Source organism: Arvicola amphibius, chromosome 2, assembly GCF_903992535.2.
Source record: "Arvicola amphibius chromosome 2, mArvAmp1.2, whole genome shotgun sequence".
Classification (NCBI taxonomy): Eukaryota; Metazoa; Chordata; class Mammalia; order Rodentia; family Cricetidae; genus Arvicola; species Arvicola amphibius.
In genome coordinates, this window is record NC_052048.2 from 28,779,872 (window position 1) to 28,851,960 (window position 72,089).

A 72,089-nucleotide genomic window follows, 5' to 3' on the forward strand; every position below is an offset into this window, starting at 1 on the left:
CCCTTAGTAGATAACTTGTGGGGTAATATTGCCCCCTGGTGGTTATCGAGCACCATGGCACACAGAGCCCAACACTAGGAAATTGCTCTCTTTAGCTTGAGCTATTAATAAACAGCTCTGAGAACATCCCCTCCTATGAAGAGCCCAATTCTTTTTAAAATGGCCTCATAAATAAGGAAAAATTTAATCTTATATGACCTGAGCTTGAATCATCTACCCACTCAATTTGTATACAGGAAGATGGAATTCTTCAAATACAAGGAACAAAAACCCCCAAGATCTTCAACAGTACAAAACATTTTACTTTGTATTACCAGACTCTGTTAAAAAGGCAGAAACATGTTTGGTCCCACCAGTCCAGGAAGGACCTAGAGAGTCCATCCTCACGGTCTTTGCTCTCATGTAGTTGGTTACGTGGCTTTCCTCATGGCGGCTTGTGTCACACTGAAGAGATAGGCATCATAGATTATGCTTAAGAAGCTGTCATCATTCTGAAAAACAAAGCCAACAGGCCCAGGGGACTGTCACGTGAGCAGCAGAAGCCAAGGCTTCCTGCCTGGAGCTGAACTGGCCTCGGGTTCAGTGCCTTCCTTACCCCTGCTGTCCGCGCTGACAGCCAGCAGGGTTGGAGGCAAGGCTGGGACAGAGCTGCTGAATTTTACAGTCCGCATGCGAAGCCCATGTGCTCATAGCACCCGACACAGACAGCAAACCTGCCATGCGGAAGCCAGCTGTGCTGTGTGCAAGATGGGCCAGGAGGGATGAGTCACAATGCCTTGGCAACAGCTTAGGAGGTGGCTGGTCCTTCCCAAAATTCCTCCGGGCTGCCCCCATGTCTGGGCAGTTCTGAGCATTCATAAGGCTCACTGGTACCTTCCCAAAGGCAGCATGGCTGTTCCCGTGACCTGTGGCAAGTCTCTGGCTTTGGTAAACGGACAGCAGCAGATAGTCTCTGAGCTCGCTGTCTCACTGAGGTGGGGAGAGAACTCTGGGTCTAAGCAATGGCTCGCTTGGTTAACGCCCACTCAAGTCTGTGGAAGCTTCTGCAGCCCTACACTCCCCTTCCCGGTCTCCTCCCTCCCCAGACACACTCAGGGTCATCCTCACACCAGGAAGAAGGAGATGATATTTCTGCTTTTCCTGCAAAGACGCCCGAGTGACTTTTAGCAATATCAGGAAGACAACATCCACAACAAGGAGAAGTGTGACATGTCTAAGTCACAACACATGGCTTTGGGGTAATGTGACCAGGCAGGGGATGAGCCAGAAAAAGCAAGAATCTTTAAAATCTAAACACACATTTAGGTTTTCCCTTACTGTTCCAGTAAATAAATGTGCAGATATTTGCTCTATAATTCTCATGAACTTATTGTGAACAGGTGGACCATATTGCTATGGTGGCGTGTATTTAAGATGAGTAACACAATTAGGTTAGGAGGGTTCATACTAGGCTGCCATTTTGCTCCCAAACTCAGATGCTACCTTCCAACACCGTCCTTTGGGTTCCCTCTAAAACACCATTTTAAAAATGTTTTCACTAATGGGGATTAGACATCAACAGAAGCAGACACCACAGAGGCCGGCCTGCTCTCAGGCAGCCATCCGGCCACGAACAGAGTACTACACTTTCAAGACTGCCCATGTGAAGAAGATTCCGAAACACATTAGCTGAGGTGTCTGCTTCTGTGAGGCTTCAGACACAACCCTTTCCAAGGCCTATCATTCACTCGGGAGCGTGCTCCGTTACATGCTGGTCTACTCTCAGAACATTAATTCTCATGGTCCACACAACAGGGGACATCAACACTGCCACCAGGCTCAGGGTAACACCAGACCAACATAAGCCTCGGTTTCCTTGCCTGTAGAATCAAATATGAGGGTCTAATTTTTTTATACTTACTTATTCTGTGTGTGTATGTGTACATATGTGGGGGGGGGCTGTGTGTGTGTAGGCATGTGGTCACGTGATCAAAAGACAACATTCTCTCTTCTTCCATTAGGTGAGTCATCAGGCTTGGTGGCCCATATTAATAGGGTTTCCTATAGGCATTGAGTGAATTATTAAGCTTAAAATAGTGCATGGCCCACAGTTCGGTATGAGTTCCTATATATACTATATATACTATATATACTATATATAGTCACTGTGTAGCAGAGACACCCAAGGCAGGGCTCATAAGGTGTTCTATCATTCCATCCTCTTGTGAGCAGTGGGTTTCAAAACCATAGCTGAACTATGTTCACAGCAGTCATAGATGGTATGGCTTACACCTGCAGCTTGCCCAAGATGGCTCTGAGATTGCTGCCAACAGTGAGCTCCCAGGGTGTCCTGGCTGGCCAAGCATTCATCACTTGCTCCCTTCTCTTCTGCAGCTGGTAGCTAGGAGGCCTGACTTGTTCCTCCAAGTCACAAACCTCTTGAAGTCTTGACACATCTCATGCCCCAAGTAGTATTCTAAATACCATCAGTTAACTGTTTAGAAGGTGCTGGTGGGGAGAGTGGGGGGTTACTCTTATGACGTCCAAAGAAGGCATCAGCCAACTTAGTCTGCCATGGTGCCCACTGTTAGGTCAATAGCCTTACCTGGATGAGGTTCAGCAGTGCCTCCTGGAGCTGCAGCCTGGTGAGGGGCCTGCTGGCCACGGTGGAGGATTCCCAGTTCTGCAGGGGCAGAAGGAGGCTGGAGGAGGCATCAGGAAGTTCTTGGCCTCCTAGGGGCATGAGCCCGGATTCAGTCTCCCTCAGTGGGGCACAGGTGGACTGTGTGAGAACCACAGGGGGCATCAGCAGAGAAGCCACTGGAGCAGGGACACACTGAGCTGAGGTGATCTGCTTATAGCAAAGACATGCACACAAGGCAGGGTTAGGAAACAACCCACAAAGCGGAGCTCCAATGATAAAAGACCCTGTTCACAATGGCGGCAGAGGAGTGCTCAGTTGGAACCATCCCGGATCCCGTGGGTGGGAACGGCTGACAGATCTGTTCCTCTTCCACCCTCAGTGGCTACTAGACAACCCTGGACCCCTGTGATGCCATGACTTCTGTGTATGAAGCTAGACACCTGGTGAGAGCTTCATTTTCAGGCAACATGCATTTAGGAGTGCTGGTTTTGTTCAGCACCAGCTGTCCGCTGCCCTGCCCTCCAAGGTCCCATCACCAGTGGGAGTGGCAGCATGTGCTCGTCAGAAAAGCACACACATCTCCCAACCCTGGCTCTTCAAGGAGACACCTCCCCTGGGACTAGGAGGAACTGTGACTTGTGGGTTTTCCCCCTCTGGTCCTTCTCTGTTTATCTACAGAGAGCATGCCTTCTGCTTCTCCTGGCTGGCATGGGGATGGAGAAGGGTGAAGATGAGGGGCTAGATCATGGGATGAAGAGCAAGGCCCGGGCACATGGAGTCTGGAGCACCATGACCCATCTGTCTGCTGAATCTATCTAATTCCCTTGGCTGGCAGGTCTAAAACTAAGTTTTCTAATGGCTTTCCCAATTATGCAAGTGACATTCTGAACTGGGTCTGACTGACTCCTACAGCTACCATGTGTCTCTAACTCGGGTGACAGAAAGTACCTTATTTCTCAACCTCCAAGCACTCCAACACTCATGAGAAGGAAGCAGAGAGGCAGCAATTTAGACGTGGCTGTAATTTTACCATCACTCCCTTGGCATCTTTGGGGGCAGAAAACGGCCTAGAGGAAGACAGGCTCTTGTTTCTTTTAGCGTTCTCTATTTGCTATCCCAAGGAGAGGTGTTGAGAGCTGATGCTCCCAGAGGGAGGAGGAGCACAGCGTGGGCTGGCGAATGCACATACTCCTTATTTGGTTCCTGACATTTGTGAGAACTAAAAACAAAAAGAATTGTATATGCAGAAATTGAAGTCTGATTATTAGCCCTGGTTTTCTTATTTTAAATCACCGAAGAGAAATGGAAGCAGCCATTTAAAAGGGGCCAACACTCTGCGGTGCACCAAGAGTGAGGACAAAGCCTCAGTGTGCAACAGAAAGCCCCTGCAGCTGGGATTTCATAAAGATGAATGCCTTGACCTGGTTCACACACCCAAACATACATGGTTTGTGCCCTGGGCTTTTGTTTTTAAAAATGTGAACAATTTCTGAGGAGCTACTATGTGATAAAACATATCAAAAAGACCAACAGTGTGACATACATACATATTATATATGTATATATACATATTATATATATTATATATATCACACTGTTGGTCATATATACATACACACACACACACACATATATATATATATATATATACATACTTACGTAAACACACACATACATATATATAAGAAGTAGGGATAACTTTCCGATCTTTAAAATCAGCACGTTTTCAGGGACTCTGTGCCAACCCAAGGGAAACAGAGCTAGTCAGACCTTCAGATGCTACTACAGGCAGATGATCAATAGACGCTGGCTTCTGGTTCCTGACTGTCCCAGTTGCTGATGGGTACAGACCACTATCCTCCCAGAAAGACACGCTATTTCTAGAAATGACACTGTGTTCCCTTCTCTGGCAGTTTGTGGGTGGTACACTTGTTTCTGCCTGGTCTTCACAATACTGATCACCTAGAAGGTGATTAAAAACAGCAAGACCTTTACTGCTATGTTGTTTACTTCAGGAACCTGCAAGGTTGTGGCTGCTGGATGCGGAGTCTGCTTTCTCTACTACTGCGTAGTAAAAGTGGCGACTAACATGTATGTAGGAAGCACTCAAAATCATGCATTGAGTCAAAGAGGGAGCAATAATCCACTATAGGATGAAAACAAAATCAGTCAGGTGTTTCCATCCCAAAATGTTAGAGCCAACTGCCATGTGGGACGTCATGTCACATCTGGGCTGGTCTTCAGGGCTCATGACATGGTAAAGATTGAACTTTACAACCACCTCTAAATGGCAGAGGACACCAGACTGTAAGAAGAGAGAAGCTTCTCTTTCCAGGCAAGGTGAAAGACAAAGAGACACACGGAGGGGGCTGTGGGTAGCTGTTCTCGATGGAAATCCTTGTGGCTCAGCTGCCCATAGCAGAGCAAAGCCCACTGTACTACTACGGCAGCGATCTCCCAGTACATACCTGCAGAAGAGGAGCCTGGTTCTCCACGCTGGCTGTCTTGCTGGCCCAGGCTTCCAAGGGCTTTTCTGTCCCTGAGCCCTGGGCTGACACGGGGAACCTGGCAGCTAAGGCTGGCCGGGGGATCGCCTGGAGCTGCTGCTCCTGATGTACGGCCTGGAGCTTTCTCAGCAGCTCCTGAGTGGGGAGCACACTGGGGCTGCTCTCCTGGTTGCCAGAGAAGGGCAGTGCTTGTGCTGGGAGTACACACTGCTCCTTCCTGAGAGCTTCATGTCCTGGTGCGGGAGGAGGAAGGGGACCACTGAAGTACACCAGCTGTGACTGGGCCGCAATTTGGCCTGGAGTCACCTGAGTGGCTGCAGACGGCCTGGCAGGTGCACAGGGCTTACACTTGTGCGCTGCCCCAGAGGCACCGTGAAGCTGCTCTAGTAGCTTGTGGTTTCTGCAAGTGCTCTGTGCACAGCGGGCAGTGCTCTGTGCACAGCAGGCAGTGCTCTGTGCACAGCAGGCAGTGCTCTGTGCACAGCGGGCAGTGCTCTGTGCACAGTGGGCAGTGCTCTGTGCACAGCGGGCAGTCCTACAGTTCCAGGGGGACCCCAGCTGGACAGGACCGGGAGGAACTCCCCCCACACGACTGGGGCTGCCACTTTCACAGGGCCACTGTTCAGGGTGCTGTGGCAGCAGGTGCAGCCCTGTGTTCCCGACCATGAGTTTCTGAATGGCTGGGCATAGCTGCTTCTCCACGGGGAGTGAGAGCTTTCTGCGCTCTTCATAGGGCAGGGAGCATGCAACTCTTTGATGAACTAGAAGCTGTTCTTGCTGCTGATGCTGGTGGTGGTGGAGGTGGTGGTGATGGTGGTGGGCGAAGGTCTGGGAAGGTTTCAGAGTTTCGTGACAGGGAGCTTTGTCTTGTTTCCCAAACAGAGCTGTCAAAGATAAGTGTTGGGGCTCAGGGTCCGAGGTCTGGGGGGAAGAAAAAGATATCCAAAAATAGGCTCACATAGTTAGGTTATGGGAGTGGGAGACTGTGAAGCATAACTCAGCTAACTGATGGTTTCTTCTGTTTACAAAGGATCAATGACAGAGGTGCAATTTATTAACTCGAAAAGCCTGAGACCTCTGAAATGTTTAATATCTCCACAGCACTCTCCCCTCCCGGCCCCCAAGGCTGCCGTTACACCCCAGTTTGTGGTCACTTGATAAGACATGCATATGATCCATGAGGGGTCTGCAGCCCACAGATTAGGGACAAAATGACACTGTATAGCACAGACTGCACACGCTACACGTGCAATCTCTACAGTCATCTCTACAGCCGGGTCCATCCAGCTCGCTGAGAACAAAAGGTGCTAGAAACAAGCAGACAGTAAGAGCTCTGGGATCCTGGTCGCTTTCCACAGAACTATAGAGAGCTAAAGCTAGAAAGAAATGATGATTTTAATCTAACGCGCAGGACCAGATGTGTATGCCGCCAGGCCACTCCTCCACTCCTGCCCTCCTGCCCTCCTGCCCCGGGAGCTGGTCCTCCTTCCACACCTTCTGCCTAAAAACATAAGCTCCGCTCTAAAGTCAAAGTACCTTGGTTTAACTACTAAAATGAAATAAATTCTCATGGAAAGTAACAGAAAGCTAAAATAAGTTAGGAAATACTTCTTTTTTGAAAAATTCAAAACAAGATTTAGTCAAGTCATTTAATGTCTTTGGCTCATGCTCATTTTCAGAAAGGATTTAAACCAATTCCTTGCAAACCACCTCTTTACTCAGGAGTAACTATGGAAGAACAGACACGTTTCCTACACAGGCAACAATGGGCCCTGCTCATCAGCAGATTTTGCCTCTGCTATCCTGTTCTGAACAGCACAGAACTCACATACTGCCTCAGGCCTGGGGGGCTTTGACTACTCCCTGGCCCAAGCTAATCCAGAGCAGACATGCCATGCTGCACACCCATGCTGGCACCGCTCCTGGTACAGTGTAGTGCTCAGACATGCTGCATTTGATAGCGCTGCCACGGTGGCTGCTCCTCCAGTGCCTGAGAAGCCACCTAGCCCAGAAGAATAAGGACCCAGAGGTTTATGCATCTGTCTCTCCGGACACGTGTTTTAATAACCTATGATCTTCTAAAGAGTCTCAGCTCACAAACCACGAGCCCAGCATGTGGTAAATTCAACAATCCCTGAGGAAGAGCACCCGTGCCCTACAGTTCAGAAGCGCAGTGCAACAAGACCCTGCCCTTGGGTGTCCTTCAGCAGTGCCAGGACCCTCCCTGCAGTATGTGGGTAAAGCTCTCTGAGACTCCCAGAGGGGCCCCAGATAAGCACAGGTTTCCCTGGTTTCTGTAGTTATTCCAGGATGTATACCCAGATTGGAAGATCTGGGGCTAGGAGCCTCAGATGAGAACATGTAGCGTCTGTCATTCTGGGTCTGGGTTACCTAGCTCAATAGTAGCTTTTCTAGTTTTACACATTTTACCAAAATTTTTCATGATTTCAGTTTTTTTTTTTTGAGCTGAACAGTATTCTATCGTGTGCATGCACCACATCCTCATTATCCACGCGTCAGCTGAGGGACATTGAGCTGTCTCCATTCCTAACTCTTGTGAATAGTGGCATGATAGCAGCAGAGGCATGCTGACGTGGAAGGGGCGACCTCAGGGGCCTCCCTCTTAGACAAACAGCTGACGTGGAAGGAGCGACCTCACGGGTTTCCCTTTTAGACAAAAAACTACAGGCACCTAAGAAATGCTGGGAGCAGGAGAAATTGTCTCCCCGCCAGGAAAGAGCACACCAATTGGTTATCCAATACCAAGTAGTCAGCCCTGAAAACACGTATATATGAGTAACATTATATGCATATATATAATAAATAACCTGGACTGAACAGGTTGTACTTATATATTTAGGAGTATATAATATTTAGGAATCAAACAAACAGAGGTCATGAATTTGAGAGAAGGCAAAGAGAGTTCACAAGGGAAGGGCTGGAGGGAGGAAAGGGGGAAAATGATACGATTATATTTTAATTCCCCAAATGAAAAATATGTTTTAAAAAAACAAAAACAAACAAACAAGGAAACAAAAAGCAGAAGCCTCATACCTTGTTGGGAGAGGGCTCTTGCAGCCTCTGGCTGCTACTGGGTCTCACGGGCACAGGCTTGATAAGCTTGGGGTTGTCACAGATGGCGGAAGAGCTGGTCATCTGTTTTGGCTCAGAACAACTCCTACACTGGAATAGAAAAGACACAAACACTTCATTTTTGATGGAAATAAAAGAAGCTTTAGTGTTTTTACCCCCTTTCTTGCTTATCTAATTGGTATATGCATAAAGGATAATCTCTTCTACTTTTCTGATAGGAACTATATTTGACTATATTTGAGTAGAAGTCAACTATAAATTTGTGTGTGTGTGTGTGTGTGTGTGTGTGTAACTCATTGCCCTAAAATACTAGCACTAACGTCAGTTAGCACTGAGGACTCACATGCTCTTGGACAGTTGGGAGGCTATTTGTTTGCTTAAGAAGAAGTAGTTTTTAAGGCATCCATCCTGATAGGTTTCCATGGTGAGAAATCACAGAAATAATAAAGAGTAGTGTACAGGGAGCTGCTACAAATGTTTAACCCAAGCATTTAAACCTGTTTGGGCCACAAGAAACGCTGTCCCAAACCACTGATTTAAAAACTGCTAACACCATCTTTATTTCCTAGATGACTTCTTGCATAAACAGGATAATTTAGATGAAGTGTTCTGAGCCACGAACTACAAATTAGAATTGCACAAACAAATGAGAGAAGCTTCATAATTTCAAATACTGACTCATTATCACCTGTGAATCTGACCAACTGTGCAATCGCTAACAGTAGGACTCATAACAAAAGAGCCTGGCAATAATGTTGCAGTTTATTTTGTTAAAACATCAAATAAAACAATACAACAGGGCCTTCTATGCTACAGACTCTGTAGCCTTTGCTTCAGCTGCCCAGTCAACGCCTCGTGCCTGAAAACAGCAGCCGCATCTGCCAAAGCAGGAGTGACAGGCACCGTCTCACCTTGGGAGCCCACAGTTCTCAAGGGGTTTTCCAGCTATTGAAGCACAGCCTCTTGTTCGAGGACACAGGTCTGGGGTTGGTCGCCACTGTGTGCACCTGTTTTTTAGGTCAGCCACACAAAAGATAACTACATTTTTCAAGAGTTTGTCAATTCTTTGGCCATTAGGCATTAGGACCGCATAGAGTGTGGAACTGCTTTCAAGTCATACAATGGTATTTTTACGTTCTTCTCACCTGAGTGACGGTGATGGGGGTGTCGCTGCACGGGGCAACTGCTGTCTTCCTAGGAGCAGGGCAGGCAAAGCAAGGCAAGAGCACATAAGACCCTGACTCACAAAGTGCTGGCCAGAGGAGTCGCTAGCCTCTCTTGCCATTTACAAGACGATGGTGTTAATTCTACAGACTATTTTAGACGAAGAAAACTGACTTTCCCGTACCTTTCCTACGCGCTGAGGTAGCTTTGCCTCCCATTATACATCATTCCTCAGATCTTTTCTCCTCCCCTTTTTTTGAGACAGGGTTTCACTACACAAGCCAGTCTGAACTCAAAATGACGACCCTAATCACAGGGAAATGCTAATCAAAGTTACAATGAGACCTCACGTCATCCCAGGTAGAATGTATAAGCTCACAGAGTGGCTGGAGACATGGCTCACAGTTAAAAGCGCTCGTTGCTGTCCCAGAGGACACAGGTTTGGACCCCAGCACTCACAAACCATCCATAACCCTAGTTCCAAGAGATCTGACTTCTAAGGGCACCAGGCACACACATGGTGCACACACATAAAATAAAACTAATTTTAAAAAGTCAAAAGATAATAAAGTGTTGGAGTGGCTGTGAAGCAAATGGAATCCTATTAAAGTACTGCTGGTACTCTGCAGAAAATGGTACCAAAGTTTGTGTCTACACGCACACACACACACACACACACACACACACACACACACACTTCAGAAGGCCTAACAAACCCAGTTCTGGGCACAGAACTAGAGGGTCTGAAACTGCAATGTCCAAGAGACATCTGTACTTCCCTGTTCATTGCAGCATCCAGCCAAGACATGGATCAATTAAATGTGTGTCAGCAGATCAATGGGTAAATGAAATCTCTCTCTCTCTCTCTCTCTCTCTCTCTCTCTCTCTCTCTCTCTCACACACACACACACACAGACAAACAGCACACACCATCACTTACATGTGGAATCTAGAAGAGCACAACTCTTCAGGGCTGAGAGGAGATTTTAAGTTTTCTCACTGCAAAAATGCTATGTATGTAAGCTTGATTTAGCCATCCCACAATGCATATATGCATCAAAACATCATGTTGCATGCCTTAATTTATACAAATTTTACTTTTCAATTAAATTAAAAAGCTTAATTTAAAAATAAGACTGAATTCCCCAGCAAGCTCCAGAGACAGAAGGGATCTCAGAAGTTTTCACTTAATCCTTACCAAGAGACATGAAATTCTTTCATAACATCTCCACTATGTCTTCCTTAACATGTCCAAAAATGGAGACACCTTCCACAAGAAGAATCCTGAGGGAAAAATCCTGCGTTCTTCCTAGTGTTTCCATTTTCCACTTCTTCGGACCAGACCCATTTACTGACGGCCTGCACACTGTTGGTGTGTGTCCCGCACGCCCACATGCATGGATGAGAGGAGACGGCACAGACGGGAGGAGGCTTCTAATGATGCTAATCAGAGAATCAACTATGTCTAGCTGGTTAGATCGGGCACTACTCACGTGACAGACAGAATTTGAAATGACCCTTGAAAGTCTGATCTTGTTTGGGTGGGAGGGGAAGGGGAGGAGAGGCAGGGAGGCACCTTCAGGAAGCAGATGTCCGTTCTAAGTCCTTATAGAACACCACAAAGACCATGAGGGAGTTCACAGAACAAGAATGTGAACAGAAGATTCCCGGCGTGAGGCCTATGAGATGTTAGTGAGAAAGGGGCCAGAACCTGAGTTTAGTTCCTGAACCTTCAGTGACCTGAGTTCCTTCCTAAAACTCAACCTACAAGACAGAATGCGAGACCTGATTTCCAAAAGCTGTCCTCTGACCTCCACATGTGAACTGTGGCTTGTTTGTGACTGTACACACACATACACACACACACACACACACACCCATGTGACGCATATGCGCTCAAATATCAGCATCAGAAGCAGGTACCAGTGTCTGAGTACTCTCAAGGAAAGGCTGTAATAGTTTGTTATGGTTGAATTTCATCTACGCTGTCCCTCCCACTCATCCCCACGATCCGCAGACATTATACACAGTGACACGATTACACGCCGTCACCCAGTCCACACTGCTGCCGTGTTCCAGTCGGTGCTCCTGTAAGCTGGCTGCAGTGCCCACTGGGTGGGATCCCATTCCCTGCAATCAGGATTTCTTCAAAGAGCTCCAACGCTTTTTAGGAGGAAATAACCCTAGACCGCGAGGGTGCTTGCTGTTACTGTCAATCATTTGAGTCTTTTTAGGAGCCAGGAGCTTTCAGGCTTTGTTTCCATAGCTAAGAAACAAAACATGAACTAATTTTGATATCTCCGCTTAATACTCAAAATACAACTCTAACTTAGTTTGATCTTCTTTTATATCAAGGTTTGGTTCCAGACACACTAATGTAATTTCTCATTTATTGTATCTGTAACAGCTGAAAAATTATAAAGCCAATATTCCTACCAATGATAAGACCACTGAATTAAGTTTCTAATTTTTTATTCTTTTCACCCTTAAAGTTTTGTTCAGCTCAAACTGTTCAGTACAAACATTGTGGCTTGAAGTCATGATTTTCCTAATAATGTCATAATGTAATATCAGGTACATTTTCTTATTTTTTTTAACCATTTTCTGTTTGGTCTAAAGTGAGACCCCCCAACCCTCTAACAACCCTATATCCAAAGTGTCTAGAATGTAATATTAAGTTGGGAGCATCACCCCAGCCCCTGGCCTGGAAGTTGCAGACTCAAGCTCCCAGTCTGCCGAATGCTGACTCCTCGCTGGAGGAGGGTCTGGACCACTCCACAGGGTATTTAGGCAGCCGCTCAGAGAAGGAACATGTGGTTTCAGGTTTTGCATGTGCTCTCCCTCTGTCTTCCTGCCTGTCCTATCATCTCCCCCCATGTTCCTGGCCACCCAAGAGTGTGGCATTCATTAAACACAGGCATTTTTGATTTGGTCTTATCTGGTTTGATTGGAGTTATTTGTGCCAGTGGAGAGGCTCAGTTAGGAAATATTCCTAACATCTTCCAAATTCTAAGATTTTTTTCCTCAATTTTATTTCTCTAGAAAGTGTTAATCTTTTATGTTTCAATTTTAAGGGGATTTAACCCACTTCTTAGTTTTTAGGTGTCTCATTTGTTACATTTCATTTTATTTGGTTTTTTTTGTTTTTTTTTTTGTTCTGTTTTTGGCTTTGGAGACAGAGTTTTTCTGTGTAACAGCTCTGGCTGTCCTGGAACTCGCTTTGTAGATCAGGCTGACCTCAAACTCACAGAGATCCGCCTGCCTCTGCCTCCCAAGTGCTGGGATTAAAGGCGTGTGCCACCACCGCCCAGCCATAAATTTTCTTAACCAATTTTTAGCATCAAGTACAGCTGCTTCATGACCCCCTACTCTATCTCCGGTCAATACTGCTGGTTTTTATAACACCCCTCTCCCAATTCCCTGCTACTCTTTCTTGCCTATTTCCCCCCTTCTACCAGTTCACCTGTTCCAGGAAAAGGAGAAGAAAACAGTGGCATTTATTTTGAAATCACCTCGGACTTAAGAGAACTGACAGATTTATATTTAATCTTTTATATTTTTATTTATTTAATTTTATTTTATGTGCATTGGCGTGAAGTTGTCAGATCCCCTAGAACTGGAGTTACAGACAGCAGTGAGCTGCCATGTGGGTGCAGGGGATTGAACCCGGGTCCTCTGGGAAAGCAGCCAGTGCTCTTAACCACTGAGCCATCCCTCCAGCCCCCATACTCAATCTTCTTAATCCTTGGCCAACAACAGGGCATATCCTTCCATCTGCTCAAGTCTACTTTTACGCCTTTTGTTTTGATTTGCAGTTTCTATTACCTTTCATTTATTCATGGGGGAGGGTACCACAGCGCATGTGTGGAGGTCAGAGGACAACTTGTGGAAGTCGGTTTTCTCCTTCCATCATGTGGATCCCAAGGATCAAACTCAGGTCATAGGGCTTGGTAGCAGGTTCATTGCCCACCAAGCCATGTTGCTGAGGCCCATGCTTTGAGGTTTTGAGATAAATCTCACTTTGTAGTCCAGGCTGGTCGGAAACTCACCATCCCGCTGCTTCCGCTTCCAGATTCTGGGATTCTGGGCCTGCCCACCAATGACTTATTTACATATTGCCACTGTAAATGTATCAAGTCCTCTAACTGAATACGATTCGCTTGTGTGGAGGCTGTTGACTTCTTGGGCTATCTTTTATTTTACTGTAGAAAACAGTCTAGAGTCCTACTCAAAGTGAACCTCTCGATCTCCCCGAGCTGCCTTTCGAAGAGCCTTGAGTCTTTCTCAGTGGCGATCTTGTGGCTGTGGTTATGATCGTAAGGAAGAGCAGAGAGACCCACCTTTGTGTACTCATCCTTGGCCTTCGTGAGCATCTGTAAGATATCTACTTCTCTACCCTCTCCTGAACTCAGGGTCACTGGGGAGGATCCTGCTCCAGCGCCATGACAGGCCTTCAGCTGTTCACACTGACTGAGGCTGGAACAGCAAGGGAAATGAAGATCAGGAAACTAAAGTCAAAACCAACGCTCTCACTCCAGTTCTCTCCCAAGTGCTCTCATCCCATCAAAGCCATCTCAGAAAGGCTGCTCAGACATTTGAAACAGAAAATGAGAGACGAGGTCTTGAGTCAGCTGGCCACATAGGCAAATCCAGGGTAGGAGTGAGCAAGCTATGACTGGGGGTGACAGCCTGCCCCATCTGTTTCTGTGAAGAGAATGGCAAATACAGTCTGCTCACTGTGGGACACAGCAGTCACAGCTGCTTCCACACCGCGGTAGCGGAGGTGCTGCTGACCGTGGGAGAAGCCTTACAAGGAACATTCTGCAGGGATGACCAGCATGGCACAGATTCTCTACCTCCCCAAATACCTGGAGGTCAAGCAAGGTGGACTGGACCACTTTGCATCTTGCAGTTCTCTGGCAATTTGGAGGTTCCGCAAAGGTTCTATCCTAACACTGACCACATGGTTCTAAGTGCTGCAGGAAAACATAAACAAAACAAAACAAACCAAAACCAAAAACAAAACCCTCCTCTTTGCTTGCTTTGAATTTCAGCTCCAATTCTTTTGTTAAAGCCATGAAGTTAATGGTAAAGAAACACCTGGGAAGTTACTGGGAGAGTTTATTCTAAGTAGAGAAGGGATCTGAGTCCTCACGAATCAACTGCTCATTGCTGGTAAAAATCAATCATTTTCCTGCCTGAGCTGTTAGGCAGTCACTATAGAATGCTACCAGCTTACTGTGACCTCTTGGCTGGGCGACAGGGTATTTTCTAATCCATATGAAATCCTGCTATTATTATCCCTTGAACAATTTACAACAACATGAAATGTTTAAGGAACTAGTTGTTATGGTGGTAAATACCAGTTTGAGCACACTTAATCACCATCTGGGACTTGAGCTGGTTGCCTAAAATTAGCTCTCACAAGCAAGAATTTCACAAGTCAATTTTATTTGTAAGAATGTGGTCCCTGGTTTTCAGTTTCTTGGTTGGGGGGGGGTCATCTTTTCATCTCAGTGGGGAGGGGTCATCTTTCCATTTCAGTACCCCTGGATTTAGGAATGAATTCTAGTTCTTTGCAGACAGAGCAGCACACTCATGTGGGGATCAGCTGCACTAGGCAGACACCCAGCTGCAAAAACTCACTTCATTCTGAGGCTCCTGGCTATTTGCATAAACAGCGGCAAAACTGAGCGGCCAAGTCCATAACTGGTCAGTCCACCAGTCTCACCTGGGTCTCCTTTAGATGCAAACTAGGGAAGCCAAGAGTAGGGAAGTCAGATAGGATGTAGGAGAGTCTCAGAACCAGCATGTGAGGAAAAGACAAATAAGCGGTGGGAAGGGGTAGGGAGAGAGGGGGGGAGGGAGAGAGAAAAAGAGAGGGTGGGAGAAATTGTGCACTGATTACTAAACTAACACGGATTCTGACTTTCCCAGAGATGAGAACTTGGTGTTTGAGGCACTGGGGATTCTGAATTACAAACACAGTTTAGGAAGCTGTTAAAGGGCAGGAAGGGGAGGGCATTAAAGGCTTGGGGGCAGCCTTTCAGGACGACTCTGTTCTTTTTATGGATGGACACATCCAGAGAAAATACTACCTAATGACAATTGAAGAAAACGCCAAAGAAAACCTCCACATGGAACTAATAATCAGGCACCTTATACAGATGGTGTAGAATAGCAAGCAGTGTCCAGCGTTTTGGGGATCATGTTGAAGATGATGGCTGAGAAACGCTTCCTGGTAAAGTTAGTGTTGCTTCACACACTTAGAAATGTGAGTCAAAGCTCTGGGTACCAGGAAACACTTGGCCTTTTAATACTTACTTTTTCATCAGTTTTGCAATTCTTTGGCACTCTTCCTTATCATAAAACCAAATTCCATAAATGGACACTGGAAAAAAAGAACACATGGAACAAGCCATAAGCATCTTCACAGTCACATGATGAAGTTCCCTTTCTGTCTTAGAGGAAAATATATAATTAGCTATGCAATGAATTCATTCAATTTATTATTAAATAAATGAAACCAGTCATTGGAGTTACATGTCAAAAAGAAAAGCATCTGTCCTGGAAGGGCTGGTGAGTCTGTGCCCACACCGAAGCCTGCTTCCCTAACGTGCAGCCTCTGGCTCGACAGGCGGTTGGTAAGCGCTGCTTACACAAGTGGCTACAGATTGAAAACGAGATCAGGATTTCTAAACTTCTTGGCTTTGAGACTTCATTGTTTCTATATTTCATTTGCACATTTCACAAACACATTTCATCTTTATTTTTAAATATTCAGAAACCTGATGCTCAAATTATGCCTAGAAATCTCCTTCCCTCTCCGTTTGTAAAGAATATATTAACTAAAAAATTGGCAGTGAGTTATTAGGAAAGGGAACTAGAAAAATATATTTTAAAAATAATTTTCATTTTAAAATGTCCATGCAAAAAAATCTGCAAATGTTGGAAAGTTAGGTATGACTATGGTGTGGTCATTTAGCAACAAACAGAAATACAGCATGACTGCAAATGATTCGTTTAGTAATTTTTCACAGAAGTTGTCTATTAAATTTAGTATGTATCTAGCTCCATCGTTTTTGTGGTGGAGGCTAACACAGTTGCAGGGCACACTTGTAAATATCTAGTTGAGGTCCTCGTCTTATGGGCAAATAAGCATATAAATAATATGCAAACTATATGGACATTAAAAAACTTCACTGAAAATAGCAGCAATATCATGACAGAGCAATGAAAATTAGCAAAAAATGTATTTTAAAGAAAAACAAAAAATTTAAACTCTCAAAGCATTTAGTTATACTTTCTTTAAAGATAGCTAGGATAGTCTAAGGACACCGTTTTCTGCTCATTTATCTCACCAGTGCCCGGACACGAGCTTCTCCCTTACGACAGCACTGACATAAATATCCAAAAGCACAGGAAATGTCTTTTTAAAGCTAGTTTAGGCAGGTATCAAAAAGAAGCTTTATGCAATCACCGACTTGCCAAAGTCAGTACTGAGGCTTTAAACTTCATTTCTGAACTGATCAAGTACATGCAGAATCCTTTTAAAAGGTGCACGTACACACACACACACACACACACACACACACACACACACACGCATGTGCATAGACAAGAAAGGGTGTCAGATCAATTGGAACTGGAGCTGCAGGTAGCTGAGCTTCCAGATGTGGGTGCTGGGAACCAGATCTGGCTTTCTAGAAAAGCAGAAAATGCTCTTATTATCCCTGAGTCATCACTCTACTGTGTATGCAGAACCTTTACCTCAGACACCTATATGTGAAAGGGGCAAAGGAAGATGAAACCCTAGGCTTTCTCAACCAGGTTACTCTCTGCAATGGAGACACACACACACATCCATCCACAGCACCATGACAAATATAGGAAAAATGAGAACATCCATGTTCTCAAATCAATGTGTTGATTGCTTTCACATCAAAATAAGACCTTAGCGTCAAGATTAAATGTTATTCTGGAAACTGAGATTTAAGGCTATTTCCCATCTACCAGAAGTCGCTCCCCACTCAGACTCCCTAAAGACTCCTTCCTGTCCTCTTGTTCTTGGAAGGTCAGGCTGGATCACTGACACTCAGCCCGTGAGGAATCTACACGGGTCACTGGCACTCAGCCCATGAGGATTCTACATAGATCACCAGCACTCAGAAAGTGAAAAATCGACATGCTACATGGATCACCAGCACTCAGGCCGTGAGGAATCTACATGGATTGCACTGAGTCCCATGAACCTGACTTCTCTGTCTCAGTTGCAATAGGTGTGATGGACCATTTGAACCGTGTGGCCACAGTGAAATCTCCTTTTTTGGAGACTAAATTTTCAAGTCAGGAATGGCAAGTCGGGAACTCACGGTGCAATCAGAAACTAAGGCCCGGTGGCAGAGAAGGTGGCAATGTGTGTCTTCTGGGAAACTATTCTAACAAGCATTCCAGGTGCCATTCTTCCTCCTGTGTGACATCTGACATACAGAACTACAGTTCCATTAAGGGCAGGATGCCAGGGAAGCTGTTGGCACGAACAAAAGCCTTCTGACATCTTCATTACCATGAGATGCTGACGCACAGGTTTAGGGCAGAAACACAAGAGAAAACCCTCAAGTGTTAAAGTGGAATATGAGAGAAATACTGGGGTTGTTGTTTAGTCCCTCATGGAGGTTTATCGTCGAGGCGACATGGTTTTTACCATTCAACTGGGATCAGTTGAAAAACTGTCTTTACCCAGTTAACGTTTAGCTTGAACATAGGTTTAAACAGACAAGGGGAGGGGACGGTAAAACACAAATCTCCCAGCATTCCGGGCTACTAAAAGGAGCACCAAGATAGAGGACTGGGCCTGTGCTTTCTTCTCCTTAAAATAGTCTTGCAGCTCAGCGGCACTGTGCATCCATGGAAGTGCACATTCCAGCTCCAGTTCTCCGCGTCGTGGGCCCAGGCCTCCACCCCCACCAGGCCTATCACCCTTCCACACAAGAGGCTGTGCCAGACAGCTTGTGGTGATACACAAAGACCAGGACTCGTCAGGCCTTCAGGAGGTGATGAGCTGACAAGCTGACAGAAGCCATTTGCCTCACATTTCCATCCAAGGGCTCCACTGGGGAAGGGCTTGTCTCTGCACAGGTCTGAAAGCAGCGGCACAGGCAGACCAAGGCCGAAGAGGAGAACCGGGAGAGGAGGCGCGCTTTCAGAATCCCAAACCTGAAAGTTGAAGCCGGAGTTCACAGCAGAGCGCTAGGGTCCTGTGAGCTTTTATGGCCCTCAAAGGTGGCCACACAAGTTGGTTCTGAGTTTTTAAAAAGTACAGGGGTAAAATTACAAGTGGGATAATTGTTTAGACGTGAAATTAGCAGCTAGTAGCCAACTGCAAGTCACAATGATTCGAGCCTTTGTTCAGCCGTCCACCCCCCCATACCAGCCGCTTTCCAGTCACCTGTCTGAGGAAACGGAGGGGAAGTTCAAGGGCAAGGTGGTACATGAAGCTCAACTCAACTGTTTCTACATCTCTCCTGGAGGTAAGAAAAGGGGAGCCTGCTGAGCGCCCCCCTGAAACAGGACCTTAGAAGGCTCCCCTGCACGTGCTCTTGCCTGTCTATGCAATTTTGGGGTTTAACTGAGACTTCCCGCCGCACTGGGTGAGGTCTGCTTCGCACTGCCCTTTCCCCATGTCATGCTTGGAAAATTCTCCATAGAAAACAGACTTTCTGGGGGTAAGATACCTGTCTCCTATATTCTTTCAATTCCTTGAGAGAGACTGAGGAGTGCAAACTTTCTATATTCCAGCCCATGTCTAAGTCATGTGGGCACATATAGACAAGGTGAGCAAGCTGACTGAACTTGATAATGCAACCATTCTTTAGTTTCTCCAGTAGGAATCCAGAAAGCCAATCAAACAGCCGTTAGAGGCAGTATCAGATGTCACTTCAGTGCACACCCTCACCTGCACCCACTGACTCCCATTAGCACAGCACAGCACAGCACAGCAGTTTGCTTTGGATGAAATGAGAACAGGACCTACCTCGTCCTGTTTGTGTTCCTAATAAATGTTTTCATTTCATATGACCTTTTAAGACATTGACCATTTGTTCTCTATTTTATGCCAAGTATTTTTCAACTCGAAACCATTCAATAAGGATCAGGGCTGAGATTTTAGAAGAAAGCATATACCTACATAGCTAAGTGTATAAACAGGCATTAAGGAATGTATAGCAGACTTTAAATGGGAGGTCTGGTTTGACTATGCTTCCTCACCTGCAAGCTTCCTTCCTTCCTTCCTTCCTTCCTTCCTTCCTTCCTTCCTTCCTTCCTTCCTTCCTTCCTTCCTTCCTTCCTTCCTCCTTTTCACTTACTCCTGTAAAAGGGCTGGGCCATTCATTTGCCTTTGAACGCTCTCAGTTCTCTCTACTGGGAACCTGGCAGAAATCAGATCTGCAAACTACGGGCATTTCAGCATAACTCAAAACAATGTGAGTCTCTCAGACCCCACTACGTTCTGGCTTCCTCAAATGAGTGGAGTATTAGTAATCTCTAGCCCAGTGTATAACTGGTGTAAACACCTGTTTGGTGGACTTTGTTCAAATACATTATTTTTTTTAATTTACTGTCCCATTTACCCAGTTCAAGCTGTCTCTGGTTTAGCCATGCTGAAGAAGTTTACTTCCAAGAGGCTGGCGGAAGCACACACATAACACCCACCCTTCTGAAAGTCTTAACACGTTTTAGAGAAGGAGAGACAGCCACTAGGAGTGTGCAGCTCAGGGACTTCCCTCACAGGAGCCTCTGTGGCCACACAAGACTCATGAGCCAACCAAAGGATTTTTGCAGTTGTACTTATATTGTCTAGAATATGCCCGACGAACCTCCAAATTTGATACACAAAGTCTCAAGAACCGTTTACATGCTTTGATCTGATGTCTAAGCTTGCCTAGGAAAGACTGGAATTAGTCTGTGTTTGGGCTTCTTCTCATTTGATAACATTTTGCTTATTTGTGGGTACAAGTGTGTGGGCACAAAGGTGCCACCGTGTGTGTGGGAGGAGGTCAGAGGACAACCAGCCAGGGAAGGAACTCGGGTCAGCAGCCTGGACAGCAGCAGCTCCTTTACCTATGGAGCCAGTGCTTTGCTCTGAGACTGGGCTTCGCTTTGTAGTCTCTGCTGGAAAGCTGCTCACTGCGCAGTGCAGGCTGGCACTTACTTGTTATCTTACTTTGTGGATTATCTGAAATTTGTAGTTTTGAAACCAGAGTTGGCCAGGACTTTCAGAATAAGAAAGGAAATGAGAGTTGGAGGGGGGAGGAGGGAGGGGGAGAGGGAGGGAGAGAGGGAGGGGGAGAGGGAGGGGGAGAGGGAGGGGAGACTTGTATCAGTTGCAGTGTTTACAGCAGAAAGCTCTAGAGTGGCACCTGAGGCCTGTGTCCTGGCTCCACAGACGGGGAACTGAGGCTGTGGCTGCTGGCTCCGCGTCGGCCCCAATCTTCTGCCCCTTCTCCCACCTGGAATGCTGTATGAACTCCGCGTCCCTTTGGCGCGCCCTTCCTTGTCTTTAACGTAATGCTCTTTCATTCACCTTCCGCTCTGGCTTTACTGACCAAACACGGACACGTCTTGTAAAACAAAATCTCCACTGGCCCCAGAGCAGCCACATAGCACTGTTATCTTTGGCCCTGGGTCTGGTTCTCTTCATATGACATAGTTTTACTGCACCTCACAAATCAGCAGTCCTGACCCACGATCTTGGGAACCTGGAAGGTTCACAGCCGATGAGAAACAGTTACTGTTAAATGGCGACTGATACCACTGAACACTAGGAGCAAACAAGGAAACGGGCAGTAAAAACAAACTCCCCATTCCAAATAAATGAACTGTTTTAGAATGCTAATGCTATTAAAACTAAATATTTCAAAACCCTATACCAAAGAATTTTATTAATTTGAAACAATATGCATTTCCAACCACCAATAAGAACTTGTTACTTTAAAAGTAAAAGATGGATTTAGCTTTAGAAAGCTTCATTTATAGCAAAGATTACATGTGTCATCAGACTTCCTAACCTTCTCCGGGTCACTGTCCTCCTCACCAGGAAGACTTGACACCATGTCAAGGTCAGAGCAATCTTCGCCAGACACTAAATTCCACATTTACTTTCAGGGGAAAGTTACTTCATTTACTCTAAGAAGTCTAACAGTAAAGACACACCTAAAAGAAATTCAGAATCAGGAAAACCCTAGATTAAGAGTAACAGAGATAGGAACAATTTACTGTTTTATTGACCACTTGTTTATCTCCACTTTATTCATAATTTTGCTGATAAATTTCAAAATCTGAGTCAAAATACCAAATGGATTCCCTAAAACATTTCTCCATGTCTCTGAGCTCCTATTTACCCTTGAGAATCTATCCCATCTTCTTCACTCTTCCAGGGATAAACTTTTGCGATTTTCTTTACTCCTGTCTTTTCATGAATTCTTGTACTAAAAACGTGCTACTTAGGCATCTACACATCTCTCCCCAGCTCAGACCGCAGCTCTTGGAGGACTCCGACAATGCAGGACAGAGAGCAGGGCGTATAGTCAGTCTACAAGTGTCTTCCAAATACTTCATTACCAATAATGCTTGCCATGGTTAATATCAGTTCTGGCTTAACTAACCATGGACCGGATGGGCTGGAGTCCTCTGCCAAGTGACCCATGCTACCAGAGAGCAGGCAGCTGCTCCTCAGAAGCCCGTATAGTCTTCTAACATTGTTGAGAGTTGACTTTGTTATTCTTAGGTGTAAGTCTCAGTGACAGGACTTTGTCACTCGGATTGAGTTTCTAGAAATGACATATTCCATTGACCTGGAGCTGGGCTGGCACTAATGTACTTATTTTATGCGTGTTTATGATTGCAACAGTTCTACCCGTCATTCTTCTTGCCTGCCTACTACTCCCACTGGCAACTGGGAGAACAAGACCACAGTTCCCCTCCTTATACATGATCACTAGGACTGGGTGCAGCTAACAACTATGACACACACAGGCTTGCCACACAGTAACCTTGAGCTTACATGCACCTAAGTTACCTTAATTACTCCAATAACTCTGAAATGCTGTTATCATAAATGAGCATCAACAAAGGGAAATAAGTCCTGTCTCATAATTAGAGTTTGCGATGCTTAAAGACGAACATAAAACAACATTTTTCTAGGTCAAAAATTGTTCTCAAAAAAAAAGTTCCAAAGCACAGACTTCCTCATATTTGAGTCAGATGATTTAATCCAGCATTTGATGATGACAGCGCAGCTTTGTTGAGGCAGTTTAACTCAAAACTATCAGCAGATCACTGAAAAGCTGCTGAAGTTTGGCACAGAGGCTTTGTGCCACTAACGGGAGGAGCCAATCAGAGTAGCCACTAACAGGAGGAGCCAATCAGAGGCTCTGTACTTCTGTCATTCTGACCTTTATCTATGTGAACACAGGAGATACTGAGTGTTCCTAAAGCCTTCTTGTTGAAAACAAGTCATGTTGGGTTCTGTTCTGAGAGAAGAACTAGAGGTTGTGTATGGGATGATTCCAACACCAGCTCAAGACCTAATTGCTTGATTGCTTGCTTTTGAATTCGTATATAAAATAAATATAAGATGCCTTCTGGAATCAACATGATTATCCGAAATCATCTTGTGATTTTTTTGAACAAAAATCAGCAATAGAAAAAATAGAATGCAAAATGTCCACCAACACCGTGCAGCCATAATGCTCACTCCCTGTGTGCTGAGGCAGGAAGAGGGAAGGACGCTTCTCTCAGAAAGCATGGAGGGGAACGTTCTGAAATAAGGTTTTTCTCTGCCAAGATTTAGGCTTTTCTCCTAGCAAATTTGGCACCCTCAAACAAAATACAGAAGATGGTGCAACTACAAGCCACCAAGGCAGCATATGAATGGAAGCAGCACACTATACGAACGCATTTCTTTGTAATGCCAAGAATCTTGCATCTGTATGGCTGAGAACAAAACACAGTGACTTCATTTAGATTTTACTCCACGATAGCTGTGTACTAGCTGTAATGCATCACTCTGTCTCACAGATTCCTCCTCCCCCAAGCACGCCAATATTATTCACTGAGTGAGCTCCAAGATCTATACATTCCCATTAGATTCACAAAGTCCTACCTACAAGCCCCCTAACATCCTACAGTGGAAGTGCAGAGTCCTTAAGCTGGGTGCTTGGAGAAAGGAGCATGGCTTGTGAGATGCCGATAGGAACCCTCACAGGAGCTGTGATGTGTGGAAACCAAAATAGGACACCCAGTACTCAAAAGTGAAACACTGCCTTACTTGACATCTTCTGGAGCGTTCTGTAATTGACAGAATGCCAGCTTTTACACAAATCATCTCCTTTAGCATTTCCATCCCTTCAGCATGAGCCGAGTACTGACTGAACAAATGGTAATTCTGGACTTAAGGCCAGAGGGATGGTTCATCGCTCGAGCCGGAGGAGGTGTGCACTTCTTAATCAGTCATTACAGTGTGCCAGCTCTGTGCAAAGGGCCATAACAAAGAGGTGGGCTTCTCACCTGGAATGGAAATGGTAGCTTAAAGACACCGACTGAGATGCATTGAGTGTGGTGGTTTGAAAGAAAATGGCCCCCAAAGGTAGAGGCACTAATAGGTGATGCTGTCTTGTTGGAGCTTGTATGTCACTGTGGAGGTGGGCTTTGAGGTCTCACATATGTTCAATATAGTGCCACTTCCTGCTGCCTGAAAGATGCAGGACTCTCAGGTCCTTCTCCAGCACCGTGTCTGCCTGCACACTGCCATGTCCCACCATGATGACAACCGTCCGGACCTTTGAATTGTAAGGACTCTCAGGTCCTTCTCCAGCACCGTGTCTGCCTGCACACTGCCATGTCCCACCATGATGACAACCGTCCGGACCTTTGAATTGTACGCGAGTCACTCCAGATTACATGTTTACAAGAGTTGCAATGGTCATGGCGTCTTCACAGCAACAGAAACCCTAAGACACTGAGCATATACTAACTTGTAACTTTCTAGGACCTTCTTCCTCTTCAATTAAGAAGCACACTAGAGTTGAAGGTTACTGAGGGCAGCAATCACACCTACCACATACAATAGGAGCCTCTATTTGTAGAGGTCCCTATTCTGACTACATGTGAAGAGTCAAAGCTTTGTCTCCTCCTCCACAGTATTTGTGCCTTGGATGAGTTTCCCATGAGGATCTTAGATTACTTCCTGGGCGGATCCAGAAGAGAAAAGCAAGCTATTGTTATTCTGGCAAATATCAAGTTTCTGTCTAAAAGGATGTCAAGGACTTTTAGCCGTCTAGTTAAAGATGTGCACTGACCTTAGATGGCTTGAGAAGTTCAACTGCATTCCTAGAATTTAAGTCTGTACAATGGCGTGCATAGACATTCGGAAGGCGAAGCACAAAGCATGGACCTTAGAACAATTCCTGGCACATGAAAGGCAATCTAAAGCATACAATCAAAAAGCGGGGAAGGAGGTGGGTAGGAGGGAAGGAGGGAGGAAAGCGAGGAAGAATCATCAGATTCTAGGCTCAAACAGGATTAAAAATTACTACTTGAGAGGGTTGGAGAGGTGGCTCAGTGGTTAAGAGCACTTGCTGCTCTAATAGAGGATGCAGGTTCATTTCCTAACACCCACATGGTGGCTCACAACCATCTGTAACACTAGTTCCAGAGGATCCAGTGCCCTTTTTTGACCTCTATAGGCACCAGGGTTGTACGTGGTACACAGACATATATACAGGTAAGATATTCATATACACTAAAATAAATAAATCTAAAAATTAAAAATGCACTCTTGGGAATATCAGTATATCAGCAAATATCCTAAAATGGAAAAAAAATTAGCCCAGCTGTCTATGGGTAGAAAATGAGGCTTTCACTTTCTCTGCAGTCTGTTTCCACGGGGTTTGCTTTTAACATTTCAGCTGCTTTTATACTGACCGTCTGAGTGATTCTGAGGTTAGAGAGGTTACAAGTCTCAGGGCCTTAGAACCCTCTGAGCTAGAAGACTTTTATTGCTCTAAATATCTTGAAATCTAGAGGGCTTAAGAAGCCTAAATCACAACCAAGAGGCAGAGGGAGGTGGATCTCTGAGTTCCAGGCCAGCATGGCCTACAGGGTGAGCTCCAGGACAGCCAGGGTGTACGGGGAAACCGTGCCTAAAACAAAACAAAACAAAACAAAACAAAACAAACAAACAAACAAAAACCCAAATCCATGAGGGAACCACACAGTTCAGCCTTGGTAACTGCTTTGTATTAGTCTGAGAGGTAGGACTGTCATGCTGACCATAAGGTGGGGAATAGGGAAGAATTTCTGAAAGCCAGGCAACCCTGTGGCCATTATAAATCAATCAAAGCAGAATATCTTCAACACTTTGTCTTGAGCACACCGACTAGAATTTGAGACAAAGTCATTAGACATATCTCTCCATATCTCTCTCTCTCTCATTCTCTCTCTCTCTCTCTCTCTCACACACACACACACACACACACAGAGAGAGAGACAAACAATTCTGGAGTTGGTACAAATGATTTGGGAATTACTTCTAGTCTGCATGTCTATTTCTTATCCGGATCCACTTATTTTCTGGGCCCATGTGGAATCACAGAACACATTTAAAATATAAGATACAGTCTCTGTCCACAGGGGACCTGAAATGTACTCCTTATGCCTACATAGTAACTTATTGATTTATGGTAGTATAAACGGCAAAGGTTTTTCAGAACACATTCTAAGTATACTGAGTAATGCTCCTTCCAAATTATGCCCAACATTTATTTGTAAATTTGACTCTCTTACTGCTGTTATTTATTGTGGGTGTACATATACAGGTACAATTTAGCTAAAGCTCTGGAATAAAAAAAGTAGGTACTTTATAAGAGCCATCAAGAAAATGCTTAAAATTATATTTTAAAACTATCGATTACTTATATGCTGTTTTAGGGAAAGAATTGCAGAAAAAATATTAGAAAACTGCATTTCTGCTGGAAAATTGGCTATTTAAAGTGAATTCGTGACAGAAACAAGGAGTCACTGCAGATGAAGGGGAGACGTGGGTCCCACTGGCTCCTGTGCTTCCTCACCCTAGCATGGGACTCAACGCTACCAGGCAATTAACACAAGAGACTTTCAGTAAAGGTCTGGGGTGTGGCTATGGATTGTAGTGCTTGTCCATCATACCCAAGGCCCCAGGGTTCACGGGACAGGAGAAGAGGAGGGAAGGAAGGGGAGAGAGAGGGGAGAAGGCAGAAGGGATCAGAAGGGGAGAGAAGGGGAGGGAGACTTTTCAGAGCATAGATCCTTTCTTTAAGCTTCCTAATCAACACTGGACTCGCACTGGCAGTGCGGCCCTATGTTCCTTATGGGAAATGCTTGAGACCAGAGTGTTTCAGATTTCAATTTTTTTTCATGTAAGGACATTTGCATAGCCTTTACCTGTTACTCATCTCCAACCTGAAAACTCCAAATCTACACTTGATCTTAGACCAGCAGAAAAGAACTGAAAATCTCAAATCTAAACCTTTAGACTGCCATTTCAGCACTCAAAATATTTGAACTTTTTATTATTTCTTCAAAGTTATGTGTGTAGGTGTTTTGCTTCCACGTATATCTGTGTACTACTTGCATGCCTGGTGCCCACAGATGCCAGAAGAGGGAGTTGGAGTCCCTGGAACTGAAGTTACAGACTATTGTGAACCAACTTGTGGGTACTGGGAATTGAACAAGGTCCCCTAGAAGAGCAGCTAGTGCTTAGCCGCTGAGCTATCTCTCTGGACCCATTATCCTCATTGATAAAATAGAAAACAGAATTTCCAAGAAAAAGTTACAAGAATTTAATAGGATAGCCCATATAAAATCCAACACAGTGCCTGGCAGACAGTAAATGTTTGTTGAATGAATGAATGCATGCAATTTCACTCCAGATTTAATAACTATCTTACTTGCTTTTTACATCTTATTTTAAAAAGCTGTGCAAGGATGGAGGAGGGGACGTATTCAAGACAGGCACATTCCTGGGGCTGGTGGTCCAGCCATCCTCCTGAAAACAGCAGGCTTCCAGCACAGTAAGAGAACCTGTCTCAAAGGAGGAGGCAGGAAATAACAGAGGAAGATTTCTGACATTTTCCTCTGGTCTCTGCATGTACTCACAGGTGCACATCCTTGCACATCTATATGCCACACAGACACACACACAGACACAGACACACAGACAGACACACACACATACTGTGGTGGTTTGAAAGAAAATGACAGGAGGTGTGGCTTTGCTGGTGTGTTTGCTTGTAGGTGTGGCTTTGTTAGGGGAAGTGTGTCACTGTGGGGGTGGGCTTTGAGGTTTCGTATGATCAGGATACTGCCCAGTGTCCCAGGCGACTTGTTGTTGCAGACTTGCTGATGTAGGACTCTCAGCTATTTCTCCAGCACCATGTCTGCCTGGATGTTGCTATGCTCCCTGCCATGATAATGGACTCTGAACTGTAAGCGGTCACTTCAATGAAATGTTTTCCTTTATAAGAGTTGCCATGGTCATGGTGTCTCTTCACAACAATAAAAACCCTAATACACACACACACACACACACACACACACACACTAAATAAATAAAGCTCACTTAGGTCAAATATTTCAATAAACTCCAATAAAGCTCAGACTATAAATTCTTTTCTACAATAAAGTAATCTATTTTGTGTTTGATTAAAATTCAAAATTACTTATCAAATGATTTTTTTCTTTACTGATTCTCTGAGAAAACTTGCTGTGAACCATTTGCGGCCCTACTGTACTGCAATGGCAGACATGATTCACGAGCTATGGCAAGTGAAAGGCCCAGAGCCTCTGGAGGTCTGTACGGACTCCAAGGAGAAGTGACCATGAAAATAAGGTGCGTGAAGCCAGGCTCCCTGTCCAAAGGGGCATTATCAGAGGCAGTATAAAAAAGCCTATGCAACTGTTACATAACCATCTGAGCTGCAGAAAACACTGAGAGACACCCAGACCTGACGGCCTGTGTGATAGACCCTCTGGGGACCTCGGATGTCAGAGGCTGAAAAGCTCTGATAAGTTAACTAAGACCCAACAACAGGCGTCAAAGGCAATCAGCGTCAGGCGTTAAGGAGAACAAAACGGAGCAAATGAGTGCAGAAGAGCGAGAAGACCCTGCCTTCACACTCTGCTCAACTGATTTCAGTTTCCATGCCAAGCACACGCGATCCCAGAGACTGACTTCCCTTCGTAGTCATGCTTAACGGTGGGAGGCAGTGCAAGGGGTGTGGACTAGCACCCAGGGTCAGCACTGTAGGAGCACAGGCTGGGCTGGCTCCTCCCCAGGCCTCAACTAAAGGCCAATGAGAGCAGCGCTGGCTCGTCCACAGAAGACCCACAGGGATGAACCACGCCTGAAAGTTTAAATTAGAAATAACAAAGAAGCAGGTAAAAGCAAATTTAAAAATATACTTTATTTATTTAGCCTTATATCCAAATATTATCATTTTAATGTTAGCCAATATAAAATTATTATAAGATTTCTAAAGATTCTGCTTCCTTCCTTCCTTCCTTCCTTCCTTCCTTCCTTCCTTCCTTCCTTCCTTCCTTGTGCTAAGACTTTGAAAAATGCTGTGTGCTTTAAACACACAGTCCTGTTCCTTCAGACAAGCCACACTTTAAGGTCAACAGTCCCAGGTGGCGGCTCACCACCATCCTGGACATACCTAGAGACAGTGAGTGGGGCTTCCTGTGTGCTCACTAACGCCATATAGCATTTTCTGTCAGACAGGCCCTGGGAGACATAGGAAAGGTATTTGTTTTTAAATCAATGCATTAAGGAAATTCTATACTTTTGGCATTATATATCACATAAAGCAATATATAAGAATTTCAAAATATCTATAGTGACTAGATCAATTATTTGTACAAAATAAGAGCAACCAGACATGACTGAGAGGTAACTAGTATTCATTTGTTCTATGTTCACTTTTAAAGGTTTATTTCACACATGTACACACACACACTCACACACACACACGCACCCATGCACATACACACAACTTCATGTCTGGTGCATATGGAGGCCAGAAGAGGGTGTTGTGTCCCTGAAACTGTAGTTTGGCAGTTGTGAGATGCCACGTGGGTGCTGAGAACTGAACGTGGGACTTCTGGAAAAGGAGCCAATGCTCTTAATTGCTGAGCCATCTAGTCTACATTCATTTTTGTGGCTTCTTTATTAGTATTTGAATATGTTAATGCTATTCAGGACACAGGATTTTGTGTGTATGAGCCAGACATTGGTGTTGTTCTTTCTTTTCTCCCACCAAAACCAAGGTTTCTCTGTGTACCCCTGGCTGTCTTGGAACTAGCATCATTCTTTCTAAGGTGCTGTCCACCATGGTTTTTGAAACAGTCTCTCACTGGTTTGGAGCTCACCAACTAAGCTAGGCTGGCTGGCCAGGGAGCCCCAGGAAGCCTCCTGTCCCTGCTTCCTAGGATTACACACGCACCACTCCACCCAGCTTTTTCAATGGGATCTGGGGAATCGAATTCAGGTGATAATGTTTGTATGACACGCACTTTATTAACTAAGCTAGCTCCTTTGCCCAAATATCCTTTTTAAAAAAGAATATAAATTCTGACATAACTATAACCATACTGCAAAACCTTTCTTTTCATAGGGCCTACTGTTGGTAAGTCACGTTACTGTTCTAATAGCTCTATTTTTTCTCATTGAGGACTAGACACATCACAACAACCTATTTATGTATAATTAATTATAGCATCACATTTAATGTATTGCTACATTTAGTCTTAAACTATTCATTGGGATTATCATCAAGTATTACTTGAATTACATTATTAAAATTCCGAGTAGTATATAGTAGGCAAGTTCTGTGTCAGGAGATGTGTGCTATTTATGTGTGCACACATGTGCAAGTGTGCTTAGCAATGCAGGAGTGTACAGAGGCTAGAGGCTGATGTCAGGATGCCTCCCTCTATGTTTTCATCTTCTTTTTTTAAAGACAGGGTCTCTCACTGACCCTGTAGCTAACCATTTAGGCTAGAATGAATGGGCACAAGACCCAGGGCCTGCCTGTCTCTGCCCCCAGCCCTGGGGCTACTGGACAATTATTTGGGTACTAGGGATCAGGACTCAGGTCCCACACATGCAGAGTAAATACTTTAAACACCAAGACACCTCCCCAGCCTCTTTTGTGTTTGTGCGCTGTATGCAAGTGTGTGTGTACACATGCACATTTGTGTCAGGGCCAGAAGCTGACAACAGATGTATTTCTCCACCACTCTCCATTTTTTCCCACCTTTATTTGCTGGAGAGGAGGGAGCATGTAACACTGTGGTGTGTGTGTGTGTGTGTGTGTGTGTGTGTGTGTAGGTCAGAGGACAACTTGTGGGAGCTGGTGCCCTCTTTCCACCTTTATGTAGATTTCAGGGATCAAACTTATGCTATCAGGCTTGGCAGCAAAGATCTTTACCTGCTGAATCATTTTGTCGGCTGCCTTGGATTTTGAGATGGGGTCTCTCACTGAACCTGGAATTCCCAATTTCAGCTGGCCTGGAAGGCCAGCGAGCTCTGGGGACCCACATGACTTTGTCTCCCAGCACTGGAAATACAAATGTACACAGCCACCGCTGGCTTTGTGTGTGTGTGTGTGTGTGTGTGTGCGCGCGCACTGGAATGTGGAACTCAGGTCCTCATGTTGCAAGCTCTTTACCAGTTGAGCCATCTCCCTCCCTAGTACCGACTTCTTAGATCTTAAGCTCAAACCACTACTGGATCGCAAAGTCTCTTTGAAAGTTACCCACAAGGCCAAAGAGCTGGCGCACACTCACCTTTCCAGGAGTATGGCCCTATGGTGAGGACGCCCCTGAAGCTGACAGCTTCGTTAGGCTTTCTCAGGTAAGACAGAGTGAACTGAGGACAGAGCGCCAGCCCCGCATCTACTGCTTCTTCTCAAGCCCATCGAGGACCTTTCTGTCACCTACCACAGTCTCCCCACGACAAGTGGGTAAGAGACGCTAAAAGACCAAATTCTTTGGACTTTGACTTTTCAGTGATTACATACTCAGAAGTATAGACCCCTCCTCAATCACTCCTCACAGTGCTTGGTCAGAGATGATCCACGAGGGAAACGCCCACTAATCAAATCATCGACTGTGTTCAGTGACCACCCGTGTGTCCCTCTCCTGTCTCCTTACCAAGTACTCACCTTCCCCATTTCTGCTCAGGATTGAAGTCAATGACCGGTTCATTCTATAGGCAGAAGAGCTGCTCAAGACAGGGCTTAAGGAAACTCTCGCTTGAACACTTCCAAGCTAATAAATGTTAAAACCCAAGCCGTTGATACTAAATGCAGAGCACAGGAGGACACTGCAGCTTGGGACATTTGACTCGACTTCAGAACATGACTACCACTGCGTTAAGAGACTCACATGTGGCACATGACCACCGCTGTGTTTACATATGTATAAACATATGTAGAGACTCACATGTGGCATTTCTGTAGAGAAGGAAAGGGTCCTGGAGCTGGAGGTCCAGGTCTTTAGTAATGGGTTCTGTCCTGTTCTCCATGCTGAGCCTATTCATAATGGTGAATCCGTGCTTTGGAGAGGCAGACCTGGAAATCACGGAGCAGGGGAAAGACATTGCTAAGCAGAGCATACCTGCAGCGTAGCCACTTTCCGACATGTCTATTAACTTTTCTGTGTATACCCAGTTTCTCACAAGCAGTCTGTGCACCTAGGAAGCAACATTTCTTTACACTGGGCATCGTATACCAACACCTATGTCCTTAAGGTCATTGTTTTGAGGCTGTGCATATCTTATGTATATCTTGTCTCTCTGCCTATGCTGCACATTCCTTTAAGATAGAGACATAACTGCCTTTAAAAATCTTACTACCGGGGGCTTGAGAGATGGCTCAGTGGTTAAGAGCACTTGACTGCTCTTCCAGAGATCCTGAGTTCAATTCCAGAAACCACATGGTGGCTCACAACTGTCTGTAATGGGATCTATTATCTCTTCTGGTGTGCACTGAAGACAGAGTGCTTATGTACATAAAATACAGGAAAAAAATAAATCTTAAAGTCTTACTGGCAGATACTTTCAAAAGGGTTTCAGAGTAAAAAGCATATATTTCTTACAAAAAGATAATTTTTACTGGAAGTGTAAATATTAGCTTGAAACTGAGAACTTCAGGAAAATGAAGCAGCTCTGTCAGTGAACGAATGTGTGAGAGGAGGTACAAACCAAGGTCATGTAACAGTGGCTGTGTGTGTGTGTGCGCGCGCGTGCGCGTGCTCTTCACTACAAAGCAAACTGTTTTTCTGGACAAGCTACTATAAAACTTTACTTGGTAAAAAAGTGACCTTTAGAGAGTTTCATTTTTCATTCCGTTCAATAAACTTAGAATGCTCATCTGTCAGGCCCAGAGACCCACAGTATACACAGTGTAAACTAACAATCATGTGCACATTTGTCTGTGCTGTGGTGACAGCCACATCATAAGTCAACCAAGACTCTCCCAGTGACACAGAAGGGCAACATCCGCATTTAACAGAAGAGAGTAGCATTCATTCGTTCAAGTTAAAGGAGATCCCTGGGCTATCAGTACAAACAGGAAGAAAATTAGTTTTATTTTGCTTTTAACTATTTTATACTGATAAAGTACAACATTGCCACTTACAGGATTTTATTTTTAAAGTGCCAACCTTTTAACTGATGGAAGGCAATCTTTGATGCGCTTATCCTACAAAGAGGTAAAGCACTGACAGGCATAGCCTCAATTTCCCAAACGGCCATTTCTATTTAAACTTAAGAGAAGATGAAAATGCACTCCTAAGACAGAAAGAGGGTCCTGAATATTAAATTTAAACATTCCAGTGACTGTGTCTCCAAGAACTGTATCACAAATAGGAAGACATGGGAACTCAAAGCAATATTTCTTGACATGTATTTCAGTAGCATAACATTTTATGGCATAAATGGAAGGAACTATACCACAGTTTACACAACAGGCCCAGAAACAAAGATGCCAGGTGCACTGAGACACTTCTGAAGGAGAAGTAAAGGTGTACCACAGACAGCTTTATTACCTCAGCTAAACTGCTGCCTCCACACTGAGGAGACCTCACCAGACCAGGCACATGGGTCTATATGGGAAGGGCAGGTGTACATGCAGTAAGGGCAGGTGTACATGCAGTAAGGGCAGGTGTACACGTGGGAAGGGCAGGTGTACAAGTGGGAAGGGGAGGAAGCAGAGATGTCATCCCAACGAGATAGTTTGGGGAACAGGATTAAGAGACAGGGAAGGATCTCAGTGTAATAGTGTGACTTATTCTGTTAGCCATGTGGAGCATATATCAAGAAGTACTTAAGTGCTGGGCCGTAGTTCATTTGGGAGAGTAGTCGCCCAGCAGGCACAAAGCCCTGAGCTCCATCTCCAGTATTACATAAAACCGGCACAAGGCTGTAATTCCACCACTTGTGAGGAACTGAAGTTCAAAGCTATCCTTTGCTATACGATTAGTTTGAGGCCAACCAGGTCTACATGAGACACTACCTCAAAAACAAGATAAAATACCTGAAAATACAAACCTATACTTGGATTGGGTACAAAAGAGAAAATAATTGTATAATTTAGCAGAAGAGTTCCTAAAACCATCATTAATACAAATTAATGCATCTCTCTCCTTAGAAATGAGAGCGAATACACACTGTGCTTCGTTTCTCTTTACATTTCACCTTCTCAAGTACTCACGCTGAACAAATCCACTTGGTGTTTCTGGAATGTTCTGGCATAAAACATGGAAAAATAGGCTAGTAATTCTTGGATTCACAACCCTAAACATTTGTCTTACTCGTGGTCCAGCCCGTAGCCTGGCCAGTCATTCCTTCCTTCCATTCCCTCTCCCGGATGACAGGGCAGCTGACACCCTTCGCTCACTGGTTCTGTATTGCGCCCCAGCTGGCATCTTAAGGCTATTCTAGTTCTGCTTTCTATGTCCCTGTTGGCCCCAAAATTCAACCATCAACTCATTCCTATTTCCTGTTGGTACTCCTCTTAGACAATGCAAAACTCTCCAAAGATGACCAAGTGCCTGGATCCCTTAATCTGAATTCACTGAGACCATTGCAAAAGTATTACTTCAAAACCCTAAAGACCAAAGGCCCAGGTTGGGGGTGAACTTCACAGAGAGATCAGATGAGGTCCAGATCCTTGACCAGCCTCACGCCCCCCCCCCTCCACCACTTGAGTTCTACCAAAGGTTTTGTCATTCCATTCAAACACTGCCATTTACCTAGAGGCTCCGTGTCTCAGTATCACTGTGCCCTCTATCCATGAACTTTCACTTCGACTTCTGTTATTCTGGCCCCAGCTTTATCTCCTATCTACTTCACGGCAGTCACCCTCTAATATCCTGCCCAACTCCGGTTTCTTTCACAACAAGAGCCTCCTTATGACGTAACACATTGACTCGCCATGTGTTTTCTCACAGCTTATTAAGATCCTCATGTTCATAAGCCTTCAGTTACTCCCTACTGCTAGAAAAACAAACTTCAGAGTCCTTAGGCTACCATTCTACGCCAATGGCATCACTTATGCTAATATAAATCGTCTACACCAGATTAAATCCCTACTGTCCCTTTAAAGAGGAGGCTGTATCCCTACTTTGCTTTTCTTTCTGTTGGGACTTCCTGTCCTGAAATCCAACCCAAGCTCTGTCGTTCTACAATGTCTCCCACAACCACAGGAGTTCTGGGCACCTTTAACAGCAACCAGTGCTTGGGATGGTATATCCTGTATTGTGGTCATCTTAAACTTGAACATGGGTATATATACTTGTCTATTTATTTCTCCAGGAAAACTGTTACATCAATTGAGGCTTAAACTACCAGTTTTGTATTTCATCTATGTACTCCCCTAGGTGACAGAATTCAAGATATTTATGTGGATATCTGCATTTACAATAAATTTGCATGTAGTCATTAAGACAATATATATACTGTGTGTCTGTGTGCATGTGTGATATTAATAATATGTGATAAAAAAGAAATTACTAAAAGCATCAACTTATTAAATTAATCCGGACACATTATTAACTAGACAATGGAAGACTGAGAAACAGATTCAACCCCGGGGCATGCTTTTTTAAGCAGTTAAGGGTGAGAGAAGGTGAGCCACAAGTCCTTCCCAACCACTGCCTAATTTAGCTAACAGCGTACCTCTCATCTCTTGCCAGTGCACAGTGTTCGCAAGCTGTGTGCAATTCATTGCAATCAGATGATGAATATGCACTGCTAGAACAATATTAAGATTTAAGTTGGAATTCTATCCTGAAACCTGTACCATCAGAATGTCCCAGGTCACATTCTGTGTTATTTAGTCTTCTTGCCAACTAGTAATTCTGGATGGATTTGGTTGTGCTACTCCTCTGAAATAAAACTGCCCTTCAAGACGTGACAAAACTAAGCTAAAATATTATTTCAAAAATTGTTTTGCTAAAATCACTCTTACCTTGTATAAACAAATAAGGTTCCTTCCACATCAGTCTTCTCCTAAAAATAAAGCAAACACATACCATATGTACGTTCTCTTCATTCTATGGCGAAAACATGAACTTCTTACAGAATACCAGGGGACGGCACACAATTTCAAGTAGGCGAAGTGGCAGTAGGGAACAGAGGGGCTACCAGGAGAGGGAAGACAGGGACTTTGACATTACCAGCGCCCGCTGAATGAGCAACACTTGGTCACTATTCTCTTTCCCAAACACATTATGAGTGGCCCACCTGGCTGGAGCTGAGAACAAGAGCTCCAGACGTCATCAGAAAGAGGAGATGGTAAGGGCACAGCCTTCTCCGCCATCCACCTAACTGCATGCTCGCAAGCTGTCAAATTAACTGTTATCTGCACCTCATTACCCTCCACCTTATCTTGTGCTCACCGCCATAGCCTGGCACTAGAAGAACAGATGATCTGTCAATAACTGCTCTGACTGCTAGACAGACAAGGAGTATGCTCGAGTCTTCAGCTGAACAAACACCTTCTTGGCATGAAATACTGCAGAGTTACTTTGGCCAGAGGCTTGAAATAACATTACACAGAAATATTACCAAGTTAGGACTCAAGTACTGCCAGAGAAAATCTGGGGGAGGTGGTCAAGCTATAGGGAGAGTCTGAGTTCTTTTGGCGTCCCTTCCACTTCTCCAAGCCAGGAGGGATCCAGTTCTTCACAACGCACATGCAGTTCTTCTGCTTAACTACTAATCAGATTATTGTAACTCAGAATTTAACGCGTGCTTTTGGTGTTTATATCATTTAACTTCAGCATCCTATTATCCTATTTAAGGCCCCAGTATTTTACAATATTCATTATCCAAATTATTTAAAACTAAGTACTCTATAATTCAGATGCAAGATATATACTTTAAAAAAAGATGTAACATTAAAATAGTGTTTCTTTTTTAAAGGCACAGAATTGAAAGCATGATCTTTTCAAGTAATCTACTTGATTACAGCTGTTTTCTCAGAGACTTGGGACAGGGGTTTTGAAGAGTGGTCTCAGGTAAGAAGCGCCACTGTCACTTGGAGTCCGTTAGAAATGCACATTCTTAGGCCCCTGAGCCGGCAAGTGTTTAGGCAATACACAACACCTTTAAAAGGAAACCGTAACAGCTGAATGGTCCTCTGAGCGACCCTCATGGGAACTGAAGCAGAGGCAGGTGCAGAGACACCTGTGCACACGCTGTGGGGCTCCTCGGCGAGAAGACCAAGGCAGCTCCTTACTCTGCAGCCTGTGACTTGGGCCTGCTTTGGAATGCAGATCAGACCGCTCACACGATCAGCACACATAAGCTAATTGCTTCCGACTGATTTCTTTTTTGCTTACAACAAAAATTCTCTTTACTTCACAAACAAAAATCTTTAATGTCTTATTTTAGTTTAGAATAATCCAAAATCAGGATTGTAACTATAACTCACAAAAACAATTCTCAAACTTGAGTCTTGTTTGGAGCGGCTCGTGGGAAGGAATTATAGCTCAGTAATTACACCTTGAGCATGGGTGAAGTTTCTGCCAGATCACACCAGGACAATTCATTTACTTTTCTGTCTCATCTTCTCTACTGAAAAGGTAACTGACTTATGCAACTCAAACCTTTCAATGAAAAAAATGCAAGAGCTCTTACTTGGTTAAAAGGAGCTTTGGAATGTATTTTGCCGATTTTGAAGGGCAGGGTTTGTTTTTTTTGTTTTTGTTTTGTTGTTTTGTCCTTTCTGTACAAAGCAATGAATTTAGGGTAGATAGAATAGGCAATAGGTAGAATAGGATTTTACTAGCTTCCCTCAAATCCTCCTAGTAAGGCAGACTTAAAAGTTGTAAGTTCATAGTTCTGGAGTATTTTAGCCTAAACTCTGAAAATAAAGGTCACACACACACCACACAAAGTTCAGTGTTCAAAATAATGAAGAGTATAAATAATGTTGTTTCATAAATTATTAGTAAATACATTGACACATCTGGAACAATTGAAAGCAATTTCAATTTTACTGAATATTCTAAGATAAGAAAAAGTGGGTCCACTTTATCTTCCTGAAGCTGTCTCTCGTCACTGCACATGTGGCGGCAGAGCCACCTCTGCAGCTTCATCTCTCACAGCTGTCTAGGTCTCCGCCAGCGTTCTGGTCTGATGCACTGCACCTCTCAGCTCAGCCACTGTGATGCATGGGGAACTCAGGGTTGTTAGCCAGAAATAAGGGGGCCCTGAGATTCTAAAACACGCCTCCAGCTTCGCATTGTTGGTGGTGTGGGCTTAGCCACACCAATGCCTGCTCACTGCAGGACATCTGGCAACACCTCTGCTTCTACTCTGCAGAAGTCACCAACATCCTCATCCTCAAAGTTTCCTGATATTGTCAAATGTCACTGGTGTGGGGGGGGGGTAGGAGCGGGTGGTGGGGTGAGGGTCAAATCCAGCTGAGAACTGACTGCAAAGAAAGACACATAGGGTATTTTGGGGAAAGAGTCTTTCTTGGCAAAAAGGAGTAAATTTCGTTCTAAAGTTCCTATTCTTGTCATGGGAAAACTCTTCTTAATCCTTTGTGCACCTATGTGTGTGCCCTGGGGATTAAAGCGGAGCTGTGCATGTGCTATGCGCGCTAAGCACATGCGCTATAGCTCTATCTGCAGTCCCTTGGCCTTCCTTACAGGAACTCATCCTCTGCACCCTTCAGGCCTTATTTGAACACCCGATGCTGAATTCCAATGTAATAAGGGCACCTCTGCTCATACCCAACCTGCCCCTTTTTAACAATACTTTCTCTTCCACTCTGAAGGATATTCTTATACTTCTGATTAAGTTTACATTCGAAAGGCTCCCATCAGGAGATCTGAGTGACAGCACGGGGGGGGGGGGGACGGGGGACAGCAGTGACAATGTGATTGACAGGTGTGCACCCCCCCACTGCTCTGCTGTTGAACTAGGTTTCTCTCCTTTGCCAGGCAACCACAGCCTAGAAGATTAGTACTTTGAAAGAATGACCTTTTACTGAATGAATTATGCCCTGTCTAGAGAAAACAAGTCCAGTAAGCAGGAAAACAAAACTCCTGTAAATAATGCATTGTGACACCTTCGATGCAGCATTTGTTGCTGGGTGTCACTGGGGATCTGGTAAGCCTCTGTGAAGCTTTGAAAAGGTCTCTGTCACACAGGACTGGGAAGAGGCTTTAGGAAGCCTGCTACCCAAGGGAGGATGCTCCACTGTGCCTTTCAACAGCTTCTGGTCTTCTGGACTGAGCCTCCTGCTGAGTCAACTTACGCCATGAACTTTTATTGGGTCCTACACTACTACAAGAATTACTTCCAAAGAACTACATTATGTGGCCCTGGAGTAGTGGTTCTCAACCAGGGGATCGCGACCCCAAACCAACATCTATTTCCAAAAATGTTTTCATTACCATCATAACCGTACCAAAATTACAGTTACAAAACAGCAGCAAAAATAATTTTATGGTTGGGGTCACCACAACATGGGGAACTGTATTAAGGGGCTGCGCACTGGGAAAGTTCAGAACCACCGCTCTAGAGGGAAGTAAAGGATCTTCACATAAATACACATGTTTCATTACATAAAGACCCAAATGGTAATTTGGTGACCATGAAAAACAGCCTCAGTTAATCGAGCCAGGAATATTCAGAACCCTGAACATTAGAACTCTGCACATTTCCCCTTCGGATTTGGCTACTAGGAGAACAGACATAAATTCTTTGCAACTATCCCGATCATTCCTGCAGGACCTTTTTTTTTTTCAGGAGTGCGGGGGTTGGAACCAAGTGCCTGACCCAAGCTCCATCTCCATGGCCGCATTCATCCTCTTTGTGTTCATGGTTTCCGGGTCGTTCCTATTACAGCCTACCCAATGCTGACTTTGCTCAATAACCAAAGTTTTCCTTGTATAGATTTTGATGTTTGTTTCGGACTTGGTGAACAAAGCAAAAAAAAATTTGAAATCCCTGCAAGCTGTTCTTCATACTCCATTGAACTGTGTGAAAACCGATGCTTATAGAAAGGTGAATAATATTTGGTACAAAAGTCACGCGAGAGGGGGAAATGACACCTTTATATTCAAAGGTATGGCTCATAAATTATATGACTCAATAATACCTAGGCCAGAACTAATTTGTCTCCTGTTCCAATTCCACTCTAGTTGTGAAGGAAACTAAACTTCGTTCGGTTGCTGTAGGATGGGGTTCGGTCTTGTGAAATGCACCGAAACGGTTAGGCTCCCAACCATTGACTCCTACATCAAAGTCTGGAGCTTCCCATACGTTCCCACTTCCTCTTTATTCCCCCCAAGCCTCTTGCTCTTAGGTGGGTGCCTGCCCTACATTTCTGACCCTGGCTTCTCCCCATCGGCGGGGCTTGGGGCTCCGCTCTGCCCTCCGCTGCCGGAGCGCTTCTGTCTTCCGGCCTCGAGGCCGGAGCCGGGCTCACAGCGGCACCAGCCACACCTCCGGGATCCATCTTCCCCTACCTGAAGGTGGGTCGCCCGGACCGCCCTCCTCCAGGATCTGGGGCCCCCCGCCCGCCCATCGGAGTCCAGCATCCCCCGCCCCGTCCCCGCCCCGCCGTCCGCGTGTCCGCCGCGTCTGCACGCACCCACTTGTTGGCCCGATGGAAGAAAGTGTACAGAGCCACCTGGCTGGCCACATCCACGATGCGACTGATGTAGGGATCGTGGCGCTGCAGGGCCGCCAGGCTGATATCATGCCCCTTCCCAGGCAGCCCACCGGCGGCGGCCGCCATCTTCCCACCCGCCCTCTTGCCCGGCCTCCGCGAAGCCCCCTCAATCAACCGCCGAGCGAGCGACCGCAGCTGGGCGACCTTCCGCCTCTTGGGGACCCAAGCTAGGCTTCGCCAATCGACGGCCGGCCCTCTCGCGGAGGATCGTCGCCTTGGCAACGAGAAGCCCAGGCCTGCTTTCTGAAGCCGTTTTTTTCCGCTATTTCTTTCTACGGGAGCCTTTGAGCAGTGTGCGTTTCCTTCTCGGCTGTGGCCCACGCCTTGGCTTAGCTCTTCTTTGACTCTTCGGTACAAAACCTAATAAAAGATAATAACTCCAAAAAGAACAACTCTGGGGATTCTTAAAGGGTGCGCCCCAAAATCCCTGAGGGATTTCTTGAGACTCTCAGAGGCCTGCAATGTTAAGTCTGTACAGGGCAATGCTGATACCTGTGATGTGTGCACCAACACTGACCTAACGCAGGCCCCAAACTGTAGCACCAGTCAGTGTATTTTTGCTGCTGTGCGTTCACTGGAAAACGACAAGCAGCTGAAGCCAGGTGTCACTTGACAAAACTAATAATTCAGTTGAAATTCAATCCCTGGGTATGCTTTTTAGAATAATGCAGGGGGGAAAAATAGAAAGCGTGGATAAAACAGCCGTCGCACGCCATATTTGCCTCTAGGAAAAATGTTCTGTGCTTGAGTTGGGCTGAATTTGTGGTTGTACTGTTCCTTTTTGTTGATTTGGTGGGGAGGCTTGTTTCTTTTTTTTTTTTTTTTTTTTGGTTTTTTGAGACAGGGTTTCTCTGTGGCTTCGGAGCCTGTCCTGGAACTAGCTCTTGTAGACCAGGCTGGTCTCGAACTCACAGAGATCCGCCTGCCTCTGCCTCCCGAGTGCTGGGATTAAAGGCGAGCGCCACCACCGCCCGGCGGGAGGCTTGTTTCTTGAGACAGAGTCTAGCTATGTAGTCATGGAGGACTTCAACCTACCCCCACTCCTGCCTTGGGATCTCCAGTACTAGGATTAACTGGGGTGTGCCACCACCTAGCCCAAGGATTTTATTTTTACATTAGTTTAGCATGAAAGAAAGATGGGTACACTGTGGTTATTCAGATAGATACTGGACAGGCTTTTTTTTTTTTAAAAAAAATTCTATTTTATTTTTTCAGAACAGGGTTTCTCCGAGTAGCCCTGGCTGTCCTGGAACTCACTCTGTAGATCAATCTAGCCTTATACTCAAAGACGTTCCCTGTTTCTGCCTCCCGAGTGCTGGGATTAAAAGCATGTGCCACTACCACCTGGCTCTGGACCGACTTTTTCAAAACTAAGATTTTCTTGTCACTTCCAAGAAAACAGGGATACTTATTGTTGCCAGTGATAATTCTTGAGATTAATTTTAAGAAACGGGCCAAGACCTTGACAGTGTCTCAATACTTAAATCTTTCCTGATGAGATCAGTGGTGGTATTAATGAGTGCACTTAAAAAAAATTACTGTCTAATGGAAACTGTCGACATTTAAAAGATATTTCTCTCTCAGTTCAGTGACTCACTGTTTTTCAGATAATAAAATGGTGTCACAAAATCGTGTGTAGATAAGAGATCCATTCGAGGTCAAGGTGGACCAATAGACATCAATGAGTTACAGAATATGAAGTTGATGGATAGGATTCCAGATAGCCTTCAAGAAACTACAATTTGCCAATTTTTGATATATCATTGTGGTGGTTTGAAAGAAAATGCCCCCCCCAAAGGGAGTGGCACTATTAGAAGGTGTGACTTTGTAGGAGTAGGTGTGGCTTTGTTGGAGAAAATGTGTCATTGTGGAGGTAGGCTGTGAGGTCTCATACATGCTCAAGATACTGCCCAGTATCTCAGTTCATTTCCTGTTGTCTTTGATCAAAATGTAAGTAAGAACTCTCAGCTCCAGCACCATGTCTGCCTGCATTCGGCCTACTTCCTGCCCTGACGATAATGGACTATAGCTCTTAACTGTAACCAAGCCACCACAATAAATGATTTCCTTTATAAGAGTTGTCTGGGTCATGGTGTCTCTTCACAGCAATAGAAACCCTAGATAAGATAGTCATCAAAGAATATCCATACTTACCTGGAAATGGCATTAGAGATGTCCCTGGGGCCAGGGCTTGTTCATATATGTGAAAGGAGATACATATGGCAGCAAACAAACACAATCTCATTGTCTACTAAACCAAACAGGAAAGATATTTTTAAAAATGTATACTATTTTACTCACTTTGTATGAGAACATAATTATTTTCATAAATCATATCTATATTTAATAGCTTTATGTTGTTTTCACTGAGACGGGCTTATGTAGCCAATGCTAATCTAATACTCACTATATGGTCAAGTGATCTTGCACTCCTGATCCTCCTGTCTCCATCCGGTAACCTCTCCCTGCTTACTCTTTTTCATTTACCTGAGTATGTGTAGTCATGTACATGTATTTATGTGTGTGCAGGGACATATGAATGTGTCGGGAAGGCAAAGGTTGACATTGGGTACCTTCCTTGATTGTCTGCCACTTTGTCTTTTGAGATGGGCTCTCTCTCTCTGAATTAGCACCCTATTTTTTTAAATTTAAAGCAATGCCTTTAATACAAGTGCTTGGGATACAGAGAAAAATGAAGGCATGGGCCTGCCCTAACAGTTGAGAGCACATGTGCTTTTCAGAGGACCCGGATTTGATACCAAGAAACCACATTTGAAAGCTCACAACAGTCTGTATCTCCAATTGGATGGGATCTCAAGCCCATTTCTGGCCTCCAAGCACCAGGTGTGCACTGAACATGCATACACACAGGCAAAACACAAATATCCACAAACTAAAAAAAACTCTTTAAAATAATATTATCTGTATGTGTGTATGATGTGGTGTGTGTGTGTGTGTGTGTGTGTGTGTGTGTGTGTGTGTGTGTGCATGGCCTCAGTATATAGATCAAAGGACAACCTCAGTGGCAGTCCTTGTCTCCAACCTTGTTCACCACTGTACACGTCAGGCTAGCTTGCCCACAAACTACGAGGGATTTTTCTGCCTCTGCTTCCCAACTCACCATCAGAGTGTTGAAATTACAGAGAGGTGCTTCCACATCTGACTTTGTAGGGGCTCTGGGGTTCTGAATTGAGGTCCTTCAAGTTGTGTGAAAAATACTCTTTCCACTGAGCCAATTCACTAACCCATTCTACTTTTATTATAAATGAATGAATTCTTTGTAGTTATCAGCTTTAATTACAGAACAATGACATAACTCTCATAAATGAAACCTCTTTGAGAGTATCCTTAATAATTTATAAAGTATAAAGCCTTGAGACTAAAAGGTTGAGAACCATTTGCTTTGCATTAAGAAACCCTAAAGCCACACTTATGAATTCTGGCCTAATTGGCAGAAATAGGAGCATAAGTGGCCTCTCAAAGCAATAAATGACAATGTAATTTTTATAGTTAAAATTTTCTTTTTATTGACGTTCTTGGTTAAACTCCATTTTGAATTGTCAGTCCTATCAAATATAAGTTTTGCCTCCAAGTGCAGGAGAGTACAGCGGACCTTCCAGAAGTTTTAAAAGGCTCATTGGCAGACTGACCCGGACAGATGTTTTTATATCAGTGTAATGGTTAGTATAAATTGTCAACTTGTCAGGCTCTGGAATCGCCCAAGAGAAACACTTCTGAGCACACTTGTGCAGTGTTACCTAGGTCAGTCTCTGGGCATGCTTGTGGGGAATTATCTTGATGAGGTCTGGTGGAATGAGGAGAGTGGCAGTCAGGTGGCACCATACCCTGGGCTGAGATCCTGAGCTACAGAAGATGGAGGAGACAAGCCAGACCTTCATTTCTCCCTGCTCCCTGATTTACATGAGATGTGACTGACTGCTCCAGACTCCAGGCACCGCGATTTCTCCACCACTTGTCCTGGAACACCAGGGTGAAATAAACCCAATTCCCCTTGAGTTCCTTTTGTCACAGTCACAGGAAAGGAAGTCAGGATGAGTGGCATCCGATATTTAACTAAAAAATCCATGAAATAACATATTAGTCAAGGTTCTCTAGATGGAGAGAGTGGGTAGGATAGGATGAGTGCGCGCGTGTGTGTGTGTGTGTGTGTGTGTGTGTGTGCGTGCGAGAGCATGTGTGTGTAATTTATAAAGTCAGCTTACTTTATAACTGAAAACAGTAATAGCAATTGTTTCAAACTTAGAAGGCAGAGAACCTGGTAGTTGTTCAGTGCGTAAAGCCCAGTGCCTTGTGCGTCTCAATATGGCATGTAAACAGAGACTGCTTGTTGGTTTCCCAGCCACCCAGACCCAAATAATTACACAGAAACTATATTAATTACAACACTGGTTGGCCATAGCTTAGGCATATTCATAGTTAGCTCTTACATCTTTTTAAAAATTGTTTTTATTGAGCTATATATTTTTCTCCACTTCCCTCCCTGCCTCTCCTCTCCCCTCTCCCATGGTCCCCATGCTCCCAGTTTACTCAGGAGATCTTGTCTTTTTCTACTTCCCATGTAGGTTAGATTCATGTATGTCTCTCTTAGGGTGCTCATTGTTGTCTAGGTTATCTGGGATTGTGAACTGTAGACTGTTTTTCTTTGCTTGATATTTAAAAGACACTTATGAGTGAGCACATATGATATTTGTCTTTCTGGGTATGGGTAACCTCCCTTAATATGATGCTTTCTAGATCCATCCATTTGCCTTCAAATTTCATGATGTCATTATTTTTTTCTGCTGTGTAGTACTCTATTGTGTACATGTACCACATTTTCCTTATCTATTCTTCGGTTGAGAGGCATTTAGGTTGTTTCCAGCTTCTGGCTATGACAAATAATGCTGCTATGAACATAGTTGAGCACCTGTCCTTGTGGTACGATTGTAGCTCTTACATCTTAAATTAACCCATTTCTATTAATCTGTGTATCACCATGAGGCTGTGACCTACTGGTAAGGTTCCAGTGGCATCTTTCTCCTTTGGCATCCACATGGCATCTCCCTGACTGTGCCTTCTTTCTCCTACCATTCAGTTTAGTTTTCACTAAAACTATTATTCTGCCCTGAGTTATAATATTTCATCTATTTATATTTGGCAAATCAAGAAAAATATCATTTATCCTATATTTTTTCTTTTGGTTTTTTAAGACAGGGTTTCTCTGTAGCTTTGGAATCTGTCCTGGAACTAGCTCTTGTAGGCCAAGCTGGCCGTGAACACATAGAGATCTGCCTGCCTCTGCCTCCCGATTAAAGGTGTGTGTCACCACCACCTGGCCCATCAATCCTATCTTGGTTTTTAGATGTATGTGAATCTAAAGTTTTATATCTAATTTATCTTTTATCATAACTAAGGAAAACTATAACTATCTGTCTTCAACTCCATTAAAGACCCCAGAAGAATATAATATTACCTAAGTAAACAGGAAGTATATTGTAAGCAACTTCCAAAACTCTAGAATTGACAGAGACATCTTGCTGCCTGGACAGTCACCTAAAGTTCTTTTGTAATATTGGGACATTCGTATTTGATCTATAGGCCCATAATATCTGGCAGACTTTTCCATGAATCAGGAAATTTGAAAGACTGTTTTGCCTGTATTGGCAGTTTGTCAGTCACTTTCTTTTGTGTCCTGCATAATGTCTGGAAGACTCTTTCATGAAGCAGGAATCCCGAAGGACCATCTCACCTTCTTTTGGCAAGTTCAGCAGTCATTTTTTTTGTGGGTCCTGCATGTACAATTTATACAGCATGCCATTAAGCAGTCCAGGCAAGAGTAGTTTCTTGCCTAGATGGCTAAGTTTGTCAGAGTGACGCCAAACGTCATAATGGGTTTTTTCAATGCCCATCAACCGTTCTCGAGTAATTGGTGCTTCCAGGAACAGGCATGTCTCATTGTCTAGAAAAGTCTAAGTTCTTTAAAGCCTTTTAAATAATAAGTCATATTCTGTAGGTATTTGAAAAGTTTGAACTATCCATCTGAAATGTATCTCTATACATTTAGGAAACCTAACATGACTACAAGTTTGACTATAAAATGACTATCTATTAAGCTGCAATTTTAAATTATACATTGAATTTTTGTTTTTCAAGACAGGGTTCTCCATAGCTTTGGAGCCTGTCTGGAACTAGCTCTTGAAGACCAGGCTGGCCTTAAACTCATAAAGATCTGCCTGTCTCTCTCTGCATCCAGAATGCTGGAATTAAAGTTTTTAAATGAGCTGCACAAGCACAACATCTTAAACAAAAGTAGAAACATACATATACACAAAGAAACAAAATCAACCTCAAATCTATATTAATAGACCAAGATTCATACCAATGCAAAGTATTCATCTCTATACCATCTCTCGCTCTTTTTGTTTTTAGAAATTGACTGTGACCATTAACCATTTATAACCAATCCTTTTAAAATGAAAATAAACATTTATAAACAATCATTTTTGGAATTTGGGCATAGTTTTCTCCAAACTGCTTCCTGCTGTTTGTTGGGAAAAGTATTTTTAAGGTTCATGGAGAGCTTTTATGTGATCTTGTTCCATCAAACCACATTAACTTGGAAGGAATCCACAGGTTCTCATCTTCTGTGGAAACAAAAGCAGAATCTTTTTTCCAAAGTAACATATCCTTAGACTCCAAAGTTTGAAGTCAAGATACCTTTAAAATATACATCTTGGTTTAGTTTAGCAACCCCCAGAATCAAATATCTCTCTGTAGTCAAAAAATTCAAAGAAAACCCAATGATATATGTTATCTAGACTCTCTGTGTATATTTCTTCTTTATGTGGCTTATTTTTATTTACTCCTTTTGTATATGACTGTCTGTACTCTTTTATATTATTTTACTGTATCTTTAAAGGCTTTGTCTTATTTTTTAAACTATTTATCTCTTTTTATAACTATATTCTTTTTTCTCTCTCTCCCAAGCCTATGTACAATTTTTAAACACACTGTGACCTATTCAGAAGTTTAGTTTTGTCTGAATTTGTCTTTATTTCACATCTGTGATCATTTTCTGATTAGGAGCACCTTTTTAAAAAAATGCTAAGTAGGCACAGCTAGGACCAACTCTGTGGTCCTGCTTGTTGGCTCTACCCCATCCAACAAGGTAGAGGTATGTTCAACACCTCTGTGAGCCATGCTCACTGCCATAGCTCCACAGACATAGCTAGTCTATGCTACCATTAAGTAACTAGTAGCACACTGCTTACAAACCCCATTTAAGTACAGGGCCTCCCAAAAGAGCCAGAGGTTCTAGCTGCCAGCATGACCCAGGAAGCTGACTTTTAAAGGAGCTACACAGTTTTTGCTGCTAATGCTGAGTTAGGAAGCCTTCTCTTAAAGAAACCATGTTTCTATTTGCCTCTAGCAAACAAAGCCCACCCAAGAAAATGCTGCTACCAAGAAGCCATGCTTAACTTTGTTCTTTTGTGTCTAGAATTTCTTCCCAAGCTCTCTTAGGTTTTATGTAAATATAGTTGCCCTGCATTGGGTGCCATTTTGTAAATGGAGACTGCTAATTCATTTCCTGGCCACCCAGACTTGAATGGTCACATAGAAAGTGTATTAATTACAACACTGTTTGGCCAATAGCTTAGGCATATTTTTAGCTAGCTCTTACATCTTAAGTTAACCTATTTCTCTTAGTCTGTATATTATCATGAGGCTATGGCCTACCAGTAAGGTTCTGGTGGTGTTTTTCTTCTTCGGCAGTTACATGCCAACTCCTTGACTCAACCTTCTTTTTCCCAGCATTTAGTTTAGCTTTCCCTGCCTAATTTTATTCTGTTCTGTCATAGACCAAAGCAGCTTCTTTATTTACCAATGGTAATAAAACATACTGGCAGCATACATAGGGGAATCCCACACCAATGGCACTGAATACCTGGGTATCTGGGCATCTGTTGTTCTTTACTCAACAATAGGAGCCTGGAAACACAAGTTCTCATAACACTACCAGCAGCGAATCAACTCTGTGGAAACAGGGAAGGCCAGAAAGCAAAGGGCATGATCTCCCTTCTGCCAAACCCTATTTTTTCCTGGGCTGTATTTAGAAGGTGCTGCCCACACTTGGGGTAGATCTTTCCACATCAGTCAATCAATTAATCAATGAAGGCAATCAGGACAGGTCTTCAGGTGAGGCTTCTTACTCAACTTATTATAATTTGTGACAAACTGACATTAAATCCAACCATCACTAATATTAACTGTTATAAATAAAAACATAGATAGTTGGATAGCTGGAGATGCACACACACACACACACTGTTTTCATTTAAAAATGTTGGCTGTGATTCTGTAAAATTGATTTCATGACCCACTGAAGGAATGTGACCTACAGTTTGAGCAACAGAAAGAAACCATGTTCTGTACATATAATTTGGTCCTTATGGCTATCTATTCCCTTGCAGCAGCCACATAAAGCTGACTAGACACTGTTCTAAGTCAGTCCATTAACTTACTGCTGATTCTACTAAGCTTTGTGCTTCTGGTCACATATTTCTAAAAGTAAGCTTGTCACTAAAATTCCTTCCTCGTGGAGATAGACAACATGTACACCCTACCCATAAGGTCCTGATAACAGGCCAAAGTTTGATTCTGTCAAAGTTCACCTTAGAGAACCAATGAATTTATTGGGTTTACTTACAGAACATGGGTGAGGGGTTACTAGCAGGAGCATGGGTGGCCCTGAAGTAGTAGCATTGCAAAGTTGTTATCCAGCATTGATCACGTCGGGAAATCCTGATAGTCATCTACATGAAGCCTTATTTTATTCTTCCCTGGTTTGTATGCACAAATCCCTTAATGAGACCCTAAGGTCATATGGCATCAAGGTAAAATTGCATATAAATGACTGAAGAATAGCCAAATGCTGGTAGATGGAGCTCAGTAATCTACCCTGACTCTTCTACCTGGAAGGAATGCCAATAGTCCAGAGGCTCAGCTGTGATGGACTTCCACAAGTAGGCACACCCATCTCTTGAAAATGGTGACTGTTTCTCTCAGAAGATAGCATTACACAACGAAGTTTAATTTGCCATATGGGCAAAGTAGAGTTTGCTGGTTAACTCTGGAGCCCTTCCTCAATGCTTCAGCTTTTCTTCACTTGGGGGAGTGCACAGATTCTGCTGTGTGTTTTCCTCACCGGGGGTAGTGGGGCATTCCTTACTTTTTCCTTAGCTTTTCCTCAATCATCCCCACAGACCACTTTTCTCTTAATTTTTTTCAGTCTTTCCATGCTTAAAATGAGATGACGAAATTGTACTTTCCAAAGAAGAGACCGCTCTGAGAGCAACAGAGAAGTCAGGCAATGCGGGAGCCCTCACAGCAGTGGTTCTCACTTTTTCCACCGCTGAGGCTCCTTCAATGCAGTTCCTCATGTTGTAGCAATCCCCAGACATAAAATTATTTTGTTGCTACTTCATAACTGTAATTTTGCTACTATTATGAATCGTAATGTAAGTATCTGTGTTTTCTGGTGTTCTTAGGCAACCCTGTGAAAGGGCCATCCGATCCCCAAAGAGTCACAACCCATAGGTTGAGGATCACTGCATTATCATACCAGAAATAGTCATAAAAACATCCAGGCATTATCATCCAACATGGCCACAGTCACAGCCTCCTACAGAGAGCACACTGCTTGAAATCCATCCATCCCTACCCCATGACTTGTTCAGCACCATGACATTCCCAGGCCTCCCCTCTCAGGGAATAAAAAGAGCATCCCGCCACCTGCTTAAAGATTCACACAGGTAAATTTCATGGAATATTTGCTTGTTGTCTTCGTCTGGTGCTAGGATTAATGAAGGCGGCACCCCATCTCTGCTCAACCATCCTGTGCCTGGCAGTTTTCACCAGAGCACCTCGCACATTGCCATCTGTGTTCCTCGCCTTCTCCTTGAATGACCTTTTCCCACAGTGCTCGCTCACTGCCGATTTCTCTGTGGAACTCTCTCTGCCTTTGAAAGCTTCATGTATCCCATTATCATTTTCCTTGTGGCACTTAACTTAGTAGGCCCTGAATTAGAGCTATTAATGTATTTATATGATATATATAATCCTAATTCTATAAAGGTTAAAATAGAAATTACCATGATAAAAGGGAATTGTTACAGAAAGCTTAAAAACAGTTTCTGCACTTGCACAAACCTAGCCTACAGTCTCTTTACAAATAAACAGATGGAGCAAATAGCTACTAATTTCATACAATAATATTTTATTTCATATGTGTTTATTTTTTATGCCCTTTGTTGTCTCTGTACCACTTGGTCCAAGTCTTGTGCATAACAGAAATCTAGAAAATGCTCACTCTATTGAACAAAACCTGAATTAGCTGACTTTCTACATTAAGGATCTGTTTTTAAAGAGCCCTGGATTTACAGAATATTGAAATCCAAACTGAGATAAAGGAGCATACTGCAGTGAATTCTGATCTGTTGGAGTTAAAATATGAGAGATATGGGAGAGATGAAAAGAGATGGTTTTTGTTTATATTGTTTATAATTTTTCAAATCATTTATAATCCCTAAAGATCAGAAACTACACTTGGCAAAGGAAAAACACAAATGAAGTCAAGATGAGTTCAGCATTGGCAGGCTGCTCATCTCTCTGGCCCACAGAACATCATTTTCTTTCTTTGTTTCTCCTACATGCCCAGAGTCTGGTCTCCTAAAGTGCTGCCATGTGTCTGTATATTTCTGTTTGAATAACCGGTATATTTAGAATCAGTTTATCAGTGTTCCTGTCTACATTGTAGGTTTGAGGTCAGCAAACGACAAGTTTGAACAAAGACCTTTTAATCCACATCCCTTGTGTTTCTATCGGCTCCATAGAACTGCAGGGTAGGAGGCAGCTACAGTGTATCCATAGTCCTCAGCCTGATGCTGCAGGCTAACAGTGTGCCTTCAGGTTTTGTGATTATCTTGTAATTGTCATTATGAGATAACTATGTGCCAGAACTTTGTTCTCTGGGGTTAGATATTGCAATTCAAAATAAGTATGCAGAATGATAAAAGGTGGTGTCTGTGTCTGGGATATTTATACCAGTGGATGGGATGACAAGACAAAATTGGCCACATAATTCAGCAAGGTAGCTATAAATATAAAATGACAAATTTGTTTGAAAATACAATATAAAATTGTTTTAGTGCTACGGGATAATGCTCTTGTATACTGTACAGATTTGTCACTTATATTTATTTGATAAAATGCTAATTGGCCAGTGGCCACACAGAAGATATAGGTGAGATGACTAGACTAGGGGGATTCTAAAATAAAAAAAGGTAGTGACACAGTCCCAAGCCAGATGCAGGGAAAGCAATATGAGAATGCCTCACATAAAAGGTACCAAGCCGTGTGGCTAAATATAGATAAGAATTATGGGTTAATTTAAGTTGTAAGAGCTAGTTAGTAATAAGCCTGAACAATAGATCAAACAGTTTATAATTAATATAAACCTCTGTGTGTTTAACAGGACCAGGCAGGACAGAAACTTTTGTCTACAAATGTCACCCAATGTGGGGCAGCTACTTCCACACAAAACCTGACAGAGCTTGATAAGGGATTCTAGGCACAAAAGAAGGGAGTCAAGTGCAGTTTCTTGGTAGAAGTATTGTCTCAGGTGGACTCTGTTTGCTAGAGGCAAGCAGAGATGCGGCTCCTTTAAGAGAGGCTTAGTGACAAAAACCTCGCAGCTCTTTTCAGAGGCTCTGCTACCAAACACTTACGTGGTGTTTATGAGCAACTGGTGGCATGATTCTTGATGGTGGCATGGACCTAGAAACTGCACAGAGTTGTGGCAATAAATGTGGCTTCTGCCAGTACCTCCTTCATGAAGTTAGATTCTCAGGAAGCCAAGGAATGGAGCTGAGCAAACTGCCAAAACTTCTAATAATCCCAGCATGCCATTTAACAGATTAAAGACTCACGTGGTCAGAAAAAGAAAAATATAGTAAAGACAGATTCAGATGAAAAAAAAAAACCTGTAAATAGGTTGCAGTGTGTTAAACAATAAACAGGCTTGGGAGAGAAAAGAAAAAGGATAGAGAAAGTTCTTTAAAAAGAAATAGAGTAATAAAAAAGTTACATAAACATGGAAAATACACTGAGTGTCTGGATACTGTATGTTATTGTGTTGTCTTTGAATTGTTTGACTGCTGAGGAAAGAGCAACAGCTGCTAAAAGACATTTGATTATAAATGCTGCTGGATTAAACCAACCTATATATATTTAAAATACCTTGACTTCAAAATTTAAGTTAAAAGATATGCTACTTTTGGGAAAGAGGTTCTGCTTTTATTTCCACAGGAAATGAGAGTCTGTGGATTCATTCTGAGTTAAAAAAAATCAGATTTGACCAAGGAAGACCCCTAAAAAGTAAGACTCCCTGAAAAATCTCTGATAGGATTGGATGGCCCAGATAATGCAATGTCTCAGAGTACCTTTGTTTCAGTTTTCTCTGAGTTCTACATCCAGAACAGTTTCAATGTGACTGGATGAGGTAATTTAGCCTCAGAGAACATTCCAGTCAGGATTTGATCATAATTCTAAATTTTCTCAGGTTCACCCAGAGATTACCAGTACGTCCAATCAGCAGGAAGTATCCTGGAAAACTATGCCTACATTCCCCCAAAATGGATTATGGATGTTTGTCTTTGTTAGAATATTGGCACAAGTTGTTAGAGATAAAGGTCAGGGAAAAAGCTAAGCAAAGGAGATTAGATTCAGGATTCCTGTTTTGTTAAAAAAAAAAGGAAGAATTCTGTGGGATAATGCCCTTTTATACTTTAAAGATTTGTCACTAATATTGGTTTAATAAAATGCTGATTGACTAGTAGCTAGGCAGGAAGTATAGGCAGAGCGACCAGACTAGGAGAATTCTGGAAAAAGAATTCTCTTTTGGCAGGGACACAGTTGCAAGCCAGATGCAGAGAAAGCAAGATGAGACTGTCTTATTGAGAAAAGATACCAAGCCACGTAGCTAAACATAGATGATAATTATGGGTTAATTTAAGTTGTAAGAGTTAGCTAGTTATAAGCCTAAGCAATAGGCCAAACACTTTATAATTAATATAAGCCTCTGTGTGTTTATTTGGGACTGAATGGTTGTGAGACCAGGTAAAACAGAAACTTTCATCTACATCTTTGTAGCATGCATGAATGTTTGAATACAAATATGACCAGCCTTGTTTTTCATAATAAATTAAAAACACAAATACACAACCTGCTGTCTTGTTTTTTTCTTCATTCTGTAATTGACTTCTAAGTTAGGCTGTAGTGGAAAGGAGATGCTTCAAGACTGCTTTGAGAGCTGGATCTTATAAAGTAACTTAAACACAATTTCCTGGCAATTTTATTCCAAGCAACAGTAGAGAGAGAAACAGTTTGAAGAAATGTGTTATTGGTTGTTTTCAGTATGTGGCTCATAGCAGAAAGCAACCACCTTTCAAAGAAAACATAGCTTAATATCTTCCTTTTATTTTAAAAAATTGAGATTATAATATTGTTACATCATTTCTTACCTCTCTTTCCTCCCTCCAACCTCCCCCATGTTCCCCTTGCTTTCTCTCAAATTCATGGCTGCTTTTTATTTTTATTTTCTTCTTTTTTGGTTTTTCTAGATGGGGTCTCTCTATGTAACAGTCCTGGCTGTCCTGGAACTTCTTTGTAGACCAGGCTGGAATCAGACTCACTGCAATCTGTCTGTCGCTGCCTCCCAAGTGCTGGGATTAAAGGTGTACACCACTACCACCCAGCTTCTTTTTCTTTAATTACTGATATACATATATTTGTATATCATGTTATTATGTCAAGTACATACCAGGAAGAAATCAATGCCCAAATCATCTCATATATATATATATATATATATATATATATATATATATATATATATACATATATATACACATATATTGATAACCCTTGGTCTCTCTTCATCAGCTTCATAAACGCCAATAATTTTAATGTCATTTTTAGGGAGTAAAGTGAAGATTTAGTGGGTATACAGAATCTCTACCATAACATCCTTTGAATCCTGAGATGTGAAAGCATGCCTTTAATTCTACATGGAGAGAAAATTGGCTTAAAATGATAAGACCCAATGGTGGCAATTCATACCCTTGATTTTGGTTACAGCTGATGACTGCTTGATTACCAAGAAGAAGGAAATGGTATGGAAAGGGTGGGCTGAGATTGTACCATGGAAGATCCAATGGAGTATGTCTCCAGGAAAACCCCTGTGCCTGGGAAATTACATGTCTCACTGAGGATGTTATTCAGTGTGGCTGGTTTTGCATGTAGGAGTCTTGTCCTGGACAGAGGGGAGGGTGGGGGTCGTTACTGGATTGTTAACAAGTCACATTGACTTGTTATCATAGTGCCATGCAGGGATCTTTCAAATGACTATCTGGTCTGAGCAAATATAATTCTGGGCATGCCTGCTTGCTTCTGTGTGGAATAAAGGAGTTCCATGTCTGCTTCCCAGCTTCCAATTCTGTGGTTTTCTATTTCATGCCTTCTATGTGGATCAAATACACATTAAATTTTACAGATGCCTAGCTAAGTCTAGAAACAAGGATGAACAACCTGCTCACAGAAACATCACAGCAAAATTAGGTTAGGGTGGCATTAATGATATCTCACTGCCATGCAGAACTGAGGCTGTGAGCTTTGGACGAGAAGAGGACTCTTCTTCCACTTTTTGTGTTTCCTTATTCTCAAGGAAAGCAGCTACTGTGGGGGAGGAAGAAATGTTTACTTTTGCCACACACTGAGTGGCTGGTTACCAGGAAGACCCACCTCCTCTCCAGGTGGTCTATCCAGGTGAACACATATTCCAACTGGCCTGCAGTCTATAAGAGCATTAGGAAAGAGGCTGTGGGCAAGTTTCCTAATTACAAACGCAGGAGCCACCTCCAGCGGTAGCCTTCTCTTATGCTTAATTTCTCTCTTTTTTAGGTGGATGTGTAAAGGCTGAAGGAAATTAAACTTGCAGTATTATATGTGCTGAACTAAACTTTTAAATAATTTTAATTTAAGTTTTCTTGATATATTTTGATTATATTCTCATAATTGTTTTCATAGTATAATTTCTTCCCCAACCCCTCCTAGATCTTTCCCACCTCCCTCCCCACCAACTTCATGTTCTCTCTTTCAAATAATAAAAAAAGAATCAAAATAGACAAAAATAACCATGAAGATCAAGAAGGCAAAAGTACCAAATCAAAACAAAACACATACACACAAAACAAAACAACACTAAGGGGAAAAAATCCTCAAAGAACACGAAGTTTTGTTTTGTGTTGGCCAAGTACTCCTGGGAACATGGTGCCCTAGAGTGTAGTTGATACACAGTGACACACCATTGGAGAAAATTGATTTTTTCCAGTGTGTATCAATTTCAAATATGTTATTGGTTAGAGATTTTGTGTCCACTTCCTCTTCGTGCTGTTGGGAATTTGCCTGTTTTGAGCCCGTACAGACATGGTTCACCCCATCACAGTCGGTGTGAGTTCACGTGTGCATCAGTCAATCCCATTTTGTCTGGCAGACACTGTTTCCTTGGAGCCATCTACCCCCTCTAACTCTTACAATCTTTCTGCCCCCCTTTTCACATATAAACCCCACAACCTACAACAGAGATCAGGCTGCAAGCACACTGGTACAAAAGTAGCACAGACTTTATAGAAGTAACCAACCACTTTTGATTGGGTTTAAGGTACACTTCGTTGGATAGCACCCATAGCTAACACTGCTGAAGCAGCTGAAAACCTGAGACTAAATGTCCATGGGCCTAGGAGAAAACCTACCTTTAGTATCCTGCTAAAGGAGCTTGACAATAAGATGACTCCTAATGATATATCCCTATATCCATGTATCAGAACGTTGCTCAACCCTCAGAAGAGAAGTTTCTTGAAGTAACTGGTAGTTAACAAAGAGATTCACAGCTAGACGGTGTTTGGAGAATGAGAGACTTTGGAGCATTCAGCTTTAAGTAGGTTATCTTCACCCCCTCCCTCAGAGTTCAGGCTTCTACCCAGAAGAGGAGGTGGAAAGATTGTACTGAATTGAACTTAAGTTCAAGGTGAGAGGCTTTTGAAAATGACATGCTTTAGTCAGAAGTTCAGACCTGAAAACATTGAGAAACTGGGGGCCAAAGGACTAAAGGGCAGGTAGAGAATCTGCCTGCAAAGTGCAGAGCGAAGACTGTTTCCCTGGTTAGTCTTCTAAGCCCATTACCAATAGTTCATGTTGGGTTCACCTATGAGAGTCCACAGGCCAAATCTGTCCTTTTTCTGTTTTGTGAAGCAAATTTTACTGGGACACAGCCACAGCACTGTCTTGTCTGTGTCTTTCACCTCACAATGATGGCACTGAGAACAGAAACCATATGCTATGTTAAGCCTACAGTATTTACTGTCTGGGACTTTTCAGAAGATTTTGGTCTATATCATTCAAGCAAATCAATGAAGACGTTATGCTGATAATACTGTACCTTCCCAGTAGACATACAATTAGTGTGCATGTGAACAAATAATACATCAAAAAGGCTGACAACATCCCGGTTTCTTTTCTCAAGGAATTGAAAATCGAGTTGAGCTGACAAAGACTAGCACACACATAAAACAAACAAACCCAAACCCACAATATATAATTAGGAATTTAGTTTGATACATAGGAAAGTACCAAAATTTTGAGAGGAGGAAGAGGGCAGAGATACCCCTGGTGGTAAGAGAAGGTTGTATTTGCTATGATGAAGTTCCAGAACAAGAAAAGTCTAGATCCTCCTGGGAGAGATGCTATAATTTGTCTGTCCTGTATTTGTACCCTAGCACCATTTAAGTTCCTGCTATTTTTGGTCTTGTGATTAGGAGCTACCTTACTGACCAGAAATATTTCTGAGTAACCTCAGTTGACTGATTGTTCTGGGATTTGGAATCCCTTCAATCTCAAACTACAGAGAATTTACTCATACAATGTAATGTTCTTCTTTGAGGACAATCTCCACAAGCACTCTTTGAGCCCTAAGGGAGCCAGGCCTTTACCTTGGCTCTATCTCCTAGTTGTGTAGCCTTGGGAGGGCTCTGCAAACACTGGCCCTGGGTTTGTTCAGTATAAAAGAGAGCTATTGATGCTGCCCACTTCAGGATCTGTCAGGAGAACTAAGAGGCACAATGTCTGTGAAGGGTTCAGAATATGAAGAACACATTACAAAGCTAGGGCTACCTACATACATATTAAGCTATTGACCATTGCTGCCGGTAATAGTAAGATTTATATCCTGGACCAGAGGGCAGTATGACTTCCAGAACAAAACCCAGCAGTTTATTGATAGTATTCGAAATACACAAAGGCAAAGGTAGAGGCATTGCTCCTCATTCTTAGTTTACTAATGGCTGGGATTTTTGTTTTATGGTCACCATCTCCAGACTCTGCTATATCTGTGACGTCATTAGGGACCTTGGGTCAGGGATATGGCACAAAAGTGCAAATAGTGATCTGCAGGAATAAGTTGCTGCAAGGCTGGCGTTTTCAGGGACGGTGGTGGCTGCATTAGGAGGTGTGGCTGTTGGCGGGGACTCAGCCTCAGGAGATTTGGTCTCTGCTCTCACAGGAGGAATTCAGAAACCACACTAGTTCTTATCTGTGATGAGACAAGAACAGGATTTATTTCTGTGGCTATTGTGAGCACTGCTCAAAGAGCTCTTTGGCACACTCGAAGTGTTTTGATAGAATCATAAAATATGAGGCGTTCAGAGCAGGATCTACGAGTCCGGAGGCAGCCGAGCTTTCTCTACAGATAATGCCTGATGTAGCATTGTCCTTCGTTTTCTCTGAAGTGGTTTGAGGACGAAAGGGCGAGCGTCGCCACCTTTCCTGGTGCTAATGAGCAGTTCTCCCCAGTCAGTGCGTTGACCCTGCCTGTGTAGTGGAGACTCCCAGGAGTGGTGCCTGCATCTCCACCCTACGGCCCAGGATACTGGCAGCGCTCTTGCTAAGATCTCTAGCACTGATGCACCTATTAAAAATCGCAAACACTGCTGTTTGGGTTTATTTGCTTTTCTGAAGAATAATATGGACTTATAAAAGGAGACAAAGAACTGTCAGAAAGATAAACTTCCTTTTAAAAAAAACGAGCCATGTTTAATCTAAATTGAGAGAGAAACCTATCCTGGTCATTCCCCTGTGAAGAGGAAGTAGTGCTGTGTTACTTGTATGCCAGATAACCTTTAGGCTTAATTGTCTGCTTGTCCTATGCATGCTTGCTATGGCTTTATGTTGGAAAGGGTGCTAGGCTGGGAGTGGGCAATGCTTCTGTGAGTGACATGGGTTCACCCCACCCTCTGCGGTTCAGCACCTCTTAAGACATTCGCATATGAACAGGTAATCATGATAATATTGTCTAAAGCTTGGGGTGCCCTGGGAGAACAGCAGAGGTACAACGAGAGGTTTCAATTACTCAAAAGGAATTCCCGAGTGTAACACAATGCAGACAATTCGTCCTGTCCTTGTGCCCAGACTAGGGCGGGTGGAGTAGTCCTGGTAGCCACAGGCTGGGCCTGGTTGTTTCGGGACATCAGGCTCCTCTGGTCTGGTTTGGGACGTAGGCCTCACAGAGGATCTAGAGACTTGTTTAAGTCATGCCATAGATGTCATCCTAAAGACATCCTAAAGTGTCGCCCTACATGAAGAGCACCTGCTTGAACTGCTATTGTTTCACCCGCTTAGCTTTCTCTTGTTCCTTTCCTAAGAGAATAGACTGGACTGTCTGCTTCTTCACACCTGCCCCTCCAAGGCAGTGGGTAGAAGCCTAGATGGGTCCAGGACAGGCCGGCTGCATCTGGTATGCTCTGTCCCCTTACCTTTAAGATGAGAAGTCACCAACATAGCATACTGTCTGTGGAGCCACACTTAGGCCTCTGCTATCAAAGGAGTGATGTGGCTTTTGCTTCCTTCAGCGTCAAAACATTGCACGCGCGCGCGCGCACACACACACACACAAAGATGGTGTTAGTTTCTCACAGCCCTGAGTTCTCTCTCGTAGAGTCTGTAAAGTCCACAGAAATGCTGAATAAGCCACACATGGGGCTCCAGAAGCCCCCTATTTTCTTGGACCTGAGGTTGGAGCAGAGAAGGGGTAGGGATGATTTCCAGGCACTCAGGCTAGAATTATGGCCAAACTAAGTGGGTTCAGCCGCCTTTCTTTGCACAGAGGAAACTAGCACTCAGAGAAGTGGCTTTTGAGTGGTCCCATTAGGTTAGAGTAGAGAGATCAGGAGCCAAGGTTCTCATCGCTGGCTGTATTTTTGGAGTTTCTGGAAGGCATTTACAAAGAAGTACCAGGGACCATAGCCCATGCAGACAAGTTAGTCAGACTCGGAGGTTGGCAGATTTCAGTGGTATCCTAGCTTCATGCAGCCTGGAGGCAGACTCCATTGGACAGCATGGACTGTAGCCTCAGGGTCAAGAACAAGCTTCCTGGCTGGGTTTAGATCTGGGTCTGCTAATGGAACTGGGGCATCTCATGTGTCCATGCAAACTGCCACTTCCTTCTTCATCAGATGAGGCTGTTAATAATATCTGCTGGGTGATTAGAGAGTTTGAACAAAAGATCACAAGTAAAGCACACAGACACAGCAGGCCCTTCATGCCAACAACTGAGGTGTTATTGTTACTTGGCAATGGCATACAGGATTGGATTTCACATCTCCTGTCCTCCCCGCAAGGGTCTTTCTATCAGTATCATCTATCAAGGCCCTTGGTTCAGTGGAAGATGGAGTATTTCCTTCATAAGGACACCCCTTGTTTTTATTTTTAAATTGGAAACAAATTACTTTATATCCTTTTTAATATTTCTTTTTATTCGTTTATGTGTGTATGTCTCTGTGTCTGCCACGGGTGTGTGCATTTCCTAGGAGGCCAGAGGAAAGAGGTTGGCTCTCCCCGAGCTGGAGTAACAGGGTTATAAGCCTTCAGATGTGGGTGCAGGGAACAGAGTTTGGATCCTCTGAAAGGCCAAGTGTTCCTAACTGCTACACTAACTTTCTAGTCTCGTGTCCTTATTTTTAGAAGTAATAAAGAATATTCATTTTTAACTCTTTGAGAACCTTGTACAATGTATTTTGATCATATTTACCCTTTTCTCTCCCAACACTTCCCATACCCACCCCTGCCCTCCCCACCCAATTTTAGGTTATTTAAAAAAAAATCCATTGAGTCCAATGTGCTGTCAGTATATTCTTGGGTGTGTGGGTACCCACTGGAGGGGGGTTAACTCCAGTGACCATACCCTTAAAGAAAACTTATCCCCCTCTTTCAGAAGTTATCAATTGACAACAGCTCTTCAGTTGAGGGGGGACTTCATACCCACCCACCTTCCTCTATGCTGGAATTCTGTCTAGCTTCAGCTCATGCAGGTCTTGCCCATGCTGTCACAACAGCTTAGCTCATCTGTACAACTATCCTTCTCTGTCTGGAAAACTCTGTTTCCTTATGGTCATCCACTTCCTCTGGCTCACAAACATTTTTTCTGCTGCCTCTCCCACAATGATCCCTGAGCCTTTGAAGAAAGGGTATGATATAGATATCCCATTTAGGGCAGACATTCCGTAGTCTCTTATTCTCTGCATCTTGACCAGCTGTGGATCTCTGTATTAATATCAATCTACTGCAAGGGACACTTCTGTGATGAGGGTTAAGAGAATCACTTACTTATGAGTATAGCACTATGTCATTATGAGTGGGTTTAATATCATGTCCACTTAGTAGGATAACAGCAGTAGGTTCTCTCTTAGGGCCTATAATCAGTCTTTTGCCATACTCCTTGGCCCTGATAATGGTGTTATATCCCACATTAGTTCAGAATTACATATAATAAAGGGTTATTAATTTACGGGAGACACTCACAAATCGCTGTCCTAGATCACAGTCTGCATGAATGGTGAACAGGAATAGAGTCTAGCAGCTGGAAGTGAGAGCCAGAAGCAAGAGAGATAGCACATGCACGCATGCTTTACAGCTGCATTTATAGTATAAGAGGCCACATCCAAGTGGGCTCGCATCTTAAAGGCTATTGGCTGAAGGAGCTGAAGGAGCTCCCACAGTGGTACTAAGTAAGGGTTTCTGTCTTGTGGATCAGGCCTTAAAGCCAATCAGAAGGTGGTTGGTTACTTCCATGACATGTGTGCAAACATCACACTACTGGGCATGTCTCGTAGTCATGGTTGTAGTTCACGTTTCACAGCTGGGTGAGATGGAGGATTCCTTTCCTCCTCCAGCATCTTGCACAGCAACTCCCAGCACTATAGAAGCTAACTAGTAGGGATGATGTTTCCATGTGAGTACCAGCTTGATTTCTTCATATTCTATTACTCAAGTATGTTTTGCATTCAACAATAGGTCAGCTTGGAGATTAGCCCAGAAAAATGACAATAGCCTGTAAGGTGTGTGTGTCTATTGGATCTAATTGGCCAACAACTCTAAAAGAGGAAACCCATTTCTGGCAACAGTCCTTTTATTTGTTCGCCTCTGGTATCTAGTAGGGCATTGTTGCTTCATTATAGGGTCACTCAACTTAAATTCATTTTATAGGCGTGCGTGTATATACTTTAGGAAACTTCTAGAGTAGTGGGTTTCCATGTGACTTTTTCAAAATGTCCTTATTGTTAGTAATCCTTCCCCTATTCTTTCCTCTACTCTGCCCTCCCATTCCTCACCTCATTGAACCTTCCCTGTTCCTTTATTTCACATTACCCCTTTATAACACCATGTTCTAGCTCCCCTCCCTTGGAAACACCCCTTCATTTCAGTCCCTTACTAATTTTCTGACCTCTATGGATATTCCACATGAAACATATTGTATTAGTTACTTTTCTGCTGCTTTAACAAAGCACCATGACCAAAAGTGTCTTATGGAACAAAGAATTTATTTTGATTTACAGTTTCAGAGGGTAAGAGCCCATCATGGCTGAGAGCCATGGTGGCAGCTAGCAAATATTGTGGCAGAGGCAAGACACTGGGAGGCCACATCTTTAAACATGAAGTAGGGTGAGCAAAGTGGAAGTAGGGCAAGACTATATACCCTCAAAGCCCAACCCCAGTGACATACTTCCTCAAGCAAGGTTACACCTCCCACAGCATCCCCAAACAGTGCCACAAACTGGGGACCAGATGTTCAAATGTCTGAGTCTACGTGCTACAGTTCTCAAGCAAACCACCACACATACATATCTGAAGACTCAAATCTAACACTCACTTAGGGGAGAAAACATGCTGTGCTTGTCTTTTTGAATCTGGGTTGCCTATTTCGAGATAATCGTCTCCACCTCCATTTACCTGTTAATTTCCTTTTTCTTAAGAGCTAGTTAATATTCTATTGTATAAATGCACCACATTTAAACTTTCCCTAAGACAATTGATGGACACATAGGTAGTTTGTTTCCGTTTACTTGCTAAGCAGCAAGGTACGTGGATGAACAAGTGTCTCTGTAGCAGGATACAGAGTCCTTTGAGGATATGTCTGTCTTACTTGAGTTTCTATTGCTGTGATAGAACACTTTTACCTAAAGCAACTTGGAGAGGACAGGATTTATTTCAGTTTCCATTACCAGGCAACGGTCCATCACTGAGGGAAGGCAGAGCAGAAACTCAAGGCAGGGCCAGAACCTGGGGGTAGGAACTAAAGAAGATGTGGAGCAATGCTGCCTACTTCCCCTCCAGGACCACCTGCCCGGGGTGGCTCCACCCACAATGCACTGGGACCTCTTATATCAATCATTAATCAGGAAAATTCCCTACAGACTTGTCTACAGCTAATTCTTTGGAAGCATTTTTCTTGATTAAGATTCTCTCCAAATGACCCAGCCTTGGGTCAAGTTGACACTAGCTAGCATGACGCCCAAGAGTGGTATGTATATGTGAGATTATGTGGTAGATCTATTTCTAGCTTTTTAAAGGCTTCCCGAATGGCTGCACCAGTTTGCACTCCTACCAGCAGTGAATAATTGTTTCCCCTTACCCACATACATGCCAGCATTTGTTGTCTTTTCTTTTTATCTTAGCCATTCTAACTAGGGTAAGATTTCCTCTCCAAGCAGTTGTAATTTACATTTCCCTGATGGCTAAGTATGCTAAACATTTATGAAAGTATTTCTCACCATATGCATTCCATCAGCTGAGAACAAACTGTTTAGTTCCATGCCCCATTTTTTAATTGAGTTGTTTTTAGTTCTTTATATATTCTAGATACTAGCTCTCTGTCAGATGCATAGCTGGTAAATATTTTTTCCCATCCTGTAGACTGCTTCTTCACTCAAATGATGGTGTCCTGTGCGGTAGAGAAGCTTTTTAGTTTCATGAGGTTCCATTTGTTATTTGTTGTTCTTGACACATGTGCTACCGGGGTCCTGTCCAGAAACTCATTTCCTGTGTCTCTAAATTCAGGTGTATTTCCTATTTTCTCCTCTATCAGAGTCTGAGTATCAGATCTTTCATTGAGGTCTGTTTTAGGGTTCTATTGCTGTGATAAACACAATGATCAAAAGCAACTTTTGGAGGAAAGGGTTTGTTTTGTTAGCCCTTCATAGAAGGAAGGTGGGGCAGAAACTCAAGGTAGGAACCTGGAGGTGGGAACTGAAGTAGAAGCCATGGAGGAACATGGCTTACTGGCTTACTTCCCTTGGCTTGCTCAACTTGCTCAACTTGCTTTTTTTTTTTTTTTTATAGCACCCAGAACCATCAGCTCAGGGGTGGCACTGCCCACAATAACCTGGATCTTTCCACAGCAATAATCCCACAGACCAGTCTGCTGAGGACATTTTATTAATGGCTTTCCTTCTTCCCAAATGACTCTAACATGTCAAGTTGACAGAAAGCTAGCTTTGATCCATTTGGAATCAAATTTTGTGCAGAGTGAGAGACAAGGATCTGGCTTAATTCTTCTATATGTAGTTATCCAGTTGGACCAGCACTGGTTTTTTTGGAGTTCCTGTCTCTTCTCAATGTGTATTATTGATCTCTTTGGCAAAAATTGGGTGATTGTAAGTTTGTCTGCTCATGTGTGGGTCCTGCGTAGTGCATTGTTCAATGTGTCTTTTTATATAAGTGCCATGCTATTTTTATGCTGTAGCTCTATAGTGTAAGTTGAAGGAAGAGATGGTGGTACCATCAACAATCTTATGTTTTGATCTTTCAGGAATGCTTTGACCATTTTTTTGGCGTATATGTGTGTGTGTGTGTGTATGTGTGTATGTGCGTGTGTGTGCATGCATGCATGCACACACACGCACACACACTCACACACACATATGTGTTTCTGTATGAAATTTTAAATTGTTTTTCAATTCCTTTGAAGAACTGGGTCGGAATTTTGATAGGGATTGTGTTGAATCTGTAGATTGCTTTCGGTAGGATGACCATATTCACAATAGGAATCCTACGAATCCATGATCAGGGAGGTCTTTCCACTTCTGATGTCAGCTTCAATTTTTTTATTCAGTGTCTTAATGTTTTCACTGTAGAAGTTCCTCACCTCCTAGGATATTTGTCTGTTGAAGGATTTTTTTTGTAGGGAGTCTTTAGGGACTTTTATATCTAGAACAATATCATCTGCAAGTAAGGACACTTTGGCTTCTCTCTTATTTGTATTCCCCTTGTTCTCATTTGGCTTAACCAAAATTTTGAGAACTATATTAACAGGAGGGGAGAGTGGGGCATCCTTGTCTTCTTCCTAATTTTAGTGGAAATGGTCTGAGTTCTGCTCTGCTTGCCATGATGTCATGATGTTGGCTGAGGGCTTACAGCATATTGCCTTTATTATGTTGAGATATGTCTCATATATCCTTAGATTTTTCAGGAATTTTATGATAAAGGGATGTTAGATTTTGTATCTAATGATGATTTCTGTCCTTGATTCTATTTATGTGGTGGATTATATTTATTAATTTATGTATGTTGAACCATCCCTGTAGCCCTTCATCCCTGGGATGAAGGCAACTTAATCTTGAGAAATAGTTTTTTAAAATAAACTTTACTATAATATTTGCATATAAATTAAAGTATCACATACCAAAATTAACCAGTTCTAAAATATTAAATAATCTTTTTTATGTGTTCTTGAATTTGGTTTGTGATGGAGGAGTGTCTATGTGTTACTTTATTAATAAAGAAACTGCCTTGGCCCTTTAAGAGGATAGAAAAATTAGGTAGGCGGAGTAGACTGAACAGAGTGCTGGGTAGAAGGCAGTGGGGCAGACGCTTCAGACAGTCACCATAGTGAGTTGCCATGCCTCTCCTTTCAGAGATGGATGCAGGTTAAGATCTCTCCTGGTAAGCGATCCACCTCGTGGTGCTATATAAATTACTAAATATGGGTTAAAGCAAGATATGAGAGTTAACCAATAAGAGGCTGAAACTCATGGGCCAGGCAGTGTTTAAGAATATAGTTTCCGTGTAATTATTTTGGGTAAAACTAGCCGGGTGGTAGGACACAGCCCGCCGTTCCTTCTACAGATTGGTGCCCGGTAAGCCACCCCTCATGGTGCTATATAAATTACTAAATATGGGTTAAAACAAGATATGAAAATCAACCAATAAGAAGCTACAGATAACGGGCCAGGGGCCAGGCAGTATTTAAATGAATACAGTTTCCGTGTGATTATTTTGGGTAAAGCTAGCCGGGTGGTGGGACACAGCCCCGCCACTCACTCTACAGGTTTGCAGGTATTTATCAAGAATTTCTGCAGTGGAGGACAAGAAAGAATATGGCCAAAATGCCTTTTATAAAATTCTTAAAATATAAAAACATTTAAAAATAATTTTTGCATCCATATTCAAATATATATATATATATATATATATATATATATATATATATGACCTTAGATTTTGGAATCAGGGTAATAATGGATTTCTAAAAGGAATTTGGAAATGTTCTTTCCAATTTTATGAAATAATTTGAGGAGTATTTGTACTAATTATTTTTTGAAGGTCTGATAGAATTCTGCTCTGGTCCTGGGATCTTTTAATTGAAAGATTTTTAATTACTGAATCTCATTGGATATTATTATTCTATTTAAATTATTTACTTCATCTTGTTTTAACTTTGGTAGGTCATATATATCTAGAAATTCATCTGTTTCTTTTAATTTTCCAGTTTCCTGGAATATAGATTATAAAGGCTATCTTCATGATTCTCTGAATTTCTTTAGTTGTCTCTCTTAGATCTTCAATTTTATTAATTTGTATTTTCTCTTTTTTCTTTTTATTAATCTAGCTAAATGTTCATTGTTTTTTTTAACCTTTCCAGGGAGCCAACTCTTTGTTTCATTCAATCTTTGTATTTTTGCATTTTTATTTCATTGATTTTAGCCCTGATTTTGATAATTTCTCCCATCTAGTTTTTTTTGGGGGGGGCAAGGAGTGTTGTTTGTTCTTTGTTCAAATCTTTTATGTGCATCATTAAGTTATTAATTTGAGATCTCTCAAATGTTTTGATGCAAGCATTTAGAGCCATAAACTTTCCTTTCAGGTGCTGTGGGATAATGCTTTTGTACACTATAACACTATAAAGATTTGTCACTTGTATTAGTTTAATAAAATGCTGATTGGCCAGTAGCCAGGAAGGAAGTATAAGCAGGGTGACCAGACTAAGAATTCTGGGAAGAGGAAAGGCAGAGAGGCAGTCACCAGCCAGATGCAGAGGAAGCAAGATGAGGATTGAATGGTTGTGGAACCGTGCGGGCCTGAAACCTCTGTCTACACTCAGGACCACTTTCATTGTGTCCCGTAGTTTTTGGATGTTGTGTTTTTATTTTCATTCAACTCTAGGAATCTTTAAATTTCCTTCTTGATTTCTCACTTGATCCATTTATCATTCAGAAGTGGGTTGTTTAGTTTTCCTGAGTTTGTATACTTTATATAGTTCTTATTGGTATTGGTGTTCAGCTTTTTTCCATAATGGTCAGATAGAATGCAAGATGCTTGAATTTTCAGATACCTATTGAAACTTGTTCTGTGTCATAATATGTAATCTATTTTTGAGAATTTTACATGGGCTTACAAGAAGAATGTGTGTGTAGACGGAGGCTGCTCATTCATTTCTGTCCAGAAGCAAAATAATCACACAGAAACTATTTTAATTGCAACACTGCTTGGCCTATTAGCTTAGGATTCTTATTAACTAACTCTAACATCTTAATTAACCCATTTCTATTATTCTATGTATTGCCATGAGACTTATGGTTTACTGGTAAGATTCTGGCGCCTGTTTCCTTCAGCAGCTACATGGTGTCTCCCCGACTCTGCCTTCTTTTCTCCTCTATGTCTGTTTGGAATTCCTGCCTTCCTCTATCCTGCACTGCCATAGGACCAAAGTAGCAGCTTCTTTATTAACCAATGGTAATAAAACATATTCACAAAAGACAGAGGGGAACCCCACATCATGTGTATTCTTTAGTGTTTGGGTAGGATATTCTATAAGAATTTGTAAGTACATTTGATTTATGATGTCATATAACTCCAGAATATCTCTGCTTAGGATTTTCCAGATGGCCTGTCTATTGATGAGAGCAGGATATTAAAGTCACTCACTATCTCTGCGTTGTGGTTAATCTGTGGGTTTTAGATCTAATATTATTTCTTTATGAAGTTGGGTGCCCTTGTATTTGTTCTGTATTTATTTAGGATTGTAATATGTTGTTTTTCTTTTGAGACAGGTTTTTCTGTGTATCTATGGCTGTCCTGGAACTCACTCTGTAGATCAGACTGGCCACGAAGTCACAGCAATCTACCTGCCTCTGCCTCCTGCCCTTAAAAAGCTATAATGCACAACCAGGAAGTGGTGATGCATACCTTCAAACCCAGCACTCAGGATGCAGAGGCAGGTGGATCTCTGTGTAGCTATGCCTGTCCTAGAACTCACTCTGTAGATCAAGCTGGCCTCAAACTAACAAAGATTCACCTGCCTTTATTTCTTGAGTACTGGGATTAAAGGTGTGTGCCACCATGGGCAACTGGGTTGTAATATCTTATTGGTGGAATTTTTTTTCCTTTTATGAGTTTGAAATGTCACACCTTATCTCTTTTTATTAGCTTTGGTCTGAAGTCTATTTTGTCAAATAATAGAGTAACTATACCTGCTTGTCTCTTAGTTCCATTTGCTTACAATATACCTTTTCATCTTCTTATTTTAAGGTGATATCTATCATTGATTGTAAGGTGTGTTTCTTGGAGGAAGCAAAAAGACGTTTTCTGATCTAGTCTGTAGTCTGTCTTTTTATTGAAGTATTGAGGCCACCAATATTTAGAGTCATTATTAAAAGATGTATATAATTCGTATCATTTTGTTGGCTTTATAGTATTTTTCATGTCTGTTTTAATTACCTGACCTAGCATTGTTTTATTTGCTCCCTGTGACCTCTTGGATGAGTTTATCTTTCTCTTCAGACTGAAGTATTCTTTTTAGTATCCTCTGTAGAGTTGGGCCAGTAGCAATGAATTCCTTAAGTCTGTTCTTATCATAGAAAGCTTTTTTATCCTTCAATTAAGAATGATAGTTTTGCTGGATATAAATGATCTGTGGGACCTGTGGTTTATCAGACCATGTAGAACACAAGTCCAGGGTCTTAAGGCTTTTAAAACCTCCCTTGAAAAGTCAGGTATTATTCTGACAGAACTGCCTTTATATGTGACTTGGTTTTTCTCTCTTCTTGCTCTCATTGTCCTTTCTTTGTCTTGTACCTTAAGGATTTTGGTTATTATGTGTTTATTATATGTGCAATGTAGGATGCTGTTGATCCTGTCTATATAGTGTTCCATATGCCTCTTGCACCTTGCTACATCTTTCCATAGATGAGGGAGGTTTTCTTCTATGATTTTGCTGAAAATATTTTATGCCTTTCATCAGGGTTTCTGCTTCTATAACTGCTATTCATAGGTTTGGTCTTTAATGGTTTACCAGACTTCCTTCATGTTCCTTTCCTGGAGGGGTTATTTTGTTTGTTTGTTTAGGTTTAACACTTTCTTTGAGTAATAAAAGTCTTCTACTTTGTTTTCAGTTCTCGATAGCCTTTCTTCCATTGATTCATTCTATTAGTGAGATTTTTCATTGATTATTTTTTTCTATTTCACTGACTAAATCTGTTGTTTCAAGTTTTATTTCAATTTGGCTTTTCTTTAAATTTATATCTTCATTAAATTTTATTTTCATACTGCATTTTTAATTATTTTATTCAATTGTTTATTCATGATTTCTAGTCTTTATTGCATAATTTATGCAAATTATCTTTTAATTCCTTGAATGTATTTATAATGGCTATTTTGAAATCATTGCCTTATTTATCAACTAAGTTGCTTTTTTCAGGGAACATACTACAGGGATACTAATTTCTAAAGGATACATACATATTTTCTTGGTTATTCATGTGTGTGACTTTGTGATGGGACCTAGACATCTGGAGTTAGGTTGTTGATGCTGTTTTTGGTGTGTATGTCTGGTCTCACTTTCATTAAGTGAATGCTGGATCTTTGCTTGCTGCTATTCCACCTTGTAAGGTTGTGAACCAGGAGAATGATGCTAGTTTTTAGCTTCAATCTTTTTTGTTTGTTTGTTTGTTTTGAGACAAGTTTTCGCTGTAGTTTTGGAGCCTCTTCTGGAACTTGTTCTGTAGACTAGGCTGGCCTAAAACTCACAGAGATCCACCTGCCTCTGCCTTCCGAATACTGGGATTAAAGGCGTGCGCCACCACCACACAGATGCTTGGGTTCAGTCTTAGTGCAATCCTGTGTTGCTATGTGAATGGGATGTCAGAAGTGTTGCTAGATTAACTAGGGATAAATGAGACTCCTTAGCACGGGAGGAAACCTTCTGTAGCATTAGAAGATCCTTGCTGCTGATCTTCAAGGGTCTGTGGAAGGCTCCCTGGGGTCTGCAGATGGCCCTTGGGTTTTAGGGGCTGCGGTCACAGGGAGAGTAGATAGTGCTTCCTTAAGGTGGAGTGTACCATCTTCTGGTAGAGAGGAGGCTGGGGTTTGGGTCAGGAGCACGGGTTGCCATGTGGTCCCTGGGTGACACAGTAGGTGGAAGGGTTGGCAGGCAGGTGAGTGGGGCTTGCTTCCTGGGGTCAGGATTGTAGGATGCCATGGGGTACTAGGGTGGCAGGGTGGGTAGTTTCATTGTGGATTCTGAAGTTACCTCATGTTTTAAGTGCTGCCTTATGCTCTGATGTTCTGATTTAAATGATATGCAAGACTCAGCCATGGAAATCTCTTTGAAAGTTCCCAAAAGATTATGCTGTGTAGGAAAGCTTGAGAACCAGTGATTTAGAAACTTTACATTTACTAAGGATGCAGCAAATCCTGGAGCTGGAAGGTTAGGAGCGTTCTTGGTCCTGCCTTGGATGTTGGGAATTGGGAATATATTCTCTAGACAATGGGCGTGTGATGGAGGATTTTTGTTGTGACATTTTTGGACAGATATCATGTACTGTGTTATATTCACCCCGTCTAACCATCTACAGTCTTTTACTGTATTTGTTTGTAATCTGAGGCATGATTTCATGTAGCCCAGGAAGATTTCAGATTCTCTATGTAGCAAACAATGGTCTGGAACTTCCCATCTACCCACCTCCACCTCCAAGTGCCGGAATTACAGGCATGCACCAACGTTCTGGATATCCCATTGTGGTGATGGATTCTAGGGCTATATGCATATTAGGCAAGCACCCTACCAACTGAGCTATATCTACAGCTTTAGAAGTTGTTTTTTGGGTGGGGGGGAGAATAATGGTTAAATGTCGGAAAAATAGCTCTGGCAGTAAGGACAAAATGAGTGAGGCTAGAGACAGGATGATTAGGTAGGAGGGAGAGGCAACTACAAGGGCCTGACTTAGACTCTGGCAGCAAGCGCCGGGACGGGTTCTGGCACATGGTAAAAGAAAGAAACTAAAATTGTTTTGTTTCTTCAGGACAGGGTTTCTTTGTGTGTAGCCTTGATTGTCCTGGACATTGCTCTGTAGACCAGGCTGGCCTCGAACTCACAGAGATCCACCTGCCTCTGCTCCCGAGTGCTGAGATTAAAGGTGTGCGCCACCACCGCCCAGCCTAAATGTTTTTCATCTTGTCTCCAGTTGTAAAATTTCTTTGTTGCCTTTTTTTTTTTTAGCACTTAAAGAACACTGGTGATTCTCATAGGTTAACATTAAATGAGAACATCTGTCAAAACCACACATTTTTTTTTGGTTTCAGGATGACACAGACATGAATAACCAACACTCTAAAAGCGAAAGGGTACAGGTTAGCTTCATAACAACCCAGTTAATCTTGGCAGTGTAGATTATTAAGCGCCCATATGGA

At 42.9% G+C, this 72,089-nt stretch overlaps 1 protein-coding gene across 1 annotated transcript; it reads right to left on the reverse strand.

Moving 5' to 3' along the window:
* Nucleotides 1-284: 284 nt before the first annotated feature.
* Dcp1b (decapping mRNA 1B) lies at nucleotides 285-40,745 on the reverse strand. The gene is made up of 9 exons (XM_042054522.1): nucleotides 40,599-40,745; nucleotides 35,955-35,995; nucleotides 31,927-32,054; nucleotides 15,712-15,778; nucleotides 13,728-13,863; nucleotides 8,185-8,313; nucleotides 5,092-6,051; nucleotides 2,585-2,830; nucleotides 285-491 (listed from the first exon to the last, which is right to left on the reverse strand). The coding sequence occupies exons 1-9, from the start codon at nucleotides 40,743-40,745 to the stop codon at nucleotides 411-413; spliced, it is 1,935 nt and encodes a 644-aa protein (XP_041910456.1). The 3' UTR covers nucleotides 285-410.
* Between the last annotated feature and the right edge of the window lie 31,344 nt (nucleotides 40,746-72,089).

Bases quoted from the DNA above. Each gene is read 5' to 3' on its own strand.
- Dcp1b (XM_042054522.1), bottom strand. From the start codon at position 40,745: ATGGCGGCCGCCGCCGGTGGGCTGCCTGGGAAGGGGCATGATATCAGC. The intron at 35,996-40,598 runs GTGCGTGCAGAC...CTTTATTTTTAG, and splicing joins TCCATCGGGCCAACAAGTGG to GAGAAGACTGATGTGGAAGG. The intron at 32,055-35,954 runs GTAAGAGTGATT...CGTGATTTCCAG, and splicing joins ACCTTATTTGTTTATACAAG to GTCTGCCTCTCCAAAGCACG.